The sequence below is a fragment of the Hyaena hyaena genome, unplaced genomic scaffold, assembly GCF_003009895.1.
Source record: "Hyaena hyaena isolate Hyena2069 unplaced genomic scaffold, ASM300989v1 scaffold_554, whole genome shotgun sequence".
Taxonomy (NCBI): Eukaryota; Metazoa; Chordata; class Mammalia; order Carnivora; family Hyaenidae; genus Hyaena; species Hyaena hyaena.
Genome location: NW_024081187.1, coordinates 883,516 through 955,604, shown reverse-complemented (window position 1 = coordinate 955,604; position 72,089 = coordinate 883,516). Strand labels below are relative to the sequence as shown.

Genomic DNA, 72,089 nt, shown 5'->3' with positions numbered 1-72,089 from the left:
ATCCATTTATGACATTGAGAAAGAAGAGCTACCTTTACCTGCTTGGTTGTCTAGGCTGGGGAATTTGAATTTGGGCTCCCAATAGCCATGTCCCCAGTCGCTTGAAGGAAATGCATATAAGGAAGAATGTAGCAAGCTCAGAAAAAAAGCAAAACTCAAGGAGAGTGGGAGCCCAGAAGATAGCATTCAAGACTAATATTCCTGACATCCCTGAAGCTGGGCTTCCAACTTGAACTTCTCTATTCATTTAGTCAATAAATTCCTTTTTGAGGTTAATATAGCATGAGAAGAGTTTCTGTACTTCTTGAGTTTCTGTTACATAAGAAAACCAGTTCAAATGTCTGTGTACATAAAGATACCTCCTGACCTAATTTAGCTGCACACCTACTCATTTCATTTTCTTCTTAACATTTGTAGTCTGTTTTCTCAGCATTTGATGCTTTCATTGTGTTGGAGAAACTGATAGCATTCTTTCCCTTCTCCCCACACTCCATGCTGTGCACACCCGTCCTGACAACAAGCCTCCTAAGGAGGAAGCAGCCACAGCTGGCTTTTTAAGTCACTGCTTGAGGCCTTATAGCAACTAGACTTAGCAGACACTCCTTTTGGAGCTGCCAGATTAAACACAGTGGCCTGCATATGAGTTGATTAACTGAAATCTCACCATCATTTTGCTGACTGTGTGCCCAGTGATGGTCAGCTGACACTAGGGAGACTGGAAGAGACAGCGTTTATATCTTACTCTTTCTGTAAACTGGTTCCAAGGGCCAGAGCCAGCCCTCAGAGCCCATCTCCAGATCAATGGAAACACCCAGTCTCAATCATCACTTTGCATAAATGTAGTTTAGGGTGGCATTTTATTCTTATTTTTGCTTGTTAATGGAAAATTTCCTTTTTTTCATATTTAGATACTAAGATATGACCTCAGGTTGGCATGGATGTCCCTACTTTCCTCAATTTGGGGTCAGTTTAATGTACTTAGCCTAGCTACAGTTGAGGCCACATGGATGGTATATTTTATTTGAAAGATTGTGGTTCTTTAACTGTATCAAGCAATGGACTGGTTAGCTCTCAAAATGTCATTGGTTATAGTACATATATTTATATTAAAATATCCCCCTGTTCTTTTCTCTCACTGTATCTCTCTTCCAACTGCCCTTTCACTTCCCTATGCACACATACCATTTTTGTGATCAGTCTTTCCCTTCTAGAGATTGGTATTACCATCTAGTTACAGGGGCTTGGAAAACTAATTGCACATAGTGCTTTCATGCTTACATTCAAATTTATAGTTAAGAGTCTGCGTTGGTGGTATAATGGTGAGCATAACTGCCTTCCAAATTTATAGTTAAGAAGCTGTATTTCAGACAATGGACTGCTTCATTCTTTGTCATCAGTTTCTAGTTCATTTAATCTGCAGATATTTATCAAGTGCATATTTGGAGCCAGATACCATAGTAAACAAGAAAAGGCCACACCCTATTGTCATCAAGCTAGCTAATAAAAGATGAACTGGGGAGCTCTTCACTTCCATTCTCATTTAGTCAAGTGTCCATTTATTAGGGATTTTAATGCATCATCCAATTATAATTCATATAACTATTCTTTGTGTATGCTTGGTAAATTATACTGTATGCAAATATAAGTAATTAATTGTGTCAATAACTCTAAAAGTGACAAGAAGATAAAAAGGGCATTTATTGCAGCTGCTGCTGTTTGTTTTGTATTCTTTTCTCTCTTGTCTTCATGTTCCCTTCTTTGAGGTGGCACAAATTTAGAAAAAAAAACGGAAACTTCTTTAACAAGTACTATGGTCCCTGTGATTATTGTTGCGTTGCCTGAGGATGTAAGAGTGATCATTTATGGATCAGCGTGATTTAAATTGGAAATCTCCATAATTATAACCAGGTATAATATTAAGAAAATAGATAATGAAATTTTATAGATAACCTAGTTAATTTCAAGATGGTAGTTAGGTGATTCAGATAATTCTAGGGCTGCCCTTCTAGTTTCTCAAAGAGAATGAATGTCATGAGGAGACCTCTGAGGAGATAGCTTCCCTATCTTGGGGCATCAACTAAATACCCACCTGTAGTTGAGAATGAGTATGTATTCCAGCATCTGAGTTCTAGCAAGTTTTTCTTAATTTTCTCATCAATAGTAACATTCTCATTTTCTTTTCTTAGTTAACAGGTTACTTAGGATAATGCAGCCTGAAAAGCCCTCTTAACTAGCTATACCATTCAAATTCATGCACAAGTGCCTCTTTTATCATTTGGATATCATTTGACAACAGGCTATAAGCTGAGTAGGAAAGAGTTAAGGAAACAAGGCCTCTCAACCCCAGAAGCGGATGATTCTCTGACCCTGTAGTATTCCTTGCAATAGGTTTTTAGTAACAGAAGAGGAGAAATTTGTTTACCAATGAGAAAGATTTGTAGATGTTGGGAAATAATCTTTTTAGTTACATATTGCTTGGAGTTTTGTTTTCCCTACAGAGGACTATGAATAATCCCTCCCACATTCCCTATAGGGCTTATAGTCAGTCCCAACCACAAACAGTGGAAAGAGGAAACATTATGTTATCCTTTCAAATTCCCAAATGTTCAACTGTTCAAAAACATCCCCACTATCAGAAAAACCTACCGTTGGATGTGCCTCCTTCTAGATATGGGCAAGAAGCATGTGCTGAAAAACAGAATAACCATCACACTAGAAACAAATATTTACTGAGTAAACCCAACAATGTAACCTACTAATATTTTTTGTCATCCACATTTATTGTTTCTGGGTTAGTTATTCTCCTTGTAAGGCCTGGGGGACTGGGGTTAAAAAAAATAAGTTGTGATGATGGAAAAAGATGGGGACTTTACAAGTATGGAGTGCTTATGCTATGCAGAACTTCTAGTATGGAGTACATACTCTAGAAAACTATGGCTACTCAAAACTCATTATTACCAGACCCATGGGGATGTCTTGACATGGTCTCTCAGACATATAACAGCCTGTGGTCTCCCAAGGGATCATCAGGATGACATTTCTCTGTGGTGCACCTTTTCCCAAAGTATTTTCTGAGGAAATAAATTCTGTGAGTTACTCCAAAATGAAATAACGTTAGGGGTGCCTGGGTGGCTCAGTTAGTTAAGTGTCTGACTCTTGGTTTCAGCTCAGGTCATGATCTCAACAGCTCATGAGTTTTAGTTCCCCATTAGGCTCCATGCTGGCATTGCAGAACCTGCTTGGGAGTCTCTCTCTCTGCCCTTCCCCTGCTCATTTTCTCTCTCTCTCTCAAAATAAAATGTATATATATTTAAAATAAAATAATTTTGGAGTCAACTAAGTTTATATCATATCCCACTATTAAAGACTCAAACATGTTGCACATAACATATTAAGGGATCTGAAAAACCATGGATTAAATAAAGTTTGTTCCATTTTGTAGACCCTCTCTTCATTAAAACAAGTATTATCCTGTAGGTTTACTTTGGATAATAGGACCTTATGTGAATTTTCTTTCTGATGTTTTCTTTTAACACTTTTAAATTTCTGTCTGTATGCCAGGCTACTTTCTTAGATGAGGAAGCTGAGATAACCAGATCTTATGATTATTAAGTGGCAGAGCCAGAATTCAGACACAGATAGTCTGGTATGATAGTCTGGGCATTTGATCACTACACATCCAGGGTTTGACCTTAAACCTTACACTTTTGAAGACTTGATTTTGTTTACAAGTCATGGAGTGCTCCATTCTGTATGGTTGGAGACACATTAGACAAAATCCAGAGACTGATGTTTCAAACCAAAATATCTACTTGATAATTACAATAAGAAATTGCCATGATAAAGATGGGAACAAAGTGCATCATTTATGCATTTTTTCCCTTCTGGGAAAACCCATGTGGGAACCAAGAGCACATACAAAATGTTGCTGGATGAAAATGGAATCAAAATAAAGGGAATCAATTAGATTACTGTTTCTCATTCTGTGCTTCAGGGACTTAAAATTGGGGGAAAATATCAGTTGAAGTTTTCCATCACTGATATAGTGAAGTTTAATTGTTCCCACAAAAACTGTCATTAGTAGGGAGATTGCACCAAAATGAAAGATTGAAAACATGTGCTTACTCATCTTCCCCTCTAAAAACCAATGAAAAGAAAGGGAAGGTTCATTTATTTAACGAATAAATCCATGACTATGGAAACTCTTTACAGATGTCCAGAACTATCTGATACTTCCTGAAAGATAAAAATCAAATGCAAATAAATTATTAAGGAGTAAAACTTTAAGAAAACAAAATATGAAACATGATCTAAATATTCCTGAAGTAACAGTGATACTTTCTGACTGATCCAGGCCAGTGCGATAAACACAGCCTGTTGGGTGGAATTTGGGACATTGGGCAGACACTGAGCTGCATCTTATGCACCTAGAGCAGATAACCACTCACTTCTCCCCTATTTGACCAAGCAGTGTCTGGATGTTTTTTGGTTACAGGATAAAGCAGAAAGCCAGAACATAATTGATTATAAAATCAAAGCAAGATAACAGGGAGCTGTTGGTTTCCAAGAAAGACAGGGTTGCTTCCACATTGGAGACAATTTAACTCACACCCCAAATTTACCACAACCTTGCCTTCTCCTCTCCCATAAACATCAGAGGCAAAATGTGGTCATTGAAATAGTCAAGGGTTGTCTAATTTAAATATGATCAAATAGCCAAGATTCACTAAATATCTGAAGGAGATTAACATTATGAAAGAGTCACTACATTAAGCACAATACACTTGACAGACTAGAGTGTTAGTAAAAATAAAAGCCTTAGGAAAAGAATAATTAATATATTTGAGGGGAGTTGCAACAGGATATTTTGGTCATGAAAAAGAATGATGTAGAAATTCTGAATATTCAAATTGTGTTGAATTAAAATAAATAATAGAGGAATTTGATGTAAAGCAAGCATAACTAGAGAGCATATTTGTGAGGTGAAAGTTTAACCCAGGAATTTGTCCAAAGCCTTAAGAGAAATAAGAGATGGGAAAAAAGCACAATAAAATAAATTCATAAAAATAAGAGAGAAATTCATTCAGCTAAAAATTAATGAAATGTAAAGTCCAAGAGGAAGAAAACAGATGGTTTCTGGAAAACTAATAAAATAGGGAAGCCTCTGGAATAATTCATCAAGAAAAAGAAGGAATATGGAAATAATAAATTATATTAAGCAAGAGAAAGAGGACATGAATTCAGATTCAGAGGGGATTAAACTGTGTAAGAAATTCTGTATAACTTTATGCCAATGAATTAGAAAATATAAGACGAAAGATTTATGCGATCTGAAGAGAAACCAGAGTATTGATGAATTTGAAAATATAGACAAATGGATGATTTTCTAGATAAATATGTAAAATTAATTCAAGAAGATGCAGAAGTTATGAATGGACTAATAACCAATTGAAGAAATTTAAAAATGTAGGTAGTAAGTTACCCTGAAATTGTTCTTTAAATTTATCACAATCTGTACCTAAATCCCAGTAAGATATTTTAATGCATCTTGATGCACTGAGTCCATATAGAAGTAAAAAAGTGCAAAAATAGCCTGGAATTACTCAAAGGACAAGGAAGAAAGTACTTCATGATGAGTGGCCAAAGCATATTATAGCTGTAACAATCTAAAAAAAAATTTACATTAGTGTAGAGTTAAAAAGCAATTCAGTGGATATATGAGACTTTTGTCTGAGATGGTATTTAAGTTTAAAAGGGAAATGATGAACTAGTCAATAAATGATGTTGAAATTGCAAAGTAATAGGGTTGTATGTATATTCACATAATATAGTTAGGATGGATTAAAGAGCTAAATGAAATTTACAAAAAAACCTCTAAAGAGATTCTAAAAAGATTAGAAATACTAGCAGTTTTTCTTATTTTTTCTCTTATTTATTTATTTTGTGTGTATGAGAGAGAGAGAGAGAGAACTTGTGCATGCACAAGCAGAGGAGGGGCAGAGGGAGAGACAGAACCTTAACCAGGCTGCATGCCCAGTCTGACACAGGGCTTGATTTCACTACCATGAAATCATGACCTGAACTGAAATCAAGAATCAGATGCTTAACTGACTGAGCCACCCAGACACCACAGGAGGTTTTCTTTTAATAATGATCTCAAGATATAAAAGACTTTTCTTTTTTTTTTTAATGTTTTATTTCTGAGAGAGAGAGAGAGAGAGAGAGAGACAGCGTGAGCAGGGGAGGGTCAGAGAGAGAGGGAGATACAGAATCTGAAACAGGCTCCAGGCTCTGAGCTAGCCGTAAGCGGGGCTCGAACCCACAAACTGTGAGATCATGGCCTGAGCCGAAGTCGGAAGCTTAACCAACGGAGCCACCCAGATGCCCCTGTAAAAAACTTTTCTTAGGTAAGACACGAACTTTAGAATTTATAAAGTTTATGGAGAGACACGCCGACCTTATACAAATTCAAAATTTGTTTTCTGATGATGAACCTCACAAACATGGAAAAAAAAAAAAACTGACAGGGAAAAATATCATTAGTTCCTTTATTAATAAGCACATATTTCCTATCATGATATTTCAAACACTACCAAAAATTTATTGGAAGATAATCATCCCTTTGGAAAAAAATGACCCTGCTGAGTTCCCTTTCCTATGTTGTTTTTCTCCATAGTGCCTGACATACTTATACATATACTATTTATTTGCTTTATAATGTTTCTCTTCTCCTTATTAGAATGTAAGTTCTAAGACTGCAATAATTTTTTTTCTCTGTTTTGGTCAATTCTGTACTGACCAAAAGGATGTCATAAAGGTTCATGGACAATTCATAGAACTAAAATACAAATAACCAGTAAACATGTAATGGCACTCTTCAAGAATTAGGGGAGAACACATTAAAACCAGTTCTAAATTTTTGTCAGTAATATTGGCAAATAAGGGAAAATAATTTTAATATATGGTATTGGAAAGGATATGGAGAAATAAGTTTTCTTTGTGTGATTTTAAATAAAAAGCAAGTTTAGAAAACAAGTTGAAATTAGTTATTGATATTTAAATTTTTAAACATGTATTTATTTTTGAAACACAGAGAGTGTTTCAGACAGAGTGTGAGCAGCGGAGGGGCAGAGAAAGAGGGAGACACAGAATCTGAAGCAGGCTCCAGGCCTGATCTGTCAGCACAGAGCCCAATGCTCAAACACACAAACTGCGAGATCATGACCTGAGCCTAAGTCGGCCGCTTAACTGATTGGGCCCCTGAGGCGCCCCTGTTACTGGTATGTAAATTGCATAACCTCTTTGACCACAGAATTTTGCTTCTATGAACAAGTTCTAGGAAGTACTTGCACATACGCACAAGCTATGAGCGCAAGCATATGTTACTGTGGCATTGTTTATAATGGGAAAAGACTGGAACCAAATCTGTCAATCCATATGAAGTAGATATATATGTATTAATATAGAAAGATCTAAGTGACATATAGTTAACTTTAAATAGTTACAGAAAGATAATTATAGTTTTCCTTTTTTATAAATATAAAAAGACATATAACTGCAGGAAGAGAGAAACAATAGTTTGGGTACACACCCAACTATTATTAGTGGTTACCTCTGGGTAGAAGATAGAAGTTAAAAGGGGGTTTAAAAAACTCTTCTCGTAGGGTGCCTGAGTGGCTCAGTCAATTGAGTGTCTGATTTTGGATCAGGTCATGAACTTACAGTTCCTGAGTTTGAGCCCTGCAACAGGCTCTGTGCTGACAGATCAGAATCTGGAGCCTGCTTCTGATTCTGTGTCTCCCTCTCTTTCTCTGCCCCTTCTTTGTCCCTATGCTGTTTCTCTCTCTCAAAAATATATAAGCATTAAAAAGAAATTAAAAAACAAAATATAAATAAACTCTTCTCTGTATACTTCTGTATGTTCAAATAAGAATAATGTCATGTATTACTTGTATAGTTAACTGTGTCTGTGCATATAGTTTTCATGTTGTCACATTATAATATATTTGATTTTAAGTCCTTAAAAATTTTACATGATGTTTGCTATAGGCTTCATAATTACCATTTGTAAAAGTTGAATGCTATATATATATATATATATATTTTTTTTTTTTTTTTTTTTTTTTTTTTTGCTATTTCAATATTCTGCAAAACCAGCTAGTCCCTGGTTTTAGGTAAGTTGTGAAACTTGATCACTGGAAGTAGAGAAAGATTAATGAATTATTTGTTGAGTTAACTTTGGCTCTTTTAGGCAGGAGACCTATATATAATTCTTAAAATCCAGAAGAAAGCTTGTGAAGCCCAAAGCAATCAGTTATAACAGTGAGAACAGAGAAAATTTGCTTTAAATATATTTTTAAGGAACACCAGGCTTCCAGAACATTCCAACTGAAAGATTTTGAAAACATAATTTTGAAAAAAATAACAACAGCTACTATATTTTCCCATTATATTTCATTATATTATTGCCAAGTATTCCAGAAATAACATTGAAGTTCTAGGGGGAGAAAAGAATATGTATCTAGCATGGTTTTATAAAGTTTTTCAAAAAATATATTTAACAATTTTATTAGTTTTAGATTGCTTTGTAACAAACTATCCCAATAATTTTAGCAGCTGAAATCAACAAAAATGTATTATCTCACAGTTTTTCTGGGTGAGGATTTTGAGCTTAGCTGTATTGTTTTTGCTTCAGGATCACTTGCAGCAAAGATGTTGGCTGAGGGTGCAATCACCTGAAGGCTTAACTAGCCCTGGAGGACCAGTTTTTAAGTTGGCTCACCCGCTTGCTGGTCATGGTCAGTTCCTCACAATTGTAGACGTCTCCAGAGGGCTACTAAGTTGTCTTCCTAACATGGCAGCTGGCTTTTCCTAGAGCAAATGATCCAAGGGAGAGAGGAAACACAATTGCCTCCCTCCCTTTTCCTTCCTAATGCTTTTTTCTTTGTTTCTTAAGTTATGACATTGTTTTTAAAGTTATGCATTGTTTAAAAGAAGTCACTGATCACAACCTATACCCAAGGGGAAAGGATTTCATTTCCATCTTTTGGAGAAAAGAATATCAAAGAATTTGTGGACATAATGTGAAACCACCACAATATCAGCATCCATTCTTTTCTCTTGATAATACCTATTAACATTCCAAGGATCACACTGAGAATACCAGGCAATAAGGTCCTAACACTGAAGAAGACTCCTTATGTTTTCTCTTCAATGGAGAGAATAAAAGGCAGTGACTAAATCTGTATTCAGTATCTACGTGGTACTTGCATTTTGTATCTCCTTAGAAACAACATGTTTTAAATAATGTACAAATGGGTTCCCTATGGTACTTTTTTTTAAACAAAGTAAATGCGAATTAAAACAATCAACAACATGTAAATCCTGTAGAAAAATCAAGCAAAAGGAACACAGCACGTGATATTTTATCTCGATCTTCTCTCTCGTAATCACTCATTCTCCCATCTACCCTTCCATTTATCAACCTATCTTGACAGCTAAATGTTCATCAGAACTGTATAGACTGTGTATAAAATCTAGAGAACAGAGGCCTCCTTTCACCTTTTGAAAAACATCATAGTCTTGTGGAAGGAAACACACTTGGAACCATTTGTCCAGAAAGGAGCTGAAGTTAATATCCTCACAGAGGTAAGACCAGGAGTTTGAGAGCCAAGAGATGGGATAAGTAATTATGTCTGTGGAATATCTGGAATGAAACCTTAAATTGTTCTCTCTCTTGCCAGTTTCCTTTTAATTTGTTGTGAATCCTAGCATTGTAAACCTTTGTTAGAAGTAGCAATTCAGTATGTGAGTAGTCTACATACATAGTGGAATTTATTCAACCAGTGAATCCTATGTGCACTTAATAAGTTCTATGTTTTAAAGCATTTTTTGTACCATTCTTCATTTAAGAACAATTTATTACATCAACCATATAGGAGAAAGCGAATAGAATCGGATCATTAAAAATGTGCATATATGTAGTTGTAGATAAATTAGATACATGAGCATACATAACATCTGTCCTCTCAGGGTCATATGCAAAAGTAAAGGAAGAGAAGAAAGCTAAATAAAATCTTGCAGATTTTCCATATATTTGTTCATAATTTGCTAGGAAAACTTGGCATATGCTTACTATCTATACAGAATCAATTGCTCAATTGCTCTCCTTATTAAGCTAATGGGGAGACTGGCTTAGACCCTCAGAATTGTATCTTATTTCTTATTTTTTAGCACTGACCACAGGTCTTGTTATAAGACTAGAGTTGAAAGAAGAGCATATAGTCTAAGTGATGGCTTTTGGGAAGGAATGGGGTCTGTTAGAATAAATATGGGCTTTAGCCTAATTCCTAACCAGCTCAGTATTGCTGTCAGTGTAGTTTAAGTTATTTAAATTCTGTAAGCCTCAGTTTTCTCAGTTGTATAATGGGCATAATCATATCAACTTCCAGCATAGTCGTGGAAGGATAAATAAAATAATGCCTTTAAATTCCTATCATAGTGCCTGGCACAAAAGATTTACTCAATGAATAATAGATAATATCATTGTTATGATTATGATATTTCTAATGCATTTTTTTGGTACCATTCTTCATTTAGGAACAATTATCATATCAAGTTATTACATACATGTCATTATCATATAATGGTATTATCTATTTATTAAGCACTTATTTTATAATGGGAATGTGTGAAACATATTATGTACATATAAAAAAATCCTATTAATTTATAGAAAAGGGAATTGAAACTGACAAAGCTTTAGTACCTTGCCCCACGTCATTAGTTTAATGATGTGCTAAGTAGTAACTTAGCACAGCATTCAGACTCAGGTGTGCCGGACTTCCTTGTAGTCAGTGCCTTTGCCAGTACTTTAGAGGAGACAGTGTCATGCCTATGAAAGGTATATTTTCCCTTTCATATTGGTAAAACATCTTGGAAAAACATCCTGTCTTTCAAAATTGTCTTGGGTGTAGGAGTTGGTCAAATGGGGATCATATCCTTTTTTTTAAAAAAATCGTATTTAGCTCTTGAAAATCAGGAAAAATGATTCATTTTCTTATTGCCAGCACCCCAGCCAAGCTCCAAGGAGAGTTCCAATTATGGAAAAAGGAAAAGAAGATTTTTTTGCTTTACTCCCTGAGTAACGTTTTAGAGATCAATTTTGGCTCTTACCACCCAGTAGTCATTATCTCTGTACTTACTGTTCCTAATCACTGTTTCATGAACACTTTGAGGATGCTGCAAAATAAGGTAGAATGAAGCACAATATCTGATACATATTGGGGCTCAGTGTCATTTGATTAAATAGATGATTTTTATAGATGAGTGGATGGATGAATAAAGGAATGGCTGGGAGGCAGAGTAGGGGGATGAGAAAGAGGTGAGAAATGATTCTGACACTAGTCATGAGCGACACCTTTCCTAGCAATGCATTAATATTCCTCAGCTCACTTGTGATTAGTGCTTGGAGTGAGAAAGCACTCAACATCGCTGTCTATTGTGGGGCAGGAACACCTGTGTACAGTGTAGCAGAACATCTCCAAATGGAGAAGTCACATGCTCCCACCACCCTCCAGTGCTCAGGATTTCCCATCCTTTCTATTTTTATGGACCCAAATAATAACAGTTACCACCACCACGTTATCTCCTTCCCGTAGGTGAAGCAATCTAGAGCAGTCTACAATGTATGTTTTCACCTATTTTTTCATTGTTTGTTTTTATGATTTCCTCCTCTAGAATAGAAGGGTTAGGAGGACAGGAACTTTGTCTGGCTTATAGGCATAAATTGCTTTATTGTGTTTCTCTTTATTGCCCTTCACAGATAATGCATTTGTTATAAGCTGAGGGTTTATGGCAACCCTGTACTGAGCAAGGCCCTTGGCACCCTTCTTCCATTAGCTCACTTGGTGTCTCTGTGTCACATTTTACTAATTCTTGCCATATTTCAAACTTTTTCACTATTATTACATTTGTTATGGTTATCTGTGATCAGAGATCACTCACTCAAAGCCCAGATGATGGTTAGTACTTTTTTTTAGCAATTAAGTATTTTTCAATTAAGGTAAGTACATTTATTTTAAGACATGATGCTATTTCACACTTAAGAGACTACAGTGTAATGTAGACATAAGTTTTATGTGCTCTGGAAAACCAAAATATTTATTTGGCTTGCTTCATTGTGATACTTGCTTTGCTTTACTATTGGGGTCTGGAATAAAAACCACAATACTTCCAAGGTATTCCCTGTATTTCCTGCTATAACCTCCCTTCCTAAAATAATGTCTGATGCTTATAATAATAATAGTTGCTCACTTAATGTTTTCTGGATGCTTAAGTGAGCAAATGTCCATAGTTGGTAACATTTGATTTTACAGTAGCTCTTTGTCAAGACTTAACAGAATCTTAGGATGCTTGAGGCTTTGGGACTCAACCTAGAGAGTTTGTTTCACTCACGTTTCAGATAACGCAGCTGTGTTCCAGAGAGATTACATTAGTTGTGCAAAATCACATACCAATCATTACAGCACTGAGATGAGGAGTCAGGTCTCCTATCTGTCAGGCTGAGGCGTTTCTCACTCCTCTACATTTCTTCCTGTTTTTCTTAAACCCACTCCTTACAATTATCTTTGTAAAGTCACTACAGTCTTCCCTTCTTTAGCTATAAGAAACTTTCAGTGTGTTTATTTTTTAATGTTTTTAAACTCTAAATGAAGCTGTTATTTGACTTTGGTCAGTATTCTACTGGATAATGCAAATTCATGTCAAAAAGAGCTCGAGGAAGACTTTTGCCACCAGAAGGTGTTTGACATTCCACAGACCCATGGTATAAACTCTTCCCTGGAATTTGCACACAAATAAGCAGACAGCAGTATTTGGGATTTTTCTACTCAATTTACCACATGATGTTTTGGGTCACCTTTTTGTATCCTATATTAATTGGTCTACCTCATAGCTAATTCATCAACTTGACCAAAAATAATAAAAGGAATTTATACTCCAGTTAGTTTTGGTTCAAGTCAGAAGGACAAGTTTAAGATGCATTATTTCATTCCCTTCTTCAGTAGTACCATAGCTCCATTTTAGACATAAGGGACTGAAGTTTCCAGATGATAACTTGTTTATAATCACATATTAAGAATAAAGTCAGGATTTGAAGTCACTTCACTGTGTTTGTTTACTAAACATGTTGTGACCTCTTTTCTGTAATCTTCCATAGTGGTGGGGATGGTGAATGGGAAGCAGACAGACAATAATAGTGATTATTGATTCTAGTGATAAAATCAATAATTGGGGTGACTCAGCTGTTCATTTGCCTGCCAAGATGGTTATCAGAATAGATCTACAATCTACTTTTTCCTCAATGTCCTTGCTAGGGTTAATAACGCTTCTAAAGATCTCCTAGTGTGGCAATCTCAATTCACTACAAGATGAAGGACTTTTATCTTTATTTCCTCTGATTAAATATAATGCTTTAATCTGTGGAACAATAATAGTTTCATCTTCTCAGTGCTTTCCTGTCCAGTCTCTCAGGGTAGGACTTAAATTATCTTGACCAATAAAGACATTCTAGGTTACATACAGACAAAAGGAATGGTGAGATAAGGACCACTTAGTCTCCCAACATTTTCATTCTACATAAGGGCATCATGGTGAGCATCAGATTCCTTTATTGTCTTCAAAGTGTACGATGAAGTTTTTGTTTTGTTTTAAAATCATGAACTCAGGATTTTGTGTCAGTGTTAATAGCTTAGGCTGCAGAGGCAGCATGATCTTGGTTTAGATATTAGCTCTGTCACATGCTAGCTCTGTGAACTTTAGCCTGGGAGAACCTCAGTTTTCTCATGTTCAAATGAGAATGACAACAACAATATTAATATGCTTTATATTAAGATTAAATGAGTCACTGTAGATAACAGTTCATAGCTCATAAGTAATAATGAAGTATATGATATTATTTGATGAAGTTTACCTAGCCAATACTCTACTTAACCTTCTCCTTTGCTTTTATTATTTGAGGTATTATAAACAAATATCATTCACAATTTAAAAACAGGAAAATTCAGAACAAAAAAGAAATGAAGAAACAAGTAATAGTGTTGTTTTCTCTTCAGAGTCTACCCAATGCCATTTCTAAAGTGAGATATCCTCTTTTTCTTTGGGAATCACTGAATGCCTAGATGTTATTGATTGATAATATCCAATACACAGTATCTACCAAAGAAATAAATCAGATAAATGGTCCAAATCTGTTTAGCTTTGATGTTCCATCTTTATAAGTATTTATAATGTCAGTTGGACAAGCTCAAAGTTGACCAATCCATAAAAATCTATGAAAAGTGCATACAGGGATGTTACAGGCATATTATGAAGGATAGTGGTCATCTTATTTCCTCTAAATGTCACTTTATTTCTGTTAAGAGACAGAATCCTAAAAGAGAGAGGGGGAGGGAGAGAGAGAAAGAGAGAGACAGAATCCTGAGTTGGATAGATTATAGTCTGTCTCAACATGACATTTTCTTCCTGGGGTGGCTGGGTGGCTCAGTGGTTGAGTGTCTGACTTTGACTCAGGTCATGATCTCACAGTTGGTGAGTTCGAGCTCCACATTGGGTTCTGTGCTGACAGCTTGGAGCCTGGATCCCGCTTCAGATTTTCTGTCTCCCTTTTTCTGCCCCTCCTGTTTGTTCTAATTCTCTTTCTCTCTCTCAAAAACAAATAAACATTTTTTAAAAATTGTCTTTTCTTCCTGAAAGAAGCTGACTATAGAAAGATGTTTATGTTCCTGTGCTCACTGTACTAGTAGTAGAAACATTGAGCATCAATCGATAAGAAGAGGGTGAGAGTTCTAGGTGCAAGAAATTGATGACTTAAAAATGTGACCAAGCATACTGTTTGCTTTGAAATGCCTTTCTGGAAGATTAGGACATATTATATTTTAAAGCTATTGAAATATTTCATCTTGAACTCAATGGCCATGTATGTGGAGTTGAGGGAAGGATTATTGGGGGAACAGTTAGCTAGGAGAATAGAATACAATGATCGTATAGTAAGAATGTTTACATTTTATATGTGAGATGACAAAATATGTATGAAATATTATTAGATTCCAAACCATTCATAGCCCAAGCTATTTTTGTAATATTTGTAGTTGAGTAAGTGAATTAATTAATTTGACTGATGCACTAGAATAGATCCTTGGCATTTGCTAAGGCCAAATATGAATGATAAACTTACATATATCAAACATGTACAGTGTCACTTATTTTTGCATTTTTCTTGAGCCTGACAACCCTGATGAAGAGCACATTGATGAAAAGACTGAAGTCTAAAGAGTCAATTGTCTTACAAAGTCTGTTTAGCTACTTAGTTTTTTTTTTTTTTTTTTATTAATAGTTTATTGTCAAATTAGTTTCCACATAACACTCAGTGCTCATCCCCACAAGTGTCCTCCTCCATGCCCATCCCCTCCTCCCCCCCACATCCATCAGTCCTCAGTTTTTGTCAGCATTCAAGAGTCTCTCATGGTTTGCCTCTCTCCCTTTCCCCCACCATTTCCGCCCTTCTTCTCCCCCTTGTTCCTCCGTCAAGTTCCTCCTAATCCTCCTATACGTGCAAACATATGATATTTGTCCTTCTCTGCCTGACTTATTTCGCTCAGCATAACACCCTCAAGGTCCATCCATGTTGCTACACATGGCCAGATTTCATTGTTTCTCATTGCCATGTAGTATTCCATGGTATAGATAAACCACATCTTCTTGATCCATTCATCTGTTGATGGACACTTAGGCTCTTTCCATGTTTTTAGCTAGCTTAGTTTTAATACTAGACATAGAGCAGACCAGCTACTTATATTCTCCAGTTTAGCTTTCCTCCCTGACTTCCCAGCTTAGGTGGAGAAAACTTTAAAACATTCAGGAAAAATTCCTTTTATTAGGCTAAGTCTGAACCTACTAAAACCATCATTGTTATGATGACCATTTTTAATTCTTAGGCACAAGTTATTTTATTTAGTAGCTGTTGCAGGGTGCCTGGTGGCTCAGTCGGTTGAGCGTCCGACTTCAGCTCAGGTCATGATCTCACAGTTCATCAGTTCGAGCTCTGCATCAGGCTCTGTGCTGACAGCTCAGAGTCTGATGCTGCTTTGGCTTCTGTGTCTCCCTCTCTCTCTGCCCTCCCCTGCTCATGATCTGTCTCTCTCTCTCTCTTAAAAAAATTATTTAGTAGCTGTTTATTTTAGTTTATTCTTTCCTTCCTCCCTCCCTTCCTCCCTCCCTTCCTTCCTTCCTTCCTTCCTTCCTCCCTCCCTCCCTCCCTCCCTCCCTTCCTTCCTTCCTTCCTTCCTTCCTTCCTTCCTTCCTTCCTTCCTTCCTTCCTCTATTTTAGAGAGCAAGAGAGCCCAAGCAGGGAAGAGGGGCACAGGGAGAGAAAGAAAGAGAGAGAGGGTGAGAGAGAGAGAGAGAGAGAGAGAGAGAGAGAATCATAAGCAGGCTCCATGTTCAGTGTGGAGCCTGATGTGAAGCTCAATCCCACGACTATGGAATCATGACCTGAGCTGAAATCAAGAATTGGACTGTCAACCAACTGACCTACCCAGAAGCCCCTGTTTTTCTTTTTTATGTATACAGAAAATAAGAACAAGATCACAGCTGAAACTTAGTGCTAGTTGAAGCCAATGTCAAAACAAAAGAAATGAGAATTTAGATGCAGATGTGAAGCAGTTAAGTGTTTTCACCAGAAATAATTGGATTATTGGGATTTAAAAATACATTTATAGTTATAAAAGTATAACTTATCTATTTAGACATATGTAATTGTTGGATTTGATTTTGTTTTAAACTTAGAAACAGCAAAACTAGTTTCAAACCACATTTTAAACTATAGTCCCTCTACAGGAATTTAAAGACTGATGCCTGAAAAATTGATTTATTTCAGCCTTCTCAGTGATCAGTGTGGCTGCCTGCATATATTCTACGTATCGATTTTGAAGGATAGCTATGCTTTCATCCAGATTATCTATTTCATTGTCTCAACCATCATCTTATTTTGATGATTTTCTTTCTAAAACACTACCTATTTTTAAAGTAATTACTTCTGCATATTTTGCTGTAGCAAAGCTTTCTAACATTTTGGTATCGTACAAACCACATTTATTTTGATATGTTAGGCAGCCAGAGTATGTGATTAGAATTAAATATTAAAAATACAAATTAAGAAGAATGTTAATTTATTTTGTTCTGAAAGCTTATTAACTGAAGTAAACTCTGATTTTTTATCTATTTTGAGTATCTCATGTCAGCGATATCATGTTCATAGCACACCTCATTAAGTAAAGTAATTTAACAAAAAACTGTGTCTCAATGAATACTAATAACTTACAAAAGCACAAATAAAATTGAATTTGTATGAAGAAGTGTTTGCCTATGTCTAGACAGTAGGTAATCATTAATTTCCACATATTTCCTAGAAATAATTAAGAAAATGTTATTGTTTTTGCTTAACCTTGGGATTCTTAAGAATACCATATAAAATTGAAGACAAAAAGATAAGCAATTAATCTTAACTTTTCCCCCAAATTGTCCTCTTTTCCAAGAAAATTTAATACTATTTCAAATCAATTTGCTATTTATTTCCTTATTTTTTCCACGATTTTCATAAATTTTCATTTCAAATTGTTCTCCACATGGGTACAGATGAGTTTTTAAAATTAGGAAGAAATTTCCAAAATCTATAAAGAACTTATCAAACTCAACACCCCCAAAATAATCCAGTGAAGAGATGGGCAGAAGACATGAATAGACACTTTTCCAAAGAAGACATACAGACGGTTAACATACATACACACATAAAGATGCTCAACATCACTCATCATCAAGGAAATGCAAATCAAATCCACAATGAGATACCATCTCATACCTGTCAGGATGGCTAAAATTAACAACTCAGGAAACAACAGATGTTGGTGGGGATGCAGAAAAGGGGAAACCCTTTTGCACTGTTGATGGGAATGCAAACTGGTTCAGCCACTTTGGAAAATAGTATGGGGTTCCTCAAAAAGTTAAAGATAGAACTGCCCTATGACCCAGCAGTTGCACTACTGGGTATTTACTCTAAGGATACCAAAATGCTGATTTGAAGAGACAAATGCACTCCATGGTTATAGCAAATTATGGAAAGAGCCCAAATGTCCATCGACTGATGAATGGATAAAGAAGAGGTGGTATTAAATACAATGGATAATAATACTCAGCAACAACAACAACAAAAAATGAAATCTTGCCATTTGCAACAATGGATGAAACTAGAATATATTATGAAAGCGAAATAAGTCAGTAAGAGAAAGACAAATATCATGACTTCACTCACATCGTATGATTTCACTCATATCATATGATTTTCCACTCATGTGGATTTAAATAAAACAGATGAACAAAGGGAAAGGGAAGGAGAAGGAAGATGAAAACAAGGGGGAGTCAAACTATAAGAGACTTTTAAATATAGAGAACAAACTGAGAGTTGCTAGAGGAAAGGGGGTGGGGGAGGACGGGCTAAGTGTGTGATGAGCCTTAGGAGGGCACGTGTAGGAATGAGCACTGGATGTTGCGTATAAGTAATGAATCACTGAATTCTACTCCTGAAACCACTACTATATGTACATATGCTATATGTATATTACATATACTATAGTACATATACTATATGAAACTACACTATATGTTAACTAACTTGAATTTAATCTAAAAAAAATGTTAAAAAAACCCCAAAGTAAAAACAAAACAAAACACAAAAGCAAAAACAAAAATAAGATAAAATAAAATTAGGAAGGAATTTGAACCTAAGTAGAAAGTCACAATAATAATTAATAATAATAATAATAATAATAATCTTTTAGCAATTAGAACAATTTTGTAAGGCAAATATTTTCTATAGATGCTTTTAAATCAATCAGTTAACAAATGTTGACTCTGCCATTGGTGAATCACTATTTTGCGATGCACTGTATCAGGGGCTATGCCTTTGGGAAATCACTTTGTTTTGTGGTGGTCTGCTAGATACCTAGAAGTTCTAGAATTCGGTCTACCATTATACATAGAATATTCTTTAGGCCATATGTATAATGTAGGCAATTTTCAGGGGAGTGGATGGTTTTTAAAAGAATTTTTAAAATTCTTAATTATCCCATGACATTTTTTTTGGTAGACAATTATTGGTCCTAATGTAGATTGACTTTTTGAGGTATACCTCACTTCTCAGGAAGTTGTAGCTCTTTCATTGGTCATCTGCTGACTTCTATATAACTGATTTCCATTCTTTTTATACATACAGCTTTTTCCTTAATGCCTTCACTTAATTGTTTGTTTATATGTTTGTTTATTGTTGGTTTCTCTAATATTAGCTCCATAAGGGCTGAGGCTTTTGCCTGTTTTGGTTTATGCTATGTCATTTTCAGCAACACACTGAACAAACATTTCCCCAAACATTTTTTCTCTCCCTAAGGAACTCAGTTATTTTTCTTTTATAGTGCTGAAGAGTGAGCAAAATTTTGTCAATTTGCAATGCAAAAAATATTGAAATTTTAATCAAAGTCAGTAATTTTGTATTAAGCTCTCCAGTCTCTTTAATGTGATATAATTGTGCAAAGTTTGTTGTAAATATCAAAAATATAATGATTATGAGTCACTTAGAAAAATTCTTATTACAATCATTCCATTGCTGTTGGCTCTTCCTAGCCTCCCACCCAAATTTCATGTGTAGTGTTGTTTTTTGATTTGTGGAATTTACTTTCAATTTTAAGAAACTGCTTGATTTAAAAATTACACAATATAGTTATATGTATCAAAAGTCAAAACTGTTTAAATATTTATACTTTGAAAAGTTTGCTTCATTCATTCTTACTTACTTTGGTAATTATTTTTTAAATTTCTATTTATTCTACTAGTGACTGTACAAAGAGACTCAAAGGCTTATTTCATTAGTAATATTATTGATTCTTTTAATTAGATTTCATATATGTTATACATTTAAGACAGTATCTATTCTTTCCAAGGTTCCTATAATGTACCAGAGTGTTAGTCATTATAGTCTGCTTTGAAGAGGCAACATGGCTCTGGAATCAGACATTTTTGAATTATCATTCCAGCTCTGCTATTTACAGGATGTGTGGTTTATATAGTTAGTCAGTGTTTCTGAGCTAAATTTTATCATTGCAAAGTACCTCTTAAAGATTAAAAGAACTGTGGTAGTCATGGGGTTGTGAGACTTAGGTTTGTCTTCCTAAGAAGAAACTTCCTTTTGTCTTGTCTTGTCTTTTCTAATAATCTTTACTCTCAATGTGGGGCTTGAACTCATGGCCTTGAGATTAGGAGTAGCACACTTTACTGACTGAGCCAGCAAGGGGCCTTGAAACCATCCCTTTCTATTAAGGGATAGCATGTCTGGAGCAGTAAAGATACCGTGAAAGTCTCTCTCCTGCAATGCAACAGATGCCTCTTGTAGAGTAGCCCACCTCCTCTCTTGACTTCTAGGCCAGTAACTTGGGTTAAATCTCAGTATAATAGAAATGGAGATGAGCTAAGCCTGATAATGGATGAAAGATTTTATATCCAAAGAAGTATAAGATTGGTCAGCATGTACCAACTGAATCCAAGGTAATGGATAGGATTTTGAGGCAGATTGATCAAGTAGTTCAGAATTTAAGTGTAAATATGCAAGAATTCAGTGACTTGCATGTCTTTCTTAGAACATAAGATTTAACACTAAAGCAAGGACCCTAGGGGATATGGTGAACTCAGTGTTAGGGTAGCTCTTAGAAGCCTGGAGAAAGTGAGAGCCCATGCCAGAGTGGATCTGTTTGAGTTTCTCTGATAAACAGTGGAGAAAGTAGTAAAAATAAATAAATAAATAAATACTCAGAGAAGCAAGTGTGCTGCAACAAAATCCTCTGGTTGGGGCTTGAGAGAATGGATCCCATTTGGAAGTGCTTAATTGCCTGAAGCTAGGGGATCACAGTTACTAGAATGACTGGCAAAGATGACTGACAGCCATGGGACCTTGATTTGCAAGGGATATGGGGATGATTAGTGGCATCTCTAGGAGCAGAACAGATGGACAATCAATAAGGGAGTTGTTTAACATTTACACACAGAAGAAGTAAAAAATGAGGAATGGTGTTGTACCAATGGAGCAGTTGTAGAGAGTGAAGATTCCTTCAATCTCTGGAGCATGACATGTCAGTGGTGGTGGATAATGATGCAGTGTGGGGTTTATAAGCCCTAGTGGGAAAAGTACAACACAGCCCCCTGGGGTTCTGGAACAATGCAATACCATCTGCAGAAAAGGAGTATAGGCCTTTTGAGAAACCACTTGTGCTATGTTACTGAGCCCTGGTGGCGACAGAACGCTTATCCATGGTATAACAACTGGATAACCACCATGTCACCCTCACAGTTGCAGCAGTGCCCCTCCCCCAGCTTGCACCTAAGGTCTGATTGGTAGGGGTTTTGGGTCAGATGTTGGGGTTCTATATGACCACCTGAAAAAGAGAAAAAATCCTGAGTTTGACTTATGGAAAGGTCAGTTTGTTTGTGGATGTAAGCTGAAAATTGATGTTTACTACATTATAGTAACATTCAGGGGTGACTTAGAAATTCAGTGGAGAGGATAATATTTCCTCATGGTTGGAGCTAGAAGAAGTGTACATGGTCATCTACTTTATGGGGAAAGAAGAGTGACCTGAGGCGAAAACATATACAGATTCTTGGGTAAGGACCAATGACCTAGGGCTGGAAAATTAAAGGATTAGAGTAGTGAAGACAAGGCAATGAAGTGGAAATATGTGGAAAGTCATATGGTAGGAGGCAAAGAGTTTGGAGATTTTTGTATCCTATGTCAGTGGCAACAACAAATCATTTTCCATCGCAGAGGTACTGCATACCTAGTAAAATGCTTTAGTTAATGGCTATAACAAGCTTTTGTCCTCAACCACCTCAGAATTGGCATGATGGACATATGAATAGAGTAGTTACAGTGGCAGAGATGGAGACTACAAATTGGGTCTGTAGCATGGATTCCCACTTACCAAGGCTGATCCAGCTACTGCCACATCTGGAGGTCCAATTGTCCAGAAAGATATATCAAGTAAAAACTTGTTAACAATTCAGTTACACTGGGGATCCTCCATCCTGTAAAGGCCAGAGTTTACTCTCACAGGGAAAGATACCTATTATGAATATGGGTACACTTATGGATTTGACTTTCCTCCCCACAAAGATTTAGTCATCACCATTACTTGGAAGTTTACTAAAAGTCTGATCCATAGGCATTGAATCCTTCACAACACCATCCAACAGAGAAACCACTTCACAACAAATGTGGTGTAGACATGGACCAATGGCCACAGGATCCGCTGGCTGGATCATATACCACACCATTCAAAGGCAGGTCTTCTTACAGAATGTTGGAATGGCCTTTTACTGGAGAGCCAGCTTGATGGCAGTACTGTGTGAAGAGGTGTTGCCATACTTCAGGACATAATATATACTAAGACAGAGATCTAAGTAGGAATATTTGGGCCCAAGTGCGCAGAGACAGGAAAGGAATGGTGCCAGTTACTGACTAGTGTTACTCCTAATGACCCACTGTGGGACTTTCCATTAGAGATCCTTGTCTAGGATGGCAAAGGGGCAAACTCTTGCTAAGGAAAACAGCAAAAATTCTATTAAACTCAAAGCTACAGCTGCCACCTGGGCAGTTTAGACAAGTTGTGTCCAGAAAACACCAGGTAATTTCCAGGAATAATGGATCTGCTTTCCAGAATGACATAAGGCTACTTTTTCCATGAGGGGGGCAGAGAGGAAGATGTGTGGAATCCAAGTGATTCACTCTGACATCCTGTGATATTCCCTTATTCGGTTTTAATAGTGAGTGGACGTGTGCAGCAATCCTAGTCTGAGAAAGATATGATTGCCTGTGGTTCAGAATCATCAAGAATGAGATTTTGGTTGTATCACCGGGTAAACCAGCAAGACATACAATTATTGTTCAAAGACTAACTGCAGAGACAGGGCTACAATTTATCCTCCAATATCCCACCTTTAAAATTTCTCTCAGGAAAGGAGATCCACAGAAATGAAGGGATACTTTCTGAAAACTCTGTGGAGGAGAGACTTTATCAGACAGGCAAGGGGTGGGGTGTGGTGGCCATGGAAGTGTACGACTCAGATATCCCTTCTAAGAAACCTGCTGTAAAGAGAGTAGTTGGTGAATGGCCCCTAGTGGCTATACTTTTAGGACCCACTTTAGTGTTCATGTAAAGCCCAGGGTCTCCTGGCCTGCCCCCAGCCCATACCAGAGTACAACAGCCAGGTAATTCTAGCCTGATGTAACACTCCGCTTATGGGCAGTTTTTGCTTTGACACTGTACTACTCCCCTACCCAACCTTTCTTCTTTCCTGCTCTCCTTTCACAGATGTCACAGCTGCACCAGAATCTGAAGGCTTTTCCTGAATTTGCTTCTTCCCTTTATCCTTTGTAGGCATTTCTCCCAGCAAATCACTTGCACATCTAATTCTTGGCCTCTACAGCTCACAGGGATGAAACTGAGTCATTAGATAACGCTGCGTCTGGAAGCCTGATCATTGTGATTCAAACTAAACACTCAATTTTTTAAAGTCCTTATCAGTCAGTGTATATTTTTAATATGTTATAGAAATTGCTTATTTCTTAAGCCACAGAGCTGTGAATATTTTGCATGCATATAAGATCTGATTATGTGAAAAAATATATTGTACCGTATTTACTGATTCAAAATAACAAATATTCTTTTATACTATTTCCTATGTCCATATCTGTTATAGAAGTATAATGAAGCAAAATCTAAATATAGTGTATTTTACAATATATCCTTTTTCTGCTCATGGATATCTTTTAAGTAAGGCATATTCATTCTGGAATCCATTTCTGATCATTCTAAAGTTGAATAATAAAGAGTTGAAATAGAAAAAGAATCTTTTACATAGTTTTCACTTGTGCCATCACCACTGAATAAGAGAAAAGATAATGTTTTTCATTTGGATACAATCATCCTCAAAGGCAAATACATGCAGATATTGTTACAAGTATAGGGACTGGGTTGGTTGATCTTCCATTACTTCTTAGCTGATAACTGCAAAAATCTGTGGCAATGAATTGAACTAAGTACATATCAAAAGAGAGCAATTACAGCTAAGTTTATGCTGGTATGCAGTGCACAAAATAAAAGGAGCATTAATAATGCTGACCTCATCACTTTTGCATTTGTCTAATAAGAATGAAGTATTTTAAGTCACTGCCATATTAATTTTAGATTTATATATTGTTTAAGATCACATTTTCTTTAGGGATTTGTTTTATATGCTGTAAAAGGTATATATTTTAGACATCTGGTTAAAAAAGAAGATGCAAGAATTGTTTCTATTCAAGCAAATGTTAGTTTCAGGCTCAGGGTTGATTTCTTTAGAAATATATGCTGTGTTTGCTTGGGTTGCTTTTTCCATGCATATTCTCTTGACAGGGACTATAGACCTTGCTGAATAGCTGTGAACCCTGAACTATACCATGTGATTTTTCTCTGTGTGACCAAAGTTACATCTGTAGTCTTCTTTTTCTCTCCAGTTTGGTTTGGGATTTCACCTGCCAGTGGAGAGCCCACCTAAAAGAGCCTAGCGTTACTTTCAATTCATTGTGTTGTGTAGTAAAGAATGTGGGCCTTTGTCCCTGGTTCTTGAGAGGGATCCTACCCTCTAAATCCTTAGATTTCCCAAGATAGTAGTGTCTTTGTTCTTTAAGATGGGGCTCTTGAGCCACACCTGAGTTTATGCTAATGAGATAGCTCCTGAAGTGCCTTTAAATAATTTATGCTAATCAAATGAGTCAGAATGGGGGCTGGCCATGCAGGAAGGACCAATCATGCTACATAGAGGTTTGGAGCTTTGAGTCCTGTGATATCAGCCTGATCTCTGAGGAGAGAAAGAAGGTTAGAGATGAAGTTCAGTTTTATAGCCAATGATTTAGTCAGTCATGCCATGTAGTGAAACTTCAATTTGAAAAAAATCATGTACAGTGATGCTTAGTTCAGATTCCTGAGCTGCTGACACTCATCAATATCCTGAGAAGCTGATACATCTTGAGGACATAGAACCTTCATGATTGGTAAACTCCCACATCTTCCTTAAGGTTTCTTCATTTAGCTTGTCCTAAATACTATGCTTATAATAAAACTAGCACTTTCTTGAATTCTGTGAGTCATTCTAGTGAATTATCAAACCAGAAGGCATACTGGGCACCTCCAAATTTGTAGCCACTTGGTCTCAAGTATGGATAGCCTGGGAACTCTAAAGCTTGTGGCTAAAGTGGGAGCAGTCTTGTGGGGGACTATGCCCTTACCCTGCGGAGCTATGTGTTTACCCTGTGAAGTTTGACCTAATTTGGATTGTTAGCATAAGAACTGCGTTGCAAATTCCTTAAATCCTAAAGCATAATCTCCTTTAATAGCCAATCAGTTTATCTGCTGAACTTTCTAATCCTCCTTCCATATTATCTACCATTCAGTCCAATTTCTCTTCTTTCATAACATTATTCACTTTCATCTCCTTCATTTCATGTTCTATTATCACATGTATATCCCTTTTTCCTTGGGCTGTTTCAATACAACTTCTCATTGCAGTCTTTTCTGTATTGGTCAGTCAAATTAGTCTCCCTTACCTTTTCGTCAAGCTCAAACCACTTTTTCAGAGGTATCTATTTAATGCCCACTGCAATACCTCTCACATAGCAGGGACTCATTTATTTGTTGAAGAACTATCTCCCTGCTATTCAAACTCCGTTGCTCTAAGGAATCCCACATGTTGGTTCCTACACATCTCTTCACTGTAGTTACTTTCATAAATGAATCCTTTATTCCAACCCAGTTATTTGCTCCCAAACAATATGGGTCCATCTCCATTCCACTGAACAAACTGCACATCTGAAATGCTACTTTTCCTTCTCTACTTGTCTAAATGCCACGTCTGTGAGCCTTCTTGGACTCCCTTCCTCAGGGATTGCTCTTACCTCTGAATTCTCTTAGCACACATTTTATGCATATTGTGTGTATTGTATGCATTTCTAATTTGAGTCTTCACCTAGACCACCTGGGATTTTATATTATTCCAGGTTCTTTTAAAAACTATACCATGGTCTTTTAAAAATAGGCAAATGTAATATATGATCTCAAAGACTAATGCATGTAAAGGTGCATAAGATTTACAATTTTTCTATAGATTTTCTTTTGTTCTGTCTAATCAGCACAAGCAGTCAAGTCTGATCTATAAAAACAATGAAGATGGGGAAAATGCCTTAGCTGCTAATGCTGAAGCTATTCTAATCAACCCAGTATTTTAGTCTGGAATGTTAGAGGGAATATTGTCCATATGGCCCTCCTTGTATCCAGAATTACAGAGAAACTAATATTTTTTTGTTGTCCTTCAGTAGGACATGTGTGATTTTTCACTTATTTGTTCTAATCTGAACTCTTCTCACCTCAGTCTCCAAAGTCAGCAAAGGCTCACATTTTCCATCATGGAACCAAGCTAAAAATACCCTTACAGGGATAACAGGGTAGCCCTCACTGTTTATAAACAGGCCAGGAATCATGTTCCAGGCTTTTATTTAACAATGTTTTTAGGCAGTTTTGCAGTCCTGACTTTGGCATATCTTCTTTCATCACCTGCATACCCATATATGAAGACTAAAGAAATACATTCTTTGTTATTTTGTGGCAAGGAGAAGAAAAACAAGATCCCATTCTCACTAATCAAGAAAGATACACAATTCAGCGTTCATTCAATAGAGACATGCCTTGAGAAGAAATGGCCTTTTTGTGAGAAAAGCACAACTTAAAAAAAATCAAATCCAAAAATGACTGGAGGGAGTTTACTGAACCTTTTGGGTGAATGGGTTCTGGGGCACTAGGTCTACATTTGTTTTAAGGAGGTTTATATGTTCTGAAACTGACTGACCAATAATACTGAAAAACTAGGGTGTTATAAAGCTGATTTTAAAGTACAGCACAACCAATCTCTCAATAAAGATGAAAGTATTTGAAAATAAAGATAAAGGGGATAGTGAAAACTGAAAAATATTAGATATTAGAAAAACATTTTTAGAGGTCTTGCTTTGTTAATATAATTTTGTAGTGATTTTGTATTCCTATACCTGAGTTAATGTTTTCCCCAAAATTGTTCTTTCAACCATTTATACCTTTGTGGGTCACTACACATTTAAAAACACTCAGTAGTAGGGGCACCTGGGTGGCTCAGTCGGTTGAGCGTCCGACTTTGGCTCACGTCATGATCTCACCATTTGTGGGTTTGAGCCCCGTGTTGGGTCCTGTGCTGACAGCTCAGCCTGGAGCCTGCTTCAGATTCTGTGTCTTCCTCTCTTTCTGCCCCTCCCCCGCTCATACTCTCTGTCTCAAAAATGAGCATTAAAAAAATTTAAAAACACTCAATTGGGAATTTGAAAATGAGCTCTTATAACTCAAAGGGATAGCAAAATTATGTATTGATGTAATGGTCTTATAGAAAACAAGATGGAGTCACTTACATCAAACAGGGGCCTATGTGAAGCAATGATGCAGGCAGTTATGGGTACTACAGCTATGAAGTATCACCGAGACCAGCATTAGCCAACACCCTAGAACTGATTACAAGCAAAAGCACAGGAGGTCTGTAGGGACCCAAAAATCATTAAATCTGTCTAAAAAGGGATTTTTGTAGCAAACTGTCAGACTCTTCAACCATGACCCCTCTATGTCTGATCAGTTAAAAAAGCAGCTGCCGCCGAAGGCTCTGCTCAGTTGATCTCTGAACAGAACTGAGATCCTTCACTGCTTGAACATCATAAGCAGTTAAGTGCCAAGAGCTGACCCGGACCTATCTGAGGCCTTGTCTCATCTGTGCGCCCACAGACTGGCTTTGTGTTTGGTTCATTAACTTTCTAACCCTGTGTATCTTGTTTGTTGTATGACTTGTCTTGTGCTCTGGCTTGTGTGCTGTGTAAGAAGCCAAGTTAATCACGTGGTGAAATGTCATTGAGTTTGGAATCCTGAACCTGCTTCATAATTATGTTAACCTTGCTTTATGACTGAAATAAAGCTGACACACAACTCATGTGTGCCTTCACTGTGTGCTCGTGCAAGTCTATAAAATGAGACAGTGACTGAAATTTTCATTTATTTTTACTTTCTTATTCCTGTCTTTTGATTTAGTTGTTAAACAGTATACTGAGCTGGTAAAAAATCAGACTAGTAGAAAGAAATGTAGATAATGTACATATTTTAAACACCTCTTTATTTTCAAAGTTTACAGATGTATGATAGGGTCTGATAACTGAGGATCATACTTGTACCAAAGCTGATTAGGAGTGAAAGGTAGAGCAAAAACATAGGTGAGAGACTGCTTTCTGGTGAAGGCCTCCAGCTCCAACTATTGAAGGTTCCAATGTTGCCTGCAGTGACTAGGACTGTCTTTGAAGAAAGTGCCTAGAACCAAACCAGAGGTACATATTGAGAGAGGCTTCTTGGGAAATATCTCACATACAGTAAGGGGTTGTATTATGGCATCAATTTGATATATATTTACAGAGCAGAGTAAATTCTGAACTATTGCGTGAAGTGTAGAATGCAGAATAGGTACCAATGGAGTGGGTTTTCTGTTTCAGGGGTCCTTGGACATTGGGCAAAAGAAGAAGTGGCCAGGAGGGAGTGGCAAGAGTGATGAGCAGGGAATGGGTTTCAGCATATCACTAAAAGGGAAGAACTGGGATCTATGTATGGGGGGATATAAACTACCCCAAAGAATGACATCTCAGAGTTTGGTGCATGTGTCTAGGGCTGAGTTGAGTGCTGCAGTCCTAGGTCAGGATTCTTCATATACTACCTATTAGTCTCTTTGTGGCTTAGTGAGAGGCACTATTTAGGAGGTAGAAGAAAAAGAAAGAAAGACAAAGAGATAAAGACAGTATTTTACCTAAAAGAGATACATCAGTAAGTTTTTGGAATCAGAAATATAGTACCTTATTTAGGAAATGTCATTCTTTCAATAATCATTTTTAAGCATTTCCTACATACCACTACTTTGGCAGGTAATAGAGCTATAAAGATGAATAGCACATTTTTCTGCCCATTAGAAGCTTATATTCTAATGGAGGATACAGACAAGTAAGTGAAAAATGATAATACAGTATGTTCCATTTTCTGATAGATTTGCTGGAGGTACACTGAGAGGGGAGGTATACTTCACCCAAATCAGGAACAAGGGAGAAGGGTCAGAAAATATTTTCAAAACAGTAGTGGCTGAGCCAAATTTAATTAATATATGTGCTCATGACTTTGTGTAGAAGGCTGTCTGTTGAGTTTTGACAATAAATACATCAGTGGCACTCAAAGATGAGTTAGGATTGGGCCTTAAATGTACATAGTTAATTTTGACTTGATAGAAATGGAAGATAATTTAAGTTTTCAAGCTGGGAGCAACATTATGATGGAAATGCTTCTAAAGTTTTTTGTCCATAGGGCAATCAGGTAAAAAGGGATTGGAGGCAGGGAGGTAAGCAATGGCAACCACTTGTGTGTGAAACAATGGAGACCTCACTGGAGAATGGTGGTTGTGAGGATAGCACAAATTGTCAGAATGTGATTCTGGATTCTGAGTTTGTTTCAAATGTTTCTTCCTCAAGAATGGGCATTTGGCTGAAACTGGTAAGCCATATATCAAACAGCAGGAGCACCCAACTGATAACTGGTCTGAAAACTATGAAACTCTCTGAAGAGGTAAACAAGGATTTGAAAGAGACATGGAAATAGATTAAATAGAGAAGGTAAAAGTTAGTTGCCAGATATGGGCATTAGGGTCCACTTACATCCTTAGTATTCCTCTAACATGGCTGGCGTTATTTTTCCAGCTTTATGAAAATGTACTGAAAGAAAATGGAAATGACTGTGTTTGTGAAAAGACTGGCACCAGATAACTTGAGGATGGCCAGTAGAAATGTGCAAGTCGAAATAAAGTTTAATACACCTGGTAATTGGTAAATATTATTTTAATACTAAATGCTCTTCAGGGGGAAAAAAGTGCGTTACGTGGCACTGAGAATGGACCCAGTATGAGAATTAAACCCTTTCAAAATAATTTATCATGAGAAATATGGAGAAATAGAGGAAGGAAATACTTAATGAGCACTTGTGTTATTCTAGATATTATGCTGGGTACATTATTAGAACAAGATATTTCTTAAATTAGAATGTGTACATATTGTAGGGCACATGGGTGGCTCAGTCAGTTAAACATCTGAGTCTTGATTTTGGCTCAAGTCATGATCTCATGGCGACTGAGCCCTGTGTTGTTGGGTTCCTTGCTGGGTGTAGAGCTGGCTTAAGATTCTTTCTCCCTCTGCCTCTGTCCTTTCTCTCTCTCTCTCTCTCTCTCTCTCTCTCTCGCCCTCGCTCTCTCTCCTCTCTCTCCCTGTCTCTCTAAAATAAAAAAATTATTTAAAAAAGAATATTCACATATTGTATTCTATCATTTCAGTTGGAAAGTTTGATAGAATAATATTAGTTCTTCCTTAAGAAGGTTATAGCATAAACAATTTTGAAAAATAGTTTGGATACAAAAATTAAATGTTCACATTCAATTAAAAATGTTTAGGCAATTGATTGCAAAAGGCATATTATACATTATACATACTTTCTATCTTTGTTTATATGTTGTAATATTTGTTGGTGCCCGTGGTTTAGGGTCAGTCCCTGTGAGGACGGCAAATGTCGGTCTCCCTGTTGGTAGAAGCTACTTTCTGACAGGGCAATTTTTCTTAGGGATGGATTGCATCAAATTCATCACTGCCACAAGAAAATTAACAAAGCAGATATCTTACAGATCTCAGCTTGAAATAATCATCTCTATATATGAAGGGCAGCATGCAATTTCGCAAATATAAATGAAAACCAATATTCTCTTTCTTTAAATATTCTAATTTATCTGAGTTATGTTTCTGAAGTATTCATGATTTGAGGTAAAAAAAAAAAAGAACTGAGTAAAAGCTTACTTAGAACAAAATAAATTACCCTTTAATATCCAGTGTAGCAACCTAGTATTTGAGAAAAGCAGAACTTCACAAAAGCTTAATATATTCAGAATTTGACAAAGTGTGACCCATTTACTGAAGCAGAAAATGCACCACAGGTTTTTCAGTGTTTCTTTTTTTTCTTTCAAAAGCAGATAAATCATATTTATCAGAGAAATAAAAGAACTGCTTTTAGACTTATTGAGGAGAAAATTGGGAAAGAAAGAGAGATAGGGAAAAAAACAACAATAAGATTTTGACTCAGAAAGATAATTCCCAAATAAAATGTAGTGGGTTTCATAGCACTGTCAGAATATGGGAAATATTTAGTCAATTTATGTAAAAGAAACTGCTAGTTAACTGTAGGTTTCTTCAGGCTCTATAGATGCTGTGAGGATATCGAACAGTTTATAGAAGCCTCATCTTCATGTTGCCATTTTCGTAGGAAAATTATGAGATTCTTGTTGTCAGAATTTTAAATAGAGAGGAAAAGGGATACAAAACTTGTACTCTGACTTATGTATTCTAAGTACTCATTTCAGTGATAGCACTTTTTATATTTTTCTGCATTGTACCAGTTTGTCAATTCCCTGAAAATGGGGAGCTCCGTCCTATACACGCTCATTCCTTGTACTTATACACCTAGTTCCTTGTACTGCATCTAACACAAATCAGCAGTATCAACAAATGTTTGTTGGCTGTAAGACTGAAGAAATAAGAATGGGGCCCATAGACATTTCTTCATAAAAGAGTATATATATTAACACATAGAATGAGATACTTTTTATTAATCAAGCCCTTAAAGTACATGAATATGATCACTGATGATGTTTAAATATTTTATCCTTCCAAGAAGAACTTACATAAAAGAAATTCATTTCATTTGTATCACTTAACAATTTTATAAAATACTGAAAAAGCATGTCAATGTAATTACTATTACTTCAACAATTTCAAATGGTGAACGTTATGACGACAAGCTAGAAGAATGACTGAGAAATTTCACTTTTCAATCATATTTTTAGATTTTTTGGATCATTCAGATTTTTTTTGTTTTAGATTCATACTTTAAGTCAAAATCAGAAGTGGGACTAAAACTGAGTTTTCTAACAATATGAGTAAATTTTAAGTTATACAGAAGGATTAAAAGTCTCTCTCTCTCAAAAAAAAATCTTTCAAATGCAGTTTCTTTATTCACTAACAGTTACTCCCAGTGACCTGATGGTACAGATCAGACGTGGCTAGAATGAGTTGAGTCCACAGTGCTGCAGATGAAATTAATAAAAAAAAAATTGGAAATCACTTTCGAGACCCTTGAAAACCATTTCCAGTCTAAAGCCACAGGGCAGAAGTGATCAATAATGGTGGCCATTTGGCTCATTCATTTCTTTTAATGAACACAGTCACAACTCACTAAAAGCATTCTTGTAAGACTGGGATGGATTTCAATTCTCTGGTGACTGACAGAAATAGAACCTTTGATGAAACTTGGAGGGAGTCGCACTGCTCCCCACCAACCTTCTTCCCTCTCATCTTTATAACTTGGTGTTGTTTCACACAGAAAAAATATGTTATCTTGGTACAGACTACAAGCAGTTGATCGGCAACTATTAGCAAAAGTCTCCTCATGATTATTAATGCAGCTTATTTTAAGAAAGCATCCCCAACTGTGGATCCATTTCAAATATGTAAAGTCTAATAAATGTAGGAATAAAGGCTTCATGAAAAAAATGGGCAGTGAGCTGGTTTAATCATTTTATTAATATTCAGTAGGATCATTTCCATTTCAGCAGTCACTGCCCGAGTTCAAGTAAGCATTAATTTGTATCTAATAAAGTGCCATTAATACTGAGGATCCTTATAAATTGCTTTTGATAAATGAGCAACATCTGGATTATTGCCTCAGTCTCTTAACTTGTCTCACTTATTCAAGTTTCTTCCAATTATTACCTATTTTATATCTAACTACCGGGAGAAACAAAACAAAACAAAAATCCTTTCTTCAATTTCCACCAATATTTAATTCCCTGCTTATGAAACTAGAGTTTGCTTATTCAAAATTCTTGTGCCTGAGATTAGATTTTTTCCACTGATTTTCCTAGATCCTTATTTCCTTCTATTCAGTTAATCTCTTGTTGAATATATATTTTTTAAAAAGTGCATTTTTAAAAAAATGGCAATAGTAATACCAAAAAATAGTACCAATTTTTTGGTATTATAATCTCAAATAAGGTAAGTTTAAGAATTTCTAAAATGAAAATACTAGCCTGTTGGCAAATAAAGACTCGAAGGTCTCTTCGATTTCAGAACATGTCCCTTTCTTGGATCTAAGTCAGAGGTGACTTGGGCAAGGATGGAAGGAGATGGGGGTAGGGGGAGTGATGATTCACTGGGCCTTTCTCTTTGTTGCTTCCTTTATTCCTTATTTGTAATACCATATCATCTGAACAAGAGAGTTTTAATATTCAAAGGGATAGTAAATATTTTCAGGGCAAATGAACAGTGTAGTTACAAATCAAGAGTAATACTGAGTATGTATTTTAACCCTTTAGATGGGGTTTTCTGAGGTTCTAGTATCACAGTTGCATGTCACATGGAAATGAATTATGTCTTGTTGTAATAGTTCATGTTCCAAGTGGGGACATGAAGATAAACTTAGATAAAAATTCCATAAAGGCATGAGAGAGATGAGGAGACTTTCAACAGTCTGGTTGTGTGGTGTGAACCTTAATGTCGATAAATATTAATTTCAGGACTTGGAATAAAAAAATAATATTTATTTAGTTTTGAGACAGAGACAGAGTGTGAGCAGGGGAGGGGCAGAGAGAGAGGGAGGCACAGAATCTGAAGCAGGCTCCAGGCTCTGAGCTGTCAGCACAGAGCCCTGTGTGGGGCCCAAACTCACTAACCGCAAGATCATGACCTAAGGTGAAGTCAGATGCCCAAATGACTAAGCCACCCAAGTGCCCCAACAGGCCTTGGAATTTTAATTGAATACTTTCATCAGCAAGATTATTTAAATGCCTAGATTCATTCATAGTTTCTATGTCACTAGAGAGTTATTTTTGAGAATAATATCACCTTTGTCTTTATACTCTTCAGCATCAATTACAGCTTTCCACTTCATGGAATCCCAGAGAATCTGGGCACATCTGCCAATCAGCTCTGTTATGAAGTGTCAACTCTATAATGAAAAAACAATTTCAACAACAATTTATGAGATCAAATATAGAAACAAGCTATTGAATTTGCTTCTTCACTTGTTTTTCCTCTCTCATCCTGTGTTGAGAAATACATCTCCCACAAATACATTCTCCAATTTCTGCCAAATTATGTCCTTAACTGAGTCCCACACCTAAAATGGACTTTCTCATTTGCCCATATCATTCTGCTCAGAACTGCCATTTTAACATCTCCAAATGATGCTTTATTCATTTCACTTATATTTTCCAATGACATCCCTACAAAATGAAAAAGAATATTTTTATTTCATATAATCAAGGACCTCCATGATTTGATTGCTTTTTACTTGCTCAATTTTTCTGTATTAACCACCTCCGGAACACTGACTGCTGCATGCGACTCTGGAACATAATTTATACTTATCCACTTGGCTTCTCATCTCCAGTTTGGCCACTTTCTCACTCTCTTTTCTACTCCTGAAAAGCTCTCCTCTTCTCAGCCTACTTCTACCAGCCACCCTCTCCTCTATGCACTTTCCTGGATTTCCCCAACTGCAAATTCTCTTCATTAGCAAGATGCACATAAGACTTTCCATCCAATACAGAAGTTTGAAACTACAGGTGATTTTTCACTCGGTCTTTGGATATGAGCGATATCTGCACATATTTTTGGGTGTCACTAGGGAGAAGGTGCTATTAGCTCTAGTGGGCAGAAGTCAGGGACGCTGCTAAACATCCCACAATACAGGACAGTTTTCCACCACTAAGAATGATAGGGTCCAACGTGTCAATTGTGCCACTGTTGAAAACCTTAACTTAACCCAATTTGATACCTCCATTTCAATCCTACTCATAATTTTACTTCAATAAGTTTATGTTTAGTTATGTGTATTAGGATCTAAGCCTCTGGAATAACAGGACGCCACTGTATGCAGAATTTTATTTCCTCCGAAGTCTAGCACAAACTCTGGTATATGTGGGCACTCAAAAGTATTTTAAAATCTATGTGATATGGAATATGTACAATCAGCATGCAGGAAGAAAATACTCACCAATCAAGCTACATTAAGTTCAGTATATACTTTCTTTGAAAGCTTTGAAAATTCACCTGTCATTTGAGGATCTTTTAATGATGCAAATCAATTCGCATTATGCTAGTAAAGAGAGAATATATGGGTCAGTATATACTTATTGTTGGTAAGCAAAAACAAAGACATATTACAAACATTACTGTATTTTCACAGGAGATGAAAAATGTAGAGTCTGAGGTTTTCAGGGATAGTGTATCTATCCTTAGTGGTTATCTTCTATTTCTCCTATGGTAGATTTGTTGAATTGTTGTTGTTATTGTTGTATACTATGCCACAAATGATCCTTGTTCCATGAGGGTCTCTCCGCCGCTGGGAGGTATGTATTGGTTAAATCAGCTCCAATTTGTTTGTATTCATCTAAATAGTGCATCTAGCTGTTGGGCAAAATAAAACATTAAATTATCTTGCCAGCTTGCTATAAATATTTGAAAATGATTGCTATTGGAATACATAAACAGTTTTTTAAGCTTCCCTTTGAAATAAGCAGATGCATTTTGCTTACTAATGGAATATCTATTTTTATATAATGCCCAACAGTCTCCAATATATAGAAAACTGAGCGGAGCTGATGGTGCCCTGTTCCCTGTTCTAGAGGACATGTTCAAGCAATCTGCCTGACAATCAAGATCTTCCAAAATCTGCCCCCTAGTTACCTGTGTCTGTTTCACAAATGTCCTGCTTTGGCTGAATCATTTCATTTATAATCTCTTGAATGTTATTTCTTACTTCCTCCACCTCTAAGGTTTGCTCTTTTTCTTCTGTCCCCTCAAGGTTTTCAATCATAGAATGAGTTTCTCTTTTTAGTTCTCTTATGTCTATTGAATTGCTGGTCATTCTAAACCATACATGTCACATGCCAACTTCCCTAAAAAGAATCCGTTTATCTTTAAATCATGCCTTGCCTTTAAAAGACAGCATCTTATACAACTTAATTAACTTCTACTGACATGTTGTTGCCATTATATTTGTACATTATTATTTTTCCTTTTCCTTCAGATTGTAAAGTCCGAGAAGTAGGGGTCATGATTTACGACATCTTTGAATCATACTCAGCACTAGTATACTGTCCTATACATAGTAATTGTTCATTATACAGTAGTTGAATGGATGTTGAATGAATTATGGTTTTGCTTTAGAAGTAGAAAATAGTGTGGCAACCTGGTTATAAAATAGGAAATAAAATTTGTTTTTTATTTAATAAATGTCAAGAATAAATGAAGGGAGGATTTTTACAGACATAATAATTAAAAGTAGTGTCTAAATCATGTTTGGATATTGATTTAACCAAACTAACTACAAAGGAACATCTTTGACATAATTGGAGAAATGTGCATATAGAATAGGTACTAGATGATATTAAGGATCTATGATATGACAAGTGTGTTCATTGTGTCAGAAATAGATTTTAAAAGTTAGAAATATGGGGCACCTGGGTGGCTCAGTTGGTTGATTAAGTGTCTGACTCTTGGTTTCGGTTCGGGTCATGATCTCATAGCTCACAAGATCAAGTCCCACGTTGGGCTACATGCTGACAGTGCAGAACCTGATGGGGATCCTCTCTCTCCCTCTCTCTCTGCCCTCCCCTGCTCATGCATATGCTGTCTTTCTCAAAAGAAATCAATAAACTTAAATAAAATAAAATATTCTAATAAAAAGTACTAGGGATAGTAAAAGAGTTAGCAACAATTGGCTAAATATTGATAATTACTGAAGCAGAGTGAAGGCTACATAGTGTCATTATACTCTCTCACTCTAGTTCAGTGTAAATTTAAATATTTTCACTGAAAGTTCCAGTATATATATAAAGTGCTATAGGAAAATCATAGGAGAATAATCTTTCAGTCATTTTATGTATTTACTTTCTGGGACTCGAGTGACTTGGATAAAATTTCATTTTACAATGTTTAACCCAACACTTAGGCGCCAATTCAACATGTGGAAACATTGTACTGGTTGCACAATGTGCTACTCTTGTGGATGGCATAGAAGCCATAGGGAGCTGAGTGAATCCGTCTGGCTTTTCCCTCTTCTCTAATGACCCCCTTTTTATTATTCATAACTGTCTGGCCTGAAGAACGTTAGTGTCAACATAATAGCCAGCTGCTGCCCCCAGATGACTTACTCTCTTATCCTGAGAATAGGCCTGTACAAAGCAAAGAATAAATTTTCGTCTTTGCTAGCTACACTGGATCCACTCATCCTTAATGTCATGGAAGAGAAATGATATGATAAAAAAAGAATACTTTTCTGTAACAGACATGCCAGGGATCAGGTAAGTTGACAGAGAAGCTGTAGACATTACCAAGTAGCAAATGCTATAGGAAGATGGCAAAGAGAACACAGATGAATTTGTGATCTGAATACTAGACTTGTTATTGTCAAGTCTTTCTCTAATACTCATTCTTGTATTTCCATCTTTGTTGCCACTCTCCTAGATAAGTTCCTCTTTACAACTCCTTCAGCTGATGATCCAAAGCTGCTAACCTTGGTTATCTCCAAAAGCGTGCCCAAATCACCCCCAAAAGCATAGAATCTAAATTAGAATCTTGTGCTTGATAAGGAAACACAGCTTCTTCATCTTCCCAGGTTTGAATCACCAACATGCCTTTCTTTCTATTGACAGCTATGCACCTCCATTTTCCAGTGAGTTACTTCACCATCTTTCCTGGTGGTCTCTTTGCGTCTAATCTTTTCCTCTTCAATACATACTATCAGATGGTTCTATATTAGGCTTCCTAAAATATGGCACTTATACCAATCTCATGTTCAAAACCTTGCAGTGGCTTACCAGTGCTATCACAAAGTCCATTTCTGTTCCCTCAGCATTTCAGGCCTCACAAATGTGTCTGGAGTCTGCTTTTAAGCACTTGAAACTATAAATCAACAGAACTAATTGCACTTCCCTGAAAATACTCTACTTTTGGGTCTCCACTCTTTGGCTTATTAATGCTATAATTATTTAAAGCCTCTCTATACATTTCTGCTTGAGACCCTCCAATTCTTTCATCTTCCTCTAAAACTTTAGTCTTTCTTGTCTCTGTCAGAATCTGTCTCTTACTTTCTAAGTTTATACAGCTCTTCATGTGTATCTTTCTTGGACTATGTCTTCTCACTGGTATTGCAACATTGTATGAGCTTCATTTTTCCAATGAACCCTAAGTTTTTTTTTTAATGTTTATTCATTTTTGAGAGAGAGACATACACAGAATGGAAGCAGACTCCAGGCTCGAAACTGTCAGTACAGAGCCTGATACGGGGCTCAAACTCACGAATAGTGATATCATGACCTGAGTGGAGGTGGGGTGCTTAACCTTTTAAGCCAGCCAGGTGGCCCTCCAATCAACCCTAAGATTTTAAGAACACAGTTTACTCATTTCACCTTTGTGTCCCTAGTCTCTGGCACAGTGCTCTCTGCTTAGAAGATGGTTAGTAAATACTGGTTAACGGGCTGGTAGAAGGAATACTAAAAATTCTATTCAAAGATAGAGATCAAGGGAAAACAGTGTTTCCACAAGTTTAAACATTAAGGTGTTTAAATTCTAATTATTACATAAACTACTGCCATTTATTTGAGGCTATACCAGGCATTAGACTAAGTGCATCTTTACATTGTTACATTTATTCCTCTCAATTTAATAACTTGCTAGATGACAAATTTGAGATTTGAAGAGATTAAGTAACTTATCTATACATGGTCTATCTGATTCAAAACCAGGTCTGCTTGAAGTCAAACTTAGTCACTTTTCTATTATGTCTGGGAAGTCCTAGGGTTTAACAGATATAACTCAAAGGATGCTTTAAGAGATTTAAAACAACAACAACAACAAAAACTAGGGCGCTTGGGTGGCTCAGTCAGTTAAGCATCCGACTTTGGCTCAGGTCATGATCTCATGGTTCGTGGGTTCGAGCCCTGCGTCAGGCTCTGTGCTGACAGCTCAGAGCCTGGAGCCTGTTTCGGATTCTGTGTCTCCCTGTCTCTCTGACCCTCCCCTGCTCACGCTGTCACGGTCTCTCTCTCTCTCTCAAAAATAAATAAAACATTTAAAAAACTTAAAAAAAGACAAAAAACAAAAAAAAAACCCAAAAAAAACTCCTACAGAAGATATTCTTTTACTTTAATAACAGAAGCTTTTGTTTTTTTGCAGTGAAGTTTTTTATTTTCATTTTTATCTGCAAGGAGGGACGTACACTTTTCATTTTCATTAATTCCTTTATTAACAATTGTCTTGTATACTTAAGGATTTCACATATTTAATTTGTTTGGAAGTATGTAAATATATAACCCATCACATAATGTAGCAAGTTGCATTTGCTTCCCCAGAGCAGGCATGTCATCAGCCTGTGTGTCTATTTAAACAATACCATCGTATTCTAACACATATGTTCCAATCCACTTTCGTGTTGTTCTCAGAACCAATTTCTAAGTCTTGCAAGAAAATCAGTTTCATTACTTGACAGTCTCAATTTCTTTGCTACAAATAGTTTTACTTCTTTGCAGAAATTCTTTGATTCTAAAAAAATGAGTGCCATCATGACACTTAAATGTGGTTTTTAATCTTAATTTTATTTATTTACTCATAGTTTTTATTTTTATTTAAAAACTTTAAAAATAATTTTTACTTATTTTTGAGAGAGAGAGAGACAGCGCATAAGCAAGGGAGGGGCAGAGAGAGAGGGAGACACAGAATCTGAAGCAGGCTCCAGGCTCTGATCTGTCAGCACAGAGCCCGATGTGGGGCTCGAAACCACAAATGGTGAGATCATGACCTGAGCCAAACTCAGACTCTAAATGGAACTACACAGGTGCCCCAAGATGTGGTTTTTAAAAGCCCATTCCCAAAAAGAATTTAAAAAATTATTTGGGTGATCCATGGCTCCTCATGGTGACCACTTAAAAGATAAATAATTTAAATGTGTAAATTTTAGTGTGTGTGTGTGCGTTCTGATCTGTATACATATAGACATATATGTGTTGTGTATATATATATATATATATATATATATATATATATATATACACGATACATATATATACACACAGATATACATATATATATATACACATACCCAGATGTGTGTGTGTGTGTATAGTAGTTGAAAACCAGGGGCGCCTGGGTGGCTTAGTCGGTTAAGCGTCCGACTTTCGCTTAGGTCATGATCACGCGGTTCGTGGGTTCGAGCCCCGCATCGGGCTCTGTGCTGACTGCCAGCTCAGAGCCTGGAGCCTGTTTCAGATTCTGTATCTCCCTCTCTCTCTGACCCTCCCCTGCTCACGCTGTCTCTCTCTCTCTCTCTTAGAAATAAATAAAACATTAAAAAAAAAAAAAGAAGAAAACCATTCCCTCTTTAGAACTTATATCAATTAATTACTACTGTGTATCAGACATTTCAAAAATTTAAAAAACGTATTTCTTCTAGGGATGAAGGAGACAGGAAAGATTTCTTAAAGGAAATGCATTTGAATTTGAGTAAGTAGTCCATGGAGCTCTGGCATGGGAGATGGATAGCCTTAGGATTTGGCATAGGATTTCCTGGAATGCAGTTGTATGTGGAAGGGGATGGCGGTGAAATGGGTGATCCAATGTGTTGGGGAAACTACCATGCCTCCTTGGAAGCTTATGGAGCATCATAATATATTAACGTCTCAGAAAAATTAGTCAGGAAAACAAAAAAGTTGAGCTTTATGTTTCCAACTCATGTGATAATGGCTTACCCTTACTTTCTCTATATAACCTCTGATAACATCCCCATTTCTCAAGTAAATAGAACTGCTTTTTAGGCTGATGATTATGATGCTGGTAGCATCCTTATATGTCTTCTGGTAAACACACATTTTGTGTGTGTTTGCCTTGAACAGTTAAACATTTACAAGTTGTATGATTATGGAAAATTATTGAATCTCTCTGAACCTCAATCTCCTTATTTGTAAAACAGAAGTAGTGTAACAGCTATTCCTAAGGTTGTTAGAGGATTAAATGAGTCAGGCCCTGTAAAGTGCTTGGAACCATGCTCAGTTGCTCAGTAATGGCATGATTTTGTCAATGCCCTAGGCCCGCAAAAAAGCATTCATGTTTCCACACAGTGGCAATCTTTCCTTTTGGTAGTTTCCAGTTACAGGAATGTTATGTAAATGAGCACACAGTGCTGTAAATAGAGGCATGTTTTTCTATAATGAACACTAAATAAACTCTCAGAGCAGCATGTGCATTACAATAGTTTGTGTTTAAAGAGCCCTTCTAGATTTAAACAAGTAGGTAGGCCCCCCCCCCAAAAAAATACACAAGTTCCTTACCTCTAGAGGACCATTTATTATATCAGAAAAAATTTATATGGACATTATTTTTGGTATTGAAATGTAAAACACCTGGGAATTATAGAAAGATGCCTCAATACATACTATTGATCTGTCCATTATTAAAAGATAATCATTCTGGTTTCTTGAATGTACAAAGTTGTGAAGACTATGGTCTTTGTAATTTGGCTTTTGCATATGTTCAGCCAAGTCCCTGAGGTTTCCTGGCAACCACAATACCATATTCACCTTCCAGAAAAACACACTTCATTACCTATGCAATCATAAAGATTATTGATTTGGACTCTTTTGTATCTAATTTTTATCAGGAAAAAGCAAGCAGAAAATAAGTATATATATATATACATATATATATATATATGCTATGTATTCAAATGTACAACCTCTAATCTTTATAACCTCTCTTGTTATAGATCTCAGGATAAAATAAGATCCCTGAGAAATGACTGTGAAAGCATTCTATAAATGCTAACACCTTATGAAAATATGTTTACTGGCGGCGAAAATAATAAATTCGTGTGTGGTTTTTTTATACTGAGGTCTGTAATTTTACTTATTTTATATCTCAGAGGAGGTACCAACCTCAGTCAGTATTTTCACCAACATATATCAATAAGTCAATAAAACATAATGTTTATGTAAGTTAATATGTAATTATCTATAGTTATATGTAATGATAGATAATTACGTAAGTTAAATACTGAATTCTAAAACATCTGGTAACCATTTCTCCCTGACATAGAAATTAATTCAGTTCCGTTTTTACTTGTGACACACAGCGTTTTTAAAAATAATTTATAGGGGCGCCTGGGTGGCTCAGTCATTTGACCTCCGACTTGGGCTCAGGTCATGATCTCACGTTTATGGGTTCGAGCCCCGCATCAGGCTCTGTGCTGACAGCTCAGAGCCTGGAGCTGCTTCAGATTCTGTATCTCTCTCTCTCTCTGCCCTTCCCCTGTCATGCTCTGTCTCAAAAAGAAATAAAACATTAAAAAAATCATTTATAAGGCACACTTTTTGAATTTTGAAATCAGGGTGCTTCTCATAATCACTATCCAAAAAATTGATGGTTATTTATCTTTCATACTGAAAAGTTTCACCAATTATGTCTTACAACCTGTTCTGTTTCAGAGTTCAGGACGTGGAGGATATCGTACCACCATGTGTCTAGAGACCTTGTGTGACGATAAATGCATTTCACCCAATTAGCCTCCATCATCTTTAATGCATCTGGCTGTGATGTGTGAGTAGTTAGGTTTTGTTTTCACAGGCCAAATTGTGAACAGTATACATGTATCTAGTAAAAACATATACGGGAGCAATGATCTAATGCAGCCATTGCATTCTGGGGCCAACTTTGCCCCTCTAAATGACAATCTAAAGCTATGGCACTGAAATCAGAAAAAGGGGTTCCAATTAAGGGTAGAGAATTATCTCAGAGATTACTCATATTCAGATCTTATTCAAATTGGCCTAACATGCCGCCTTTTCTTTATATTAAATTTCATATAGAGAAGCAAAACCAAATTAATAGAATGATATTGTAAGGTATACTTTAAAAAGGCTCTCTGCATTATGCCATCTTGAGTTTTTGTGAAATTAGCTGTCTTTCTAATTACTTAAATTATTTTCATATTATTCCATTATCTCTACATATAGTTCCTATGGTACAGCACATGTAAGCCAGTGTCCCAATGTCTGTATGTCGGGTAGGAGTGAAATCTGACCTTTTAATGAGAAAGAGGAGTGGCTAGTAATGCCATCATCATGGAAACAGAAGATGCCCTGGAGTTCCCCGAACACTTGAAGTTCTCTGCCACCACATTATCAGCGCTACCCTTTCCTATACCCATTCTAATACAGTCAGATTGTACAATTCTTTCATTTGCTCAGTCAGTCAGAAAGTCTGTATTTCGAACTTTCTGTCAGGTGGTGTGGTAGATCCTTGGAATTTAGAGAAGAACACACATTCTTCCTCAAGGACAGCCTCATGTGGAGACAGACAAATACTAACCAAGAATATGTGGTTTGGCAAGAACATAGAAAAACCACAGAAATGGGGAAGAGGACGGTCATTCTAACTGCTTGCCTTGATGGGAGAAGAGACGGGATTTTGTCCTAGAGGAGCTATTGTCTGGCCCAAGGGATAGAATTAACCAAGTGGTTATATTTGCATGCTTTTCCTCTTTACTAGATCTCACATTCTGAAATTTCAGATTTAGTCCTTAACCCTCCTGCTTTATTTCTGTATACTCCTCTTGAAGTAGTGTCATTGACCCTTCAGTCTTAATGCCATCTCTATGCTAATTATTTCCAAGAAGACATCTGAGGGGACATCTTTCCTTTGGAGCCTTAGGAAGCGTTCAGGGAATTTTGTGGCCGAGCTAGGAAAAAAATGTGACCACAAGGTGGCAGTAGCACTCACAAACTTTATTGGGAGCTGCTTTGATAAGTGCTTTGCCGAAGTCCCTCACAGCAGGTGTCTGTACACTCACGCTGGCCCAGGGATGCTCAGAAGGGGAGGAGGACATGGAAGTCCTGAGAGAGAGAGATTGGAGAGGGGGCTTCTGTTTGTGGGCAGTGTGGCTCACCAGTCTGGCAGGCAGTCTGGGTCAGAAAGCTCAGAAGGGCAGCCTGGATTTGGTCTCCATGGCCCAGGCTCATCTAGTGCTAGCAGATATGGAGTGAGAATTTTACAAGGAAATGCAAAACAGGAGGGCTCTAAATGGCTAAAAATGCTTGTGTGGCCTATTTTAAAAATAAATTGATGTGTAAATATTTGATTTTGTCTCTGGTGGGCCTTTGAGCTACGGGTCATCAGCCTGCAGTGAAGAAAGAAATGACCTTGGGGCCATCTCTGGCTCACTTATATAACAACTTCTCATCTATATAATAAAATGCTTATTTAACATCTCCATTGTGGTCTCATGAGGGTATCATGAAATTGACCCAATCAAGATGGAAGTCCTGGTACTTCTTCAGTTTTTCCTTTTCAGTAAATGAAGCTATTCAGGGATATTTGAAGCAGAAAGTTAAGAGTCATACATGGTTCCTCTCTTTCCAATATCATTCATCAAGCTTTGTCATTTCTACCTCTTAAGCATCTCTCATAATTTAGTTCTTTACATCTCCAGTGCCAACTCTCCAGTCTAAGCTAGAAATCTATCTTGCTTGGGTTACTCTTCATATTCTGCTAGGCCATCTTCTTATTTTACGTATATCTCTTTTCCATGAATTCTCTGTACAGCAAGCAGAGTTATTTTGAAACATGGATCCTGCTTACACTAGCTCCTTGTTTACATACCTTTTAGCAGCGTCCAGTTCCCCATGGAGAACATCCCAATCTGAAAACCCTGCATTTCTATACTTGCCTCTACTCGCCTTCCTAGCTCTTGCCACACCATTCCATCCCGTTGCTCACCAGTGTCCAGTTACAGACCCACTGACTTGTGCACATTCCTTTTCACACCACAACCTCTTTACTCCTTTCTGCATGAGATGTGCTCCTCTCCCAGCAATTTGAATGGCTGTTGACTTTTCTTCCTTCAGGTATTGCTTAAATGTCACTTCCTCAGCAAGGTCTCCTATAATTGGCTTAACATAGCTCTGACTCTGCCCTCTACCCACCTTCATTATTCAATCTCAAGCTTTCCATTTATTTCTGGGGTAACAATTATCTCAGTTTTTTTATTGAGATATTATGTGTTTTGTTTATTGCTTCAAACTCTCTCTAGACTCTAGGCTTCATGACAAAAGATACTTTGTCTTGTTCACTGCTTTTTTTGTTTGCTTTTTAAAAGAAATCTAGTTTCTAATGTAGTGGTTGGTACATAATAGAAAATAAATAAATATTTGTTAATTGAAATACATTTCATACTTTCATAAAGAACAAATAAGCAGGGAAAGTTGTAGTCAAGGGGAGAAGGATTTTTTCCTCTTTTTTAAAGAGCTAAAGGTGTTACTGTATTCGGTTATACAGTTAACATGGAAAATCTAATGCCTTTCTTGCTGAGGTAAAGGAATTCAAACAACTATAGGGAATATGAATTGCCTTTAAATGATCAAGTTTGAAAATCACTGAAGTAAATCGCTTGTGATTCCTTAACAAGGCTGGGGGTGGTTTTTTTGTTTGTTTTTATTTTTGCTTTTTGGCTGGGGGTATTAAAAAGTAGATTGTGATCAGCTATTCTCCAAAATTTTTAGAACAAGAAAGGTGAGACAAGAATAATCTTCATCGTTTGGTAATTAAAATGTATATGAAGGTACATTTTCTATCAGGAATAAGAATTAAAGAAAAACTGCTCAAGAGGATATAATAAAACCTTAAGAATTCTTTCTGCCATGCCATTTTACATTTCTAATGAGTCTATGACTATCTTCCCTTTTATACTTACTGTTACATTCTCTTTTTTTCCTTAGTCTTTGTGGGAATTAAGCCACTCTGCATTAGAAGTAAACCTGCCTTAATTTGGAATTGGTCACAAAAATAGTAATACAAAGACTAAGAATATGATTAGTGAGCATTTACTGAGTGTCACTACGTGCCAGGCATTGTGCTAAGGGCTTTACATGTCCTAACTTCTTTAATCCAGTAAGTAGCCCTAGGAGTTAGATGTTATTATAATCTCCATTTTACAGATGAGGGAACAGGAACAAAGCAAGTTTACCTGCTTGCCTGTGATATCACTGTTAGGAAACAGTGGAGCCAGGACTTGAAATCAGGCAGTCCAGCTCACTGCCATTGCTGTCAACCACCATACCCTACTGCTTACTCCTGTAATTATGTCCTGCACTTTCTTTTTAGTGATCAGAAATTTAGGTAGGGGGATGGGGTGCACAGAGTATCGATATATCCTTAAGACATCAGGCTTGTGCTCATAGAGAAGAAACAGAAGGCTGCAACAGTAAATGTAGCAATGTCCAATTTGTTTTTGCTACTCTATTTGGAAATTGTTAACTTTTTTGCTGAAGTATTTGTGTTTATGAGTGGGTAGCATCAACAGTGAACAGCAAAGACTTTCTTGTTTTCCTCTTTCTTGTTTCCAGACAAAACACAAAAACAAACTGAGAAGTCTGGCAGGCTCCTTCCGGGAGGAGACATTATTGCAAGGCTGTGAAATTTTGGAGTAGAGAGAAGGACATGGACTCCTTTACTTGTCTATGCTTCTGTTTCTTGTCTCCTTTCACATTTTGGTCAGTACAATGTAAGATCTGATGTGATGAAGGCTGGAAAGAATTCTTTGCTCTCATAGCTTCACTCATTCACATGTTATTTGTTCAACAAATATTTCTGAGTATGTACTATGTACCAGGCTCTGTGTTAGGTTTGGGTGTTAAGTGGCGAAGCAAGTCATGGTGAAGAAAACTGTGGAGGGAAAGAGAAAACTGTGGAGGGAAAGCATAAAACACACACGTGTGTAGACTCACACATATGGTTGTTGTTTTTTTTTTTTTTGGTGTACACTACTTACACATATACATGCATATACTTATATATACTATATATTTTACATATTTATAGAAATCTAACTTTTTTGTTTATGTGCTTATTCTACATATACTTTATGTACATATACATATACATATGTATATATACATATACATATGTATATGTATATATACATACATATAGTTACAAATTATCCTAAGTGCTATGAAAAAAAATGAAGAAGTTCAGTGACGGAGGACCAATGATCAATTGTGGGAACTATTAGAAGGGCCAAAGTTAAGTCTCTGGGTGGGGAGTAGCTTAGGGATATATGGCTTTAAAGAAAAGTGGCAAAGGGCATCTTGAAGTCCTTCTACTGCCCAACCTAGTCCACAGATTCTCTGACCTGGAATAAAGGAACAGTTCAGAGCTGTGTTCTGTGTGGTTGATCAAATGCCCACGGCTATAACTGCAGAGGGAACACACCTACACGTTCATTTGACAAGGAACTCAAAACACTAGCAAAGACTCTAGTGAAATTGAGAAGACGTTTAGTTCACAAGTCTATGTTGTGAACACGCTGTGAGGAGATATAAAAGAAAAGTACCTCTGACCGCAAAGATCTGAGTCTAATTGGGTAGAATAAACAGATGCATGAGGAATGACATCGGAGGTAATGGACCAAAGTGTGCAAAGAGAGCCATTATAAATGGAATAAACAGAGCATGGTTGGGCTCATCCTTTTCAAAGGAAATGAGTTAGAGGCATGGCATTTATTTTACTGATGGTGGAGGCAGTGGGAATATATTTAGATGGACACTGAAAATAAGGGCTTAAATTAAGGAAGCCAAACACAGAAGAAGCAACTTACACTGAAGGAGACTATAAACAAGGCAAAGATTTGAGAAGCTCTGTTCCAAACTTGTTACAGTTTGTGTGCCTATATCCCTATTTATCAATGTTGCTAGTCCATAAAACATAACTTCTATATGTGGGGCAGAAACACCAGGCATTGTGTGAAATAATCAGTGTCTCTTCTGTGTGTGTTAGTAAAATATTCCTAGTACAAAAACAAAACAAATGTTTCATTCCATGATTTTAAAAATAATTTTTGTCCGGCATGAGAGGCCTTGGAACTTTCAGCAACAGTTCAACAAATCTATTTTTGAATAATCCCTGGGTGCCAAGGAAATTATGGAGCAGCAGAACCATGAAGAAGAAACGTAGTTCTTACATTTTCGAGCTTACAGGCTAACTCAAGATGGAGAGAGATATGCATGTATTTCATACAGTGTCATACGGTGACAACCAGTGTCACCCAATGATGAGGAGGAAAGTTTCGAGAGCACTCCTGGAAAGATGGTTATTTGACTGAGAATTGATAACATAAGAAAATAAGAGGAAGCAGGATCATTTCAAGATGGAGGGGGCACCGTGAGCAGTGCAATGGGATGAGGTGTAGGGACAAATGTGAAAAACTTTTATAAAATATTATAAGCTCAGCATTAAGGTATGTTTCAATGTTCAAAGGCCAAACTAATCTTAACAAATGCACGGGATGTACAACCCTAGTTTGATACTTTTGGGTTGAGATTATATTCATAGAACTAATTTAAACTCCTTAAAACTATTTTAAGTTACAGAGTTGTTTTCCTTTCATGGAAAAGGAAGAGGGACAGAATTTTAGAATGGCAACAGCCAACAGATCCTATTCCAGTCTGTCCTTCTTTTTAAATATTTATTTATGTTTTCATTATTGGGAGAACACAAGCAGGGGAGGGGCAGAGAGAGAAGGGGACAGAGGATCTGAAGCAGTCTCTTATCCTGACGACAGCGAGCCAATGCAGGGCTCAAACTCAAGAACCATGAGATCATGACGTGAGCCAAAGTCAGATGCTCAACCGACTGAGCCACCCAGATGCCCCTCCAATCTTGTTACTGTTATATGTGGAAATAATCTGTGGATTCTGGCATCCTTTTTGACTTTCTAGGAAGGGCATTAACATTTGTGAAAACTACAACCTATAGGTGAATTTGCGAGGTGTGGCCTGAGGAAGGGGTCAGACCAGTCTGACAAGTATAATGGCCGGGAGCCTTGTGACACTGTTAGCAGGAACAAAGAAAAATACTGTTTCTCTGCCTCCATCTCAGGGATACGGTGCAGAACAGGCTCAAGGTAAGATTTATCATTTAACTAAAGGAGAAGAACTGCAAAGGGAACGGTGACTGCAGGAGTTTGTGCCCAAGACGGACCTCTGAGGTGTTCATGATGAGTACAGAAGAACTGTACTTCCCACACTGTCACTTGCCTAAGAAATCCGCTGAGCAGGTGGCCTTTGTTAGATCTTGGGTCAGTCAGGGTCCAGTCAAGGAAAACGGGATCCACTTGTAATATTCACTAAGTGAAGGATTCAAATGCAGGGAACTGATTAAAACTTGAAGCAGGTGAGAAAAGAGAAGAACCAACCAGGGAAAAGTGAGGCACCAGGAGCGAGCTGGAACGAAGCCTAGCTCCAGGGACACAGGGTAAGGAGAGGCTGCTGTAAGGCAGCGGGCCTGAGTTACCCAGGCAAGAACAGGAACCGCGGCAGGCTTCACTGGCAGGAGGTGGGCATGGAAGACACATGACTGCTGCGTGAGAAGGTGCAGGAGGCAAACAATGTCGAGAGAAGTGCCCTGACTGCTCCCTTCTTCCCCGTCTCCTGTGTCTTCCCAGTGTCCCCCTCCTCAAGCCTCATTGACCGAAGCCAGCTACGGTTCCCCTGAGACTGCTCTCCGGGAAAGGAAGCCTCCGGGGTCAGAATTTCCTGTCCTCTAGTGAGCCAGATCATGGGACTGCCTTGCTTACAAAAGGAAGCCTTCACTCCAAAGAATGGGTTCTCAGAAGGTTTGATTATAAGAAAAAAACATCTTTAAAACACATCTCCTCTCTTTCTCTGCTTTGTGTGGATAGAAGGTCAGCATAACATCTCAACATCTGCATGCACACCCCCAAAATTGGTTCTAATTTGGCAAAAACACTCATCAGTAAAGAAAACTCATTTTTTTTCCTCTAAAAGAAATTGCATTTTAATGTCCTATTTTGTAAAACTTAGCCCACATGGAAGTTCTTCTGTTTGTTGTGCTAGTACATTCTACAAATCACAAAATCCCTGAATTATCAAACAAAGGCTTATTTGCCTAAATTACCATGCTGGCCTGACACTGAGATGTGGGGTTTGTTTTGAGTCTTTGCACATTTAGTGACCTGCGGTATTTTGAAAAATGCCATTGCCTAGAACTATTCAGTAGGAGGTTTGGGCACCATCTGTGTTTGTTTCTCTAGGAGCAGTAACTGCCTAGAGAAAAATCTGATGCTCATTTCAAAGATGCAGTATAAACAAAATTCAGGATGATGCCTTTAACATAATTATTCCACCTTTCATTTACATAGTGCTTTATGCATTTCAAAGTGATTTGATATGCTTTCATTTAACGGATCTTCACAGAACTTATGGAAGTTAGGTATGGGCTTCTAAAAGATATAAAAGCCCAACAAGGAAAATAACCACTGAAAATAGGCAGTCTTTTCAGAGAAGACTATAAAATACCATATAGTTTCATCTGCTGATGGCGATAGAAAATACTTATTGAGCACCTACATTCCCTGGCACTTTAAAAGTGCATCAGATAGATGAACTCATTTAATCATTGGAACAATCGTATGACGTAGGTATTATTATATTCTTATTTTAAGGAGAGAGGGACGAAAAGAGATGGGGAGGTTAACTGACACAGTAAGAGACATGAGCCTTAGCAGTGTAACAAAATACTGTGTTTCTTAAGTAGTATTTTTTTTTTTTAAATATACACCTAGCAAGTGTTCTTAATTACAGACATATATTTGAATTGGGCCTCTTCTTTTAAAATGTGCATGTAACTCAATGGTGGGCTGCTAAAGCGGCTCACTTCCTTTCTGCAAAAGAAAAAAAAAAGGCCGTGATTTGTAGCATGCTATGGTTTGAATGTTTGTTCTGCACCCTGCCCCCCAAATACACGTATTGGAATCCTAACACCCATGTCATGGTGTTAGAAGATGGAACATTTGGGAGATGATTAGGTCATGAAGGTGGGGCCTTCATGAATGGGCTTGATGATCTTATAAAAGAGATTTCACAGAGCTCCCTAGCCCTTCTGCCATGTAAGGATAGAAGGAGAAGTCTGCAGTCTGGAAGAGGGCCCTCACACAACCATGCTGGCCCCCTAATCTCAGATGCCCAAGCTAGGGATCCGAGAGAAATTAATTTCTGTTGTTTAAAATCTACCCAGTCTCTGGTATGTTTTTAAAAGAGCAACATGACTGGATTGACCCGAACCCTGCACAATTTCCACGGTATAAGTAGTCCCACGAGAGTCCACTTCAAGCTACCAAAGTGAAGTCACTGAATGCTTCATTGAGAAAAGATGTGCATATTTAGACCATTGGCATATGGCTCCAGCATCCTAGGGGCTGACTGAAATTACTGTTGTACTCAAGATGACATGTATGCTATGGATGTGATGATCCACTCTTGAAATGTTCTTAAAACACAAATCCATTTTATTTTCAGCTGTTTTATGCAACTCACTATGAATTAAAACGTTTTAGATATGTTCACATTCAATCACTGCTTATAATGAATTTTGTAATCATGTTTATGTTGGAATGTATTTTGCCAATGATAATCAGGCTTGTCTGGGATGAGGCTGTCATGTAGCGGCTGGAGATGGGAGAGGCAAGGCCAAGAAAGTGCAGCTATTACTCTGATGATCAGTAGATGTATATACCTTGAGCCAGGTACCAGCCATTTTTCAAACCATAGTTCTTTGGGTTATTTTGCAGCCAGGATGGTTAGTTACTAAGAGTCCAGTTAGCAATCTGGGAGTTCTGGGTTTGGCTTAACCTAAGGATTCCATGTGTCTGTTATAGAATATAGTCACCTCGGGGCGCCTGGGTGGCTCAGTCGTTAAGCGTCCGACTTCGGCTCAGGTCATGATCACAGCGTTCATGGGTTCGAGCTCCGTGTCGGGCTCTGTGCTGACAGGCAGCTCAGAGCCTGGAGCCTGCTTCAGATTCTGTCTCCCTCTCTCTCTGACCCTCCCCTGCTCATGCTGTCTCTCTCTCAGAAATAAACGAAACATTTAAAAAAATAAAAAAATAATATAGTTACCTCAAGAGTCTATCTAATGGTCCTTTAAGGAAGAGCGGCCATTTGTTAAAGCCCCTCTAGGGGCGCCTGGGTGGCTTAGTTGGTTAAGCGTCCGACTTTCGCTTGGGTCATGATCTCGTGGTTCGTGGGTTCGAGCCCCGCGTCGGGCTCTGTGCTGACTGCCAGCTCAGAGCCTGGGGCCTGTTTCAGTCTGTGACTCCCTCTCTCTCTGACCCTCTCCTGCTCACGCTGTCTCTCTCTCTCTCTCTCTCCTAGAAATAAATAAAAATATTAAAAAAAAAATAAAAGCCCCTCTAGCCTAGAGCCATGTCTGGAACCAGAAACAATAGGGATGGACAATCAGGCCTTCCCCTGAGGGGCACCAAGGCTCAGCTCACAGACATCCTGTTCTGTGACAGCTGCTTCTGCCCCAACTCCTCCTTCTGGATCCTACCTTTCCCTTCTCTAATACCAAAATTAAATATCTGACCTTACTGTCATAGCTGCCTCATGTTAAACAGTTTTACAAATACATGTCTACAGCTAAACACCATGTAATGCCTTCCATTTTTCCCTTTATTCTCCAAAACGTAAATGAATAAGAAATTAAAAGCTTTGCCATCATATCACCATATTCTTTTCTCTTCTGTGTTTTGTTTTCTGTTTATTCTTTCTTCTTCCTATTATTTTCTCCCCTAGGAAACTGTTTCCAAACGTATTATAAAATTCCACTGGAGGAATATGAATATCTTCTTTATTATATAACAATAACAACCACAGCAATAACAAAATGCTAAGAAAACTTGGCATGTTTGGTGCTGGGAAGATGCAATGCGGCAACATAAAGTTTCTAAGTGATCTTTTTGGCAGTCATGCTTTTACAACAGTTAACAACCCAAACCAAATCAATGGCAAAGCAACCCTGTTCTACAAAAAAGCAGGTGTGTAGAAAGCTTGGAAAGGCTTGCTCCTTCCCACTGACACACTCGGCGATTTTGTCCTCCATGCAGAGCCTGGTCTGAGAATAGGGGTTTACTAGATGTTCTGGGTACAAACATGCACAGAAAATGCCTCCTACTGCTAAGGTGCTCACAACTCCTTTGCCTTTTCCACTTTTCTTCTTTCCCTTCCGTCATTTTAATTGGTAAGGAAAAAGCCTAAAAGCTTACTCTTATAAAGTAATGATTGTTGAACATCTTTGCCAAATCATTGGTTCTGGTTCAAGAAACAAAAACACAAACTAACCAAACCCTTTATAGATCAAATGCTTGATCCTTCAAATGGAGAACATTGGAATTTTCCCCACAAACAAGGTGGAATGAATAAACTGGGTAAACCTAAATACCTCACTCATTTAACAGACAAATACATATTATAGACATATTTTAGATACCAGCCTCTATGGTAAAGATTTAAGAATTCACATTTGAATAAAATATAAACTTTGTCCTTGGCAGTTTGCAGTCTAAACTGCATTTACTAATTGTGACAAAAATTCTTTATTAAAGCTAGTATAATCTCTATCTATCTACCTATATCTTTCTCTATATATAATATCAACATATAATCTATAATAATATACAAGCTTTCAAGCAAGACTTGAAATCTGAGTTTCATATCAGAAGATAATGGAACATTTCCAGGTATTATAAATTGTGTTATCTCTTCCAGATTAATCCAATAGGAATCTCAAATGCAGGAAAAAAACCTTAAAGGCAAGATTTTGTTTTGAGCTAAAGATTAAAAGAAAAAAAGTTACGGTTTACCTACCTTCTGTCCATATCTGACTTTTCATCCAAATGTCACCTCTTCTATGAAACGATCTTTTAAAATCCCAGCCCAGCTTAACCTCTTGTTTCTTAAGCTGCATAATTAACATATTAGTATATTCCATATATATTTTAATCAGTGGTTGTTATTCACAGTCACTTCAGTATCACCTGTAGAGTTTAAAAAATACACATTTCCAGGCTCCAACCTCAGAAACTTATTAAGTCAATGCAAATATGGTCTGGGCATTTGTATTTTTAAAGCACACTACACATAATGTACTCCCAGTTAAGAACCCCTGTTCAAATTACACTGTACGATTTGGCATCTTATAATAGCATATAATCCATATTTATACATTTATATTCTTAAATCCCCAAGTGAATTTTAATCATTTTTGGGTATAGGCACAGACTTCTATTTACTTTGTTCTCTGGAGCACATAGAACCTAGTCTGCATTAGTAAGAATTTCCACACTTCTTTTGTGAAAAAGGAATTTCCTTGCAACAACTTCTATATAATATGCTCATATCTGCTTTTTTATTCATATTCTTTACACAGTGCTGGAACAAAATTGATTATAAGCAAATATTATTTATTCATCTTTATTTAATATTGCCTTTCAGAAAAGTTTCTGAATTAGGGCAAGCCCTAGAGAGTTTTATAGAAACATAATATAATTCTAGCATTGTGGAGTTCAAACTTACGTTCGTTCAAATCCAAATTCTCTTCTTATTTGCCCTATGGGGAGGAGAAAAACAAAAGAAACAAGTTTATAAAGTTCATGCCCTTAGTAAGCCCTTAATGGATGATAGCTAATATAAATATGAGCTGTTAGGGAAATCTCTTCACCCCCCACCTCCAATTTTTCTTCAGCATCTAGATTTCATGCCTTGTAGTCTGGTAACCAATTACCATCTAGTCCTAGGATGTCAGAGTTGGAGAGGCCTGCTGAAATGAAATGATCCCCAATCTTCCTTTTAACCCCTGAACCAATTGTAGCTACAGAAATCCACACACATTTGTGGGACTGAATGTTCTGCCTCATAGAGCTATCTTAAGAGTCAGAAAACACAAGGAAGACTCTAAGTATAAAAAGTAGTGACTGAATAAATAACGGTTATAATCATTAGTACAGTAATAGTAATGTCCTGAACTATAACCTAGTTCACTGCTCTTTCCTTGCATTTTAAAATGCACACTCCTTACAAATATATGGTTTTATAATATCTAGGAAGAATAACAAATTATACCTCTTGATCATATCAACCAGCAAATAGGAATATAGTATACTGTCTTCTGGCCTCTGTTGTTAAAGAGTCAGATCTTTGTCTAGTTTCAAGTTTGCCCACGATGACAGGAGGACATGCTCTTCAATCTTTCTGTCTCTGTTTCTTCAGCTGTAAGATGGGAGCAATAAAAAATCTCCCTCATTGGGTTATTGTGAAGAATTCACTATACATGAAAGCATTTCAGTATTGGAGAAATAGCAAGCTTCCAATAAGGGTTATTTTATTGATTAACATTTAATTATTATTTATATATAAAGTTAACCATAATTTGTCATCCATACTGGGACATGTGTGAGAATGAAAGGTGGTGCCATTAATAATCACACTGGAAAAACAGATATAAACCAGGGGGCACGGCCACCTTATCTGTAATGTACTTTCTAGCTGAAAACAAATTCCTAAGGGAGTGTTAGATTGTGCAGAAGAATTTACACGGAACTCTTTGAAAAGACGGTATGTTTGGATCAGATTGAAGATGGGCATAAAGTAATGCTGCTGCCTTCTCCCAAGCTCCTGTGAGACAAAATAGGAGGCACTGACGTTTCTATAATATTTATAACTTAGCTGAAGAATTTCCTAAAGTCTCTCTGGCCAGGAAAAGGAATTTTTTAAAAAGTTATTTTAATTACTTTCAAGAGAAACTTTCTGAAATCTCTTACATAATTTTCTGTCTCGTTAAAACAAACATATACACTGTACACTCTTGAAACAAATTACTTTTTTAAAGTTTATTTTATTTATTTAAACTCTACACCCAACATGGAGCTTGAACTCACGGTCTGGAGGTTAAGAGTCGCATGCTCTTCCAACTGAGCCTCAGGCACCTCACAAATTATTTTTTAATAAAAATGTGCCTAAAAAAGAAAACAGACTTCTATTTTCAATCATCTGTATCACTGACTACCATTCATCCATATATTTATTTCTACTTTTGTTTTAGAACTAAGTAGAATTTTAAGAGGGGAAATAGTCATGGCCCTAGCCTATTGTGCTTTATACCACTGTGCTCCATCCTACCCCATTTCACTCTACAAACATTTATTGGACACCCACTGCATATCATCCTTCTTGCCGGGAACACTGCTCTTACCCTCTAAGACAAAAAGGTGACATTGGGAAGGATAGCCAAGGTAACTCTTTAGACACAGGCTCCATAAAGACATATCAGGTATAGTGGATGACATTTCCTCTTCTCAGGAACTTTCTCTCCCTCATCCCCATATTAACAAAACTCGTGTGACTATTCATCAGAAGCTCTCAACAAAATATATTTCCTTATTGATTTTTGTTTCAAATTTATTCTGGGACACAGAAATTCATAACCTCAAGTTCTGAAGGTATAAGGCACATGAAAATCATGTGCACAAGAGAATCAACTATTACTGCTGTGCTGCTACAATGTAGGAAAACCTAGGTATAAAGACTAGTCACTGAAATAATTGTTATTATTAGTACTACAGTTAATAGCAATATCCTGAACTACAACCTAGTTCAGTTCAGTGCTGTTGCACCTTAAAATGCACATTTCTTATAAAAATATAGTTTTATAACAGCTAGGAAGAATAACTGCTGATAACTCACTGAATTATAACATTCATGAATGTCCCACTTAGCTACTATCAGACGCAAAGATCTGCTTCATCCATTTAAGCATTTCTTTTTGGGCTCCTAACAAAGTGTTCTGTACCCGTCTTGTAAACAGAGTGCACAAATGAAATCAAACAGATGAGGGGCTCACCTCCATCATTTAAAACATTGAACTTCAATCAGTGTCAGATTTATTCCTGCTCTTGGTTTCTCTATCATCCGTCTTCACCTATAGTCCCAGATGAGCAGAACAATTTAGAGCATTATGCAATCTCACATATAGGCATCTCTAAGGCACTCCCATATGGTGTATCAATTTGGTTCATGGCAAATTTAACAGCAGCAGCAGTTGTCAGACATACTCAAAACAAAATAAATTACCCATCCAACCCCTTGTCCTTAAGTGCTTTTTATATTCTATGTTTTTGAAAACTGGTTTAACTTTAAGCAGCATTGTAGCTATGATCAGTCTCTCCTGAGGAAGTTTTTTATGAGATTGAATGAAGATAATGACAACCATTAGTCATTGCCATTAGCATAAGGCATGAGGCACACTACAATATTTATAAGCAGCTAAGTCATGACAGTAAAAATATGACTTCCTATAACTTGGGCAGGCTTCTAACTACGGCTGACTGCCATTCTGTACAGTGAAACTGGTCTGAGTCTGGTAGTAGTATATTTAATGGCGTGTTCGTCATAAGACCTAATTGTTTTCCACCACAGGGTATGGAGCTTTATGTCCTCTATCAACCAAAAACAAACAGTCATACTGCTTAATGGCTGCTCAATTAATGTTTATGTGCTACTTTTACACTCTGAATTATTTGATGAATAAACTCTAAGAAGCTATTTGAGAACTAAGTTTAATGGAACCTCAATGACAATAAAAAAATTCCCAGGAATCTAACAGTAGTTCAAATTATCAGCTAGGGAATACAGAACATACATATTTTTGATATTCAAAATCTACTTTCCTGGAAAAGTGACAGAAAAACCAAACTTTTGGAAGGCAATGATCTATTTACCTTGAACCTTGCTGCCTTCAAATTGAAGATCAAAATAGGGTTATAATGAGAAATGACCAGGTCAGACTAAGTCAAAAGTGAGACTTGGTTTATTATTCTAAGAAAGGCTCAGCTCTTATATTTCAAGTACCTTCTTAATTTGTAACTCTATACCTGCTAATATTTCTACTTTCCTTATATAAAGACTTAGCAGAAAGCACTGGTTGATTACAAATGTGTTAATTCAACACATGTCTCTTGTTAGAAGTTTTGTGAAATCACTAAAAAGGCATTTTCACCGAAAGACTGCCACTTTTGAATTTATGAGAAAAAGTGATTTCTGACTTTCATAGTTATTTGGATATAGCAATGTTATATTTGCTGTTTTTCTTTCTGATAAGAGTCCTGATTTGTCTCCAACACTAGGGTAGTGAATGAATAGTATTCCCTATTGTTCCACACTGGTTGGCCACCATCAGACACGGGAAAAAAGAAAGAGAGACAAAAATAACAAAAAACAAGAACGAAGGAAGTGAAAGATCTTGCAATTTCCTTTGGAAATGACAGATCCTTGAACACTACACATGTTATTTGTAAATGCTGATGTATATACATTTTTTAAATGTTTTTTATTTCTAGGAGAGAGAGAGAGAGACAGCGTGAGCAGGGGAGGGTCAGAGAGAGAGGGAGTCACAGACTGAAACAGGCTCCAGGCTCTGAGCTGGCAGTCAGCACAGAGGCCGAGGCGGGGCTTGAACCTGCGAACCGCGAGATCATGACCTAAGCGAAAGTCGGACGCTTAACCAACTAAGCCACCCAGGCGCCCCGCTGATGTGTATATATATATATATATATATATATATTTATATTTATATATATATATATTATTTATATATATATATTTTTACAAATAGTTTATTGTCAAATTAGTTTCCACATTGATGTATATTTTTTTTTATAATTTTTTTTAATGTTTTATTTATTTCTAGGAGAGAGAGAGACAGTGTGAGCAGGGGAGGGTCAGAGAGAGAGGGAGTCACAGACTGAAACAGGCTCCAGGCTCTGAGCTGGCAGTCAGCACAGAGCCTGACGCGGGGCCCGAACACACGAACCGCGAGATCATGACCTAAGCGAAAGTCGGACGTTTAACCAACTAAGCCACCCAGGCGGCCCTGATGTATATTTTTTAATAGAACTGTGGCTATCCTCTTCTTCCTGTCCTATGGTTTAACATATCTACAGGAGGTCCATAAAACAAGGACAGATGAGATAGCAAGTTCAAGAGACATCAAATGTTCTTCACAACTTCCCACGAAGAGCACAACTAAACACGGTAAACTTCTCACCTGGATAATTGAAGATTAAAACTCACTGCTTTTGATTATAAGGCAATGAACCTTTGATTTTTTTAGTTCATTTTGTGTTTCCTAAACAATGTTTCACTGAAACATATGCAATCGAATTCATCTGAATTTGATTAGTTTAGCACTACAATTTCATTATTTGTAATAAATACATCTGTGTGATGTTACAGCACATTAAGAAACATCTTAGCAGAGCAATTGACTTCTATTATGATTTTTAAATGTATCATTACTTGATATTAAAACCAAATTCGTTACAACTTAACTGGATATACCTTTTCAAACTCTACATACTGTTAGATACTAATTAATACTGAAATGCCTTTCTAGTCTGTGTTGAAGGTACTGAGCAAATAACAGATGACATTAAAATCTGAATGTGTTGGGTGGGTTTGGGTAGATTAACTGATAAGAAATCCTCAATATGACTTCTAATTTAAAATCCAAATAGTATGTTTCCCCAGTTATAACTGATTTTCATATGTCAAAACTTAGAGTAGAGAAAAATATTTTTAGGAAAAAGAGCATCAGGAACAAGCTTTGTGTGTCATTATGTTAACATACTATATAAATATTGGTGTTAAATGTAATCAGAGCTACTGGATGGTACTTGAGTGTTTTATGTTGTACATTTTTTTAATTAATTACATTATAAGAGCATATTTTGAAATGTGAAAGGAATTGTATCACTTATAAGTGATGATTAGATTCTCCACAAATGCAAAGTGGAACAGAAAGTTAGCAGTTTGTTGGCTAATTTTGGCAAATGTCCTATTTTGGACAAATCATCACTTCAACAGATAGTACTCTTTCTAAACTTCACTTTCTTAAAGTAGAAAAGAAAATAAACTTTCAAAACTGCAGAATCAGTAATATTAGATGTTGGGAAATATATGACATGGAAAATAGAAAATTTATATAAATTTCATTAAAGTTTGCAGTAAGAATCTTATTCATTTACTTAAGTTCTGGTAAGATCTGAATATATTTTTACAGTTAAAGATTGTGAAATCGGTATTCTACACCAATAAGCAAGACCTTGTTATGTTTTTATATATATTTAAAAATTTTTTAAATTGTTTATTTATTTTTAAGAGGGAGAGAGAGCGCTAGCAGGGGAGGGGGAGAGAGAGAGGGAAACAGAATCTGAAGCACGCTCCAGGCTCCAAGCTGTCAGCCCAGAGCGTGATTCGGGGCTCGAACTCACAAACTGTGAGATCATGACCTAAGCTGAAGTCAGATGCTCAACCGACTGAGCCACCCAGGTGCCCTTGTTTTTATATTTTTAATCATAAAGATCATTCATGCTTATTTTGTACTCCAATAATTTGATTTTGAAATTTAATTCCATTATAATACATGGTTATTTACAGATCAACGGGCTACGCCTTGTCTGGAAATTTCTATTCCCAAATTCTGGTTTCTTATCGATTTTACATTGACGGCAATTAAAGATAAGTAAAACAACTACTATATTTAGGAGTCAATAGTCTGATAAGTTAAATAATTATATCTGGATGTTGTCTATGGTCCTTATATTAAGAATAAAAATATTAGTTACATATATAAATTATTTGAAAAGTGAGGTATATGTCCTTTCTATAAAATTGACTGTAGCTGCAATATATTAATGTTAACAACCAAGGTTATTGTGAGAAATAGGTATAATACTACTGTGATGAAGTCTAATTAGAAAATCAATCAAATAAAGTATTTATGGCATATTTTAAAATCACTAAAAACAAATCCAGCCTCCAAAGAGTAGGAAATAAAGTTCATTTAGATACTTATCAAACATCACATCCAAGTAATTTCTCTTTATAAATAAATAAATGCATACTCGAGAAATACTCTGTAGCCTGTCAATATCTTACCTTTTTTGGTGTGGACATCATAATGTGACTTTAACATAGTTAAAGTCATCTCTCATTTATATTATGCTCCTAGACCCTTCCTTCTCTTACTGTGGGGAAGGGAGGCAACAAGGATCATCTCATCATCCATCACATGTATTTATTTTACTATTTGCAACTTAAGGTGCTATATTGTAGTTATACAATAAACCTAATATTTTAATTAGTCACATATCCTTTTTTTTCTTTCTTTCTTTCTTTTTTTTTTTAGAGAGAGAGGGAAAGTGAAAACAAGGAAGAGGGGCAGAGGGAGAGGGAGAGATACAGAGACAGAGACAGGGAATCTTAGGCAGGCTTCATGCTCAGCACGGAGCCCAGACACGGGGCTCCATTCCATGACCTTGGGACCATGACTTGAACTGAAATCAAGAGTCAGATGCTCAACCAACTGAGCCACCCAGGCGCCTCTAATCACATCTACTTAATAAAAAATAAATAAATAAAAAGTGCATTTCTTGATCTCAGCAATTATGGACAAATAAATACTCAAATCCTTTCAGATGACTACACTTATATGAAAGAAGCCCACATCTTTGCACTGCTAAATGAAATTGTTTAGTAAATTAAATCAAGGTCAACTGATGATCTGTATAATTTAGACTCAAACCTTCTGGGATCTTTTCCTTAAAAACAGACTGCTTGATTTAAAATTAGGAAATTGCAGTGACTCTTTTTGGCCTTTGCAAATTGAGCCAAAATTAGATTTTGAAACTCACAGAGCATTTAAAATCTCAATTATCCAGTAGTCATTAAGTCCTTTTTTTTTTCTTTTTAAAAGATGGGACTAATGTAAGTACTAGAAAAATGATGGCCAAAGTTATGCTAATTCTTGTCTAGTGGTAGAATAATAACCCATTTGGTTTTCTTTTGAAGTTCTTTTAATCATAGATGCTAAAAGAAATGGAGTTGCAGTTTTGATATGGAATAAATCAAGTTAGAATGCTTCCATTAATTTCTTACTTAGTGTTTTACACTTTTAATTAATTTCAATTCCATTCACTTCCAGCTAAAATCAGAAAAAAACTATTAATTTAGATTTTATAAACTCAGCGTACATTTCTATAATCATTGGGGTCTCAATTTTGAGTAATTTAATATGTAGCTGACACCAGTATGCTATTCTTTAAAGTATTCAATATTATGGCATGTGTTTAGGAAGCACCTAAATATTATTAAGGTTATGAGTAAATGTTAATGTGTAAAAGTAAAAGTAAGTCTAATACTTTGGCAATATGTTTTATTGTAAGATACTGAATAAAACTGCACACAGTGTTCTCTGTCATTCAGGCTTGATGGTTTTTTTCTTCTACCATTAGCCACTAATATGGGTATTTTGGAGAGGTTAATGTCCCAGCCTAAATCCCACCATTTAGACTTCAGGCAATTTTGGACAAACCTCTTAACACTGTGAAATTTTGTTTTGTTATCTTTGAAATGAGGATAAGAAAATTTGACCTGCTTTCTTCATGGAGCTGTTTGATAAATACCATATTATTGTAAATGTTTTTAAAAGTACCAAGGCAGAATGGATAGGTATATAGATAAAAATATGTATTGTGAACTTATATTAGCATTTTATATATAATTATAAATATTACATAAAAATATAAGATCAGAAATAGATGAGAGTAAATTGATAAACATTTACTCATTGAGTTATACTTGATAAATGTCTCCCATCAGTCTGGTCCAGTATACTAGCTAAGTTACAAAAAACAAAAACCTGATGTCTTTTTTCTAAGAGGGCTAAGAATTTTGCTATTAGAAAGGTAAAACCAGGGTATTCCTTCTCAGAATATCTTTTGAATACCTTTAAACCAAGATGCTGCTCTTGATGACATTTTTTCTTCTGTGACAGTTAGCAATGTATTTAGCTCAGCAGACTATATTTGCATACACTAAAAATTTTTTGGCTGTAAAGTGTCACAAGACTACTTTCTTTTGACCCTATTTCATTTAGTCACAGGGTATTATTTCTAGACTAATTTGTAGGTTAAATTATTTCCTTGAGTGATATAGTGAACTAATAGAATAAATGATGGAAAATTATGTGGATTCAGTAAATCATTTGATTATTACTATAAATACATGAACACCTTGGACTTAAATCCTGAGAGAATTAATTAGTGATCCTCTCCTACTCTGGGCAATCATATCAACTCATTATCAAGTTTTACTGGCTAGTAATTAACACTTGACAGAATCCTACATTAGATATCTTCCTAATAATCTAAATGTAACAAATAAATTCCTATTGAGAATCTTTATGGAGTTAATACTTCCATCAAGGTCTATTTTTTACTCAGTATATTCTCCCTCTCTCTCTCTCTCTCTCTGTGTCTCTGTCTCTCTCTGTCTCTGTCTCTCTCTCTCTCTTTTTATATATATAATACCAAACTATAAGATATTTAACAGATTGGAGGACAGGGGTGCCTGGGTGGCTCAGTCGGTTAAGTGTCAGACTTCGGCTCAGGTCATGATCTCGCTGTTCGTGGGTTCGAGCCCCGCGTAGGGCTCTGTGCTGACAGCCAGCTCAGAGCCTAGGATCGTTTCAGATTCTGTATCTCCCTCTCTCTCTGACCCTCCCCTGCTCACGCTGTCTCTCCCTCTCTAAGAAATGAAACATTAAAAAATTTTAAAAACAGAAGACTGGAAGACAGTATCTCTGAAACATCAATATGATTATAAAGCAGTGTAAAAATAGTATTTTGGCATGTCCTTGGAATTCACAGATTTAGTACTCTTATTTTGTAACATCTCTGAATGACTCTGAAGTTACATGATATAAAATAATTTGTAATTTTCTAAAGTCACAAAATTAAATTAACCTATGCTGTGAAATACTGGTACACACATTTGTTCTTTATTCAACATTGGACACCCAGAAATTTTCCAAAGTGATAAAATACTCTGCTGGTGAAAGTGAAGGGTAAGTGCAATGGTCTATGAGAATCAAATGCAGAAGCTAACATATAACAGAAGTTCTAGATATATTTGGTAGAGGAATGTTCTGTGTTTGCTCTAAAGGGAAGGCATGTTTTTAATTTCTGAAGTTACTGCCTTATGTGATAAGTTACACATGATGATGATTTATGAAAATTTTTAGATCTCAGGACATTACATTCCCTGAAGGATATAAGGGGTGCTCTGTCTCATTTTTCACGCTGCTACCTCTTTCTTCCCTGCATTTCTCATGGATCTTTCTCAGCTTTCTAGCTGCATTCCTGCTTTTTCTAAATCAGTTTTTTTTTTTCTTGTCCTCAGGTCCACCTTCATCTGGTGCCCTATCACTGGGTATAATAAAATGTAAAATACATTTCAACTATGTTTATCATCGATATATAAAGGAAAACTCCATTTTATTTTTGCAGTTGTACAGATTAAAACAAATCAGTACAATAGAACATGCCATTAGTAAACAAATAACTGTTACTTTTTTTTAAATAGAAATACATTTTTCCAGTTTATTTTCATTGAAGTTTTATGTTGTGTTATTTAGGATATCTGTTTCCCTGAAGACTAACTTCTAAACTTAGATACACATGATTCCATTTAAGTAAGATGAGCAAATAAATATGATCAGGGTCAACATCTATGGTGTTCAGGGTTGTTATGCAAGACTCATTTTCTAGAAAACTCAGGCTAAAGAAATATTCGGAATATTTTGGTTTAGGTATATAGAAGTGTTAAGAAATTTATTATCAGATTTTAGTCTTGGAAATATTTATGATAAGAGAATTTCTTCTAATTCCTTTTTACTAGCTTGAAGAATGAATTACACATCTGCATTTTGGTTTCTTCTCAAACTTGGTTTACTATAAAATTTGTCATCAAAGCCAGAGGGGACATTAGAATGCAGGGGTTAAGGATGAGGTCTCCGTTTGTAATTGTTTGGGTTTAGAGTCTACCCACTGCCCAGAGATGTGACCTTGGGGAGGTGACTTCTCTTTCAGGACCGGTTTTCTCATTTAGAAAACGAAGATACCCTTTAACTTACATTAGAGGGTTGTTGAGAAAAGATATGAAGTAATTCCTAAACATACTTAATACTGTGCTTGACATGTCTTACGCATCCATTATTGAAAATGCCTCTTTCTTCACATTATTATTGAAACTGTACCAAATTATCACTAGTCTCACTTTCATTTTTACCCTTATTTCAATGTGAATGATATATGTGCAACATTATTATAAGATTCTTGTGTATAAACATATAATATCTGTTCTGAAGATACCCAATACATGTTTGCTTATTAAAATAAATGAAAAACATTTTTACATCGGTAGTCTAAGGCCTACATTAGCTGAATATTTTAGTAAAGATTATTTTATTTTTAAAGTTTATTTATTTATTTTGAGAGAGAGAGAGAGAGAGAATCCTAAGCAATCTCCATGCTATCTGCACGGAGCCCAACACAGGCTGGAACTCACGAACAGTGAGATCATGACTGGAGCCGAAACCAAGAGTTGGACACTTAATGAACTGAGCCATCCAGGTGTTCCAATAAAAATTATTTTAGAAACATCTAAGTTACATATTGATTTGGATTGTACAAATATTGGTGTTTGGTTCAAACTAGCTTTTATATACGCATTTGATACATAGCATGAAGATAACTTAAAGCTAACATTTTTAGTTAAGGAAAAATAATTTAGGGGAGAATATTAACTACATTTGGGGAGGATATAACCACGCCTGTATAACTTTACGTACCTCACAATTCTATGAGTAGTGGTATTATTATCACCATTTTAGTTCTAAGAACCCTGAAGCTCAGCAAGTTAAAGTAACTTTGCTTACAATGTAGAGTGTCTATTGTGAGCTAAAGTTTCATAATACAAATAATTTAGCTTTAATCCTCCACAAACAAATCAGCCCTATGGAAATAGGTATTAACTCACTTATAACAAAGAACCAAATTCAGCTCACTGCGGAAAATTAAAATTGCACATATGTATACAACAGAATCCCATTTCAAATGAATAAGTAACATGCAGGTGAGGAACAGAGGAAGGAAATAAGAAAAGGAAGAAAAAGAAAATCAAAAGAAATAAAATCTGGGCACCCAGGTTGCTCAGTCAGAGAAGCATCTGACATTGGATCTTGTGGTTTTGTGAGTTTGAGCCCAGCGTACGGATGTGCTGACAGCTCAGAACCTGGAGCCTGCTTCAGATTCTGTGTTTCCCTCTCTTTCTGTTCCTCCCCTGTGCACACTCTTGTCTCCCTCTCTCTCTCTCAAAAATAAAGATTAAAACAAAAAAGAATGAATATAAACCAATCTATTAAAAGAGCTGTCACTGAGGATTAGGATTATAGACTTTAGATTTTTACATTACATATTTGTATTATACATTCTAATTTTTTTAAACCCTGAATATGAATTATTTTTATAAAAAAGATATATATATATGTGCACTCTTCAAAAAAACTCCAATTCATTGGCAATTCTGCCATATTCTAAGACCCCATTATTTGTCCCTGAATGATTTACTTACTAGAAATGAAAAAAAGTCTTTATGAAGTTAAACCAATTTGTGCTTTGGGATTATTGATGATAAACGGATTCCAGAGAAGTTTCTCTGATGGAATGTGGTATTACTTATTTAAAAAATTACTGCTTTATAAAAAAGCATAAAGCAGCAGATATGTTCTGAATATTAGTTCTAAATATTATATATTGGTCAATAAATCAACTTATATTCTTAAACTTCCAACAGGCTAGTTGAAAGAAACAGCTTAAAAATTCAGCATTAATTCCATTAAGATGATCTTTATGCAACATGCAAATATAACTTTCCAGTCACAGATCTTAGAGAATTCCATACTATGTTTATTTCTAATATTAAGGTTTATATTTTGAAATAGAGAACTTAGACTAATTGGAGACAGTCTCCATCCCTTTATAGCTAAGAATGCAAGATTTTGTGACCAGTAGGTTATATATAATGCTAATGGTCATTACTTATCTGCTTTAATTAAATGTGATTTTTTTCTTGGCATACTTTTTGGTTTACAGTGGGAATGTACTGGTTTTGTAATGAAGACAATAAACATTTCTTAACATGGGGCTCTGTTGAATAGGTTGGACAGTACTCTTTCCCTAGTGGTCATCGATTGCCTTTCTTTTGTCTCTTCATGTAACCATGTACAGTTGGGAAAATGACAGAGGCATTGGGAAGGAAGGGGCAAGATGATGTCAGAGAAAGTGAAAAGTGTTCTGATGTTAAAAATGGCAGGCTGACAGACTAGCATATAGGAAATATGGTATACATGTGTTAGGACAGAAAAGAATGAGACAGAGGAGAGGAAACATTTTCCTACTGATGCCAACCTGAGAGGCACTGAGGGGACAGAGAACATTTGCTTCCAGAGGCCCTACAAAGAAGATCGAAGAGTCTCCAAATTTCTCTTGTGAGTAGACCATTCACTGTATCCTCCTGTAAAGTATGAAACATGATGGAACAGAAATTTTAACTAAATTAGTGCTTAAAAGCTCGCTACCAATTTTTAAGATGGCTCGTTCTGCACTTATTTTTTTTTTTTAATAAAGGCAGGTATGCTGGCTATTAAGTCATCCAGTGTATATGAATCAGCAAACTTCCTCTCCTGTTTTCTCAATTTGCCTGACTATAAAGTATAAGGGACTGAGATATAAAACAGCATATTAAGTACAGTGACCTGTTTTCTCTCACTGTAAATGATCTTCTGAGTACCAGTTAATAAATTCTGTGTAACAAGACTAGGAAACTAATCTTTCTAGTGAATATGGAAGGCTAGTGCCTGCCTATCAATAAGAACAGCTATTTTACTGTTAACTCAGATATTTTAATAGGAAACTAGATATGTCCAAATAAATGCTATACATTATACCAACACAGGAAATACTTCATTTAAAAATATTTAACCAGGAGTGATACCTTCACTCGTGTTCTTAACACATGACCTTATGGATTATACGAAGATATTTCTGATTTGAAACTGACTCTCGTACTTTAAAACTGAGTCCTGATTTACAGATTAAATAATAAAAGCCTGAAATTGCGCTCATGCTCATTTAATCGTGTGTTTTTTTAAAATGTCAAAAGAAATCTAGAATATAAATGAATTCATTTGTACTACAAGAGACAGTAAGCCATGCTTTACAACAAATGCGGGATACTCTCATTTATATTTTTCTAAGATGGAATCTTAGAACTTTTGAAAGAGTGACAAACTTGAGGAAAGATCCAAGTAAAGATGCATTTCAAGTTAAAATATTTTATCATAATCTTTTTTTTTAGTCAATGTTCATCATCTTGCTACAAAATAGAAATTATGTTAAGGTTATCTGAGATTTTAGATTCTCTTTTCAATGAAATTCATTCAAAGTTGGAAATCACCACACCATTTTGGCAAATGTGTGGGTTTCCAAACTTTGTTTTAAATATTGGCTTTGCTATGTGTTAGTAGTGTGACATTGGTTAAACCTCTGGACTTCAGCTTCCTGTTTTATAAAATAGGGTAAGCATTTGCAAGCTTGCTCAAAGGATTGCAGATATTTCATATAAGTTCTTATGTGAGAATTATAGAACCCTGCCCAGAAGATATGTACTACATACTTTTTTTTCAGTAAAATATTAAAGTTTCCCATAGTACCTGCAAGAGTAGCAAGTGAATGGAGTTTTCAGTAACAGGTGGTCTCTTGATACTGACACTGGTACCTGACACTCAGCCACCTCAGGTTACTGATCACTGTTCTCTATTCCCTTAAAACCATAAACCTATAAACTTCTTTTTTAAATTTTGAACGCTTATTTATATTTGAGAGAGAGACAGAGACAGAGTATGAGGAGGAGAGAGGCAGAGAGAGAGGGAGACACAGAATCTGAAGCAGGCTCCAGGCTCCATGCTGTCAGCATAGAGCCTGATGTGGGGCTCGAACCCACCAACTGTGAGATCACGCATGACCTGAACCGAAGTCGTACGGTTAACTGACTGAGTGACCCAGGTGCCCCAGAAATCTATAAACTTCTTTATTACGTTAACCAAGAGACAGAGATGATTAGATAGAATGCTGTATAGTTAAGGGATTACATTTTTGAGGGACATTTATGGTTTTCAAAACAGTTTATTTTTAAGTGAAGAACTAAAGGCACAGAGTAATTTCTTAATACAGTTTGAAAAAAAAAAAAAACGATTTCCCTTAGAAGAATTCATGGGAACCTTTAATATATCACATTGTGTCAGATTTATTTAAAAACTGTTAGTGCTTCAATTGTTATGAAGCTAAACGGCCTTAGTTCCATTAATATACTGCAAATAAAAATGATCTAAATAGTACAAATATCACCTAAAAGCACTATTTAGTCTCTTAAATTGCATCAAATTGATTCTGATTTAAAAGTTTTAAAAGTGTAGTGAAACTTTTTTTTTTTTGGAAAATAGTAGGCACAACGACTTTATTCCCTATTATGCTATTATTACTATTTACAATGCTTTAGTGTCCAAGCTAGCTACCTTTGTTTGGTGTTTTGGTGAGTTCCTGGCTGTCATAGGATCATCAGTGTTGAAAGAATTACAGCATTATCTGAATAAATGCTGGAACATAACAAGAATAGCTTCAAGCTGTACTTACATAGAATGCACTATAATTTATAAACCTTAAATTGCCATGCAAGTATGTATAACTTGCAGAGATGAATATCAGACTTGAGAATGTTTGTAAATCCATGGTTGTAACTGGCAAGGTAGCTCTTGCCTGCCATCTTTGGGAGCCAGCACTTTGAAACCAGTAAGAGCAGACATGACGCCATGAAGGGATGACTTGGGACCAGGCATCACTGTCTGATACCGACAGGAGAAGAAGGCGCCCTTTGGGCAAATAAATGTTAGTTAGCGCCACTCTGAACAGTTTTCATTCTATCAAAGGTTTCTGCTAAAGGAGCACTAACATGGGGAAATTATCATTCCCCATCGCTGGAGAAACCTACTGTATTCACTTCTGATTATTTTAAGAGTCTAAGTTTGGTGGATGCATCACTGACTGACTGATTGATCGATTGATTGGAGTCTACTGTTAACACATAAACTTGACGTGCTAGTTAAAGCCTACTCAAAACACAGGCTTTTGAAACTCCAAATCTGCTTTCTCACAAGTCATTTTTTTTTTTTTTGTGCTTTAAAAACTCTTACTTTTTAACTCAGCAGCCAAGAATGTTCTCTTCTGTTGATCAGCACTGGTGTTCTGCTGTGACAGCCCTGCCCCGAGTTAATGCATTCAAAGATGCAGTCTGAATGGTGAGAAAGCCACAGGGTGATAGAGCAACAGCAACAATAAAAGAATTTCAGAGTACATAAAAACATATTGATTAATGTATCAAACTAATAACAAACAGTGACTGGTTTCTCTTTCATTGCTTTATAAGATCAAGCCTATTGTTTGAAAAGGATCAAAGGAGAATACTACGCAGGATATCGGGATTAGAGATTCTTTCTCGCCTTGGTTTATAAAAGCAGTAACATTTCCTAGGAGTCAAATCAAGTATGCAATGTTACTGAGAAATGAAATTTTAGAACTGTATTCTCTCTAACTTTTGATCTTTCATTCTGCGGCTTAACAAAGGGACTTGATTAGTTGAAGCACCTGCAGTTTTAAATAGTTATTTTAACAGTTTGAATTTTTAGAAAAGTTCTTCCGGATGAAGAGGCAGTTAGTAATTATTAAATTGACTAAAAGTGTGGTTTGCTGTGGTTCCTTGGGATAATTTCCTTACCTCTGATTATTTACTTCAAACCCAGAGTGGCTTCCTTTTATTTTTCACATAAAATCTGAAAAATTTAACATAGCACTCAAGGACAGTCACCTGACTTGACCTTACTTCTGTGCCTTCATGAATCTGGACCTCAGGGCCCATTGATCTGCTTCTCTTTCAAGCACTTCCTGAACTTTTTGGACTCCATGACGTTACACACCCTATTCCCTTCACCAGTGGTGTTTTGTTCCTCATCGGTGGACAGGCTACCCCTCTCATTGCACACTGCCTCAGTTTATGTTCTACCTCTAGTCATGAAGATATCTCCAGACTCTCTCATATTGCTGCTATGGCACTTGTTTAAGGCTACATGGTATTACAGATATTTGTGTAGTGAAACAAAGACCAGGCCCAGAAGGAGAAATTTTGGGTTTTACCTCTATATCAAACACTGTGGCAAAGCCATTTCAATTCTCTGAGCTTCAGGTCAGTCTGCATATTTCACAACTCCCTTGCATTGTTTTCAGGCTGAGGTTTATGGGCCAAAGTTTTCTACTTGTGCATGGAAATTAAGTCTCAGTTTCCCATAGCACTTTGAATTCAGTAAATATTTGCTGAATCAAATAGAATGGAAGATGAGAAACAAGAAGCTTATTGATAAGTCCAGTGAAATAACTGGGGAGAATAAGGGTAAGTTTAGTTATTGTATTTGACTAAATAAATGTTAACATTAATAAATATTATCTCATTGACAAAGGGTAGGCGAGAGGCTGGTTATGGGGTTCCCTTTGCCACTCCCTCCATCTCAGCCAACGGTTGTGATTTCCTTCTCTAAAACCTCATATTAAAGGTTTGAATACTCTTCCTTCCTACAATTAGGGAAAGGTAATACATAGTAATTCATAGGAAAGAAAAAGGCCGAAGAGTAACTGCTAATTCATGTTTCATTTGACAAGCTTCTGAATAAGCTCAGAAAGCCTTGTCAGGTAAATACCAAGTTAGATCACTTTATTTCAAAGAAGATAAAAATAACTCCATTCCTTCACAACAATCTCAACCTTTTCAGTATTTCAACAAGTGGCATTTGGTGTCCTAGCTCACTG

The 72,089-nt window shown here is 36.4% G+C and overlaps 1 long non-coding RNA gene across 1 annotated transcript; it reads right to left on the bottom strand.

The window, feature by feature from the left end:
- Positions 1-28,369: 28,369 nt before the first annotated feature.
- Positions 28,370-55,449, bottom strand: LOC120247931. Its single transcript, XR_005532446.1, has 6 exons — positions 55,345-55,449; positions 54,799-54,832; positions 54,091-54,260; positions 35,373-35,474; positions 34,220-34,322; positions 28,370-28,559 (listed from the first exon to the last, which is right to left on the bottom strand). It is a non-coding gene; the product is annotated as an uncharacterized LOC120247931 (long non-coding RNA).
- Between the last annotated feature and the right edge of the window lie 16,640 nt (positions 55,450-72,089).